The following is a 72,089-nucleotide window of genomic DNA, read 5'->3' as shown; positions in this document are numbered from 1 at the left end:
AAGGTAGTGGAGTTAAAAACTCATTATATCTGGTCCTCTGTGTGGATGATATGTTGTTGGCTAGTTCTGATAAATCAAAAATTGATGATATTAAATCAAAGTTAAGTTTTGAGTCTGATATGAAAGACCTTGGTGCTAATAAAAGAATATTGGGCATGCAGATCTGGAGAAACAAGGATAAAGATATGTTGTTTTTAAATCAATGTGATTATGTGTCTAAAACCTTGAAAAAATTCAACATGTATGATTGTAAGCCTGTGACACTGCCTCTTGCTAGTCATTTTAGACTGTCTTCTAAATTTTGTCCTAAATCTGAAGATGAATATGCCAAAATGTCAAAAATTCCATATGCTAATGTAATTGGTTATGTGATGTATCTGATGATATGCATTAGACCTGATCTTGCATATAGTATTAGCATTTTAAGTAGATTTATGAGTAACCCTGGTGAAGAACATTGACATGCCTTAAAATGGTTATTGAGATATCTTAAGGGATCATTAAATTTAGGCTTAATGTTTAAATCAAATAAAAATGGAATAAGTTTAAAAGGGTATACTAATTCTGATTTTGCTGGCAATAGAGATAATAGAAAATCAACCTCATCTTATTTTTATACATTGTGTGGTACTGCTATCAGTTGGAAATCTCAACTTCGGAAGGTTGTGGCTTTGTCCTCAACTGAGGTATAATATATAGCTGCAACTGATGCTGTTAAAGAAGGAATACGGTTGAATGTTTTATTATCTAAAATGGGTTTCGATAATAACCACATTGTGCTGTTTTCTGATAACCAAAGTGCTATTCACCTAAGCAAAAATCCCATGTTTCATGATAGGTCAAAACATATTGATGTTAAATACCATTTTATAAGAGATATAATCTCAAAAGATGAAATTAAGATTGAAAAAGTTTCTACTCAGTTTAATCCATCTAATATGGGTACAAAAGTAATTCCTTTAAACAAATTCTTAAACTGCTTGAAACTTTTATCTATTGATTCTTTGTGATTCATATACAGGTACTTGGAGCAAATGAAAAAGACATAAAAACATGCTCCTGGCTGCACTAATAACTCAAATTCTGGCAGCAAGGTGGAGATTGTTGTAGTCGAACCTTGTTATCTTCAATTGATGCTTCCAGAATTTGACTTGTAACAAAAAAGTGTTTTTTGTGAAACACGACTTAATAAGTGATGACAATTTATTGGATGGCCAACACGTGGACTATCTTTGGATGTTGGATTGAGCCGGTTCATCTACCATTTGTTAAATTGTGGAGACTTTTGGAACGTCACATTACACCCCTTTATCTTGCTTTCATCTCTAGGTTTTTAGAGAGAAAATATTGGCGATCTGAGAGATTATCATCTTCTTTGAGTGTTTCATGTGTAAAATCTCTGATTTTACATACAATATTGTGAGATCTTCCTTCGATTTGTTGTATTTTGTGTGAATAGTGAAGAAATCTGAGTGATTTCTCTGTTGTATCATTTTGGTGGCGTTCGAAGGTTTTGTGGGCTGAGATCTAAGTGAATCCCTGTAGATCCATTACTATACTTGAGAGATAAGTTTCATTTTAATCTCTCTGAACAATCTGTAAATTTGTTGCCATTTTGGACTGTTTAGTGCAACCGAACATAATCTAAATCTTTGGATGCTTAACGGGGGATGTAGGCGTTAGAAGTGGTCGCCGAACCTCCGGGGCTTAGGCCGAAATAATTCCTTTGCGTTCTTTTAATTTTCTGCAACTTTATTTTTGTTCGATTAAGGTTTTCTTGTTTCTTGAATTTAATATCGTGTGATCCAAAATATTGTGCAATCATACCAATTTGCCTGGCAAACTGCAAAACTAAGCCTTTTTTATTTATAAACATCTGGTTGATTGAAACTATAATTAATTTTTAATCAAGTATAGAGGATTGTGCATCTTTTATCAACTATATATATCAATGCTTTAATGGTATCAAAGAAAGTATCCTAATATCCATCATATCATAAAAAAACGGAAATATCAACTAAGCTTATCAAATTCAGCGTTGTTCTCATGGTGATGATCTTAGGGATCGATGTAGGCTACTCAAACCATGGCGTGCGTAATATCTGAGTCGTCCATGTTAGAGAAACACGAGCAATGGATGGCATGCTTTGGACGTGGTTACAAAGACGATGTCGAGAAAGGAAAGCGTTCCAAGATATTCAAAGACAATGTAGAGACGTAGAGTTCATTGAAGCTTCTAATAAATCCAAGAACAAGCGGGACCAATGCTTTGCTGATCTAACAAATGAAGAGTTTAGGGCAGCACGGAATGGATTAGAGATGCCCTCAAACAAGAAATCATCTGAATTTACACCATTTAAGTATGGAAACGTGACTGCAATGCCTCACACCCGTGAAGGATCAAGGACAATGTGGTAATTGACATAATTCAGCTTTCTTCAACATATAAGAAATTTCCGTTGCATTTTCAAAATGCCCCTCACAACGAATATTGATTTATGTTTTGTATTCAACAGGAAGTTACTGGGCATTTTCAGCAATTGGAACCACAAGGTATTAATCAATAATCAAATGACAACAAAGAAGTTAATCTCATTGTCAGAACAAAAAATAGTAGATTGTGACAAAAACAACTGAAGATCAAGGTTGTGAGGGTGGATACATGGAGGATGCCTTTGAATTTATTGTAAAAAAACAAAGGAATTGTCACTGAATCCACATACCCTTATGAGCCTACAGATGGAACTTGCGACAAAAACAAAGAAAAATCCTATGCAGCCAAGATTTTAGAGTGTGAAAAAATGCCTGCTAACAATGAAAAGGCATTGCTCAAGGCTGTGGCTAATGTTAGGACCTTCCTCTTGCTGCTCACGCTGATTCCCGGGCTCAGTTAACCATTAAAACCGAATTCAATCATCAAAACTGGAAGAACCCATACCGCCGGCGCTACCCTCTCCTATGGTTGCTTTCTTCTCTTGCTTGGTTGATTCAATCCACACACTTAGGATGGATACCACTCAGGTAAGGTTCACAAAGACTCAAGCAATTTGGGTGGAGAAGAAATCACGAAGAAGATGAAGGCAGAAGGCACGGCTTGGACACGGCTTGGACACGGCAGTTTCTATCAACTCACGGGTTCAACTTTGGACGGAGTCAACAAGGATGAAAACACCAATATATATAGTAAGTCAAGTGGCCAACATAAGGTAAGTAAGGATATGGTAAGTAGGCTCGATTAGGGTTAACTTCCAATGAAAAGAATCAACAAGCCACAAAGAATATTAGCCGTCCAATAGGTAAGGCAACGTTTGGTCGGTTCATCCATTATTCGATGTTGAATTATCGTTCAGTCATTTATGTCGACTGTATTTCAAAAGGTTAAAAAGCAGCCCTCTTCCCCTATCTTTGAATCCTTTTGCACTTTTGTAGCCACTTTGGGGACAAAAGTGCAAAAAGGGTCCAAGAATAATTCCAACTTGATGAAACCATACATAACGAGCCCAAATGCAAGTATTGAGCACTATTGTAACCAGTTTTGCATTTTTATAAATGCAAAATATTAATCACAAGTGATCAATAAGTCAAGTAAATTTGGCGAGTATTAGCCTTGTTCGATTTTCATTATTTTTCTTAATATATCACACGTTCTTTAATAAAATAATATTACATGCAAATTCAAAATTTTTCTTTATTTTTTAACCGTACATCCTCCATTAAAATATTATGCCAAAATACACTTAAAACAAAAAATGGAGCTTAAACAGGCTTTTTGTTTTCTATTAATTATCAGGATGACAAAAAGTCGCATATGACTAATAATTCTAGTTTATAATTTGCACATCAAACCTTCCAGATTGATGATGCAAAGGTAGTGGCACTCAGGGACGGGCTTCTCTTTGCTAATAATAATGGTCTCATTCTAGAGAAGGTTGAATGTGATTCTCATCGCTTTGGTGGATGCACAGAGTGGCTCTTGCTTCTTATTTTTTGCCTAGTTGTGAAATTTTGATTCGGACATATTGTATCTCACTTTTTTGTCTCATCTTTAATTAACGGCGACGTCTATTAATAAAAGGCGTTTGACTTCAAAAAAAAAAAAAAAAAGACTTCCGTCGAAACACTATGTTGCTCCTTTTTAATAACACGCGCTATTGAATAAAAGGATGATACGAGAATTGATATGTCATAAATTTACCATACTTGCCCGTGTTTTAAAAATATGTCTAAATTAATCTTGCCCATAAAGGTTATCACTTATGAAGATGCCCTAAAAGATTACACGTGTCACGTGTCTATTTGCTGAGATTCTTGTCATAAGAAATGTATGGTAAGAGAACGTAAGAATGGGTTCAGGATAAAGGAATTTGTGATTTGTGTTCTTTTCAGGTTAGTCTTGTGTTTCATAATGAATGCAAAGATCTCTTCCCCCTCACATGCGTGCACGCTAACGATTACAAGTACGTGATCTTGAAGGTGTATGTGAATTGGCCTGTACAGGCTATTTCTAGACCAGATTAGATGCAAGGCATTCACCCTTGTCTGGACGAGCCACTGAAACCAAATGTTTTTAACTTTACTTTTAATTTTATTTTTTTGGGAAAAAATGGACAAAAAATATAAAGTGCATGTCAATTTGGTTTGGGTTGGGAACTAAATTACTCGATCGAGTATTGTTGGTTTGATGCAACTTTACACTCCTACATCGCCTACCATTAAAGTGCTCGATATGTGTCATATTTAAGGATAATAATTCTTGATAGGTATAACTTAGATTGATGGTGTATTGGATTACTTGGAGGTTTATCCTTCCAGCAATTATTTGAAAACTTTGAGACATTTGATATTATAGACTTTAAGTTTTTGAATACACGTCAGCCGATAATAATTAGCTTAGCCCTTGTTTGACACACGTTATAATGAGAAATTTTGGTAAAATGTATTATGAAATAGTGTTTTTTGGGAGAATGTTTGCTTTATTTTTTTGACATGATGCAAACTTTCTGCCAATTATAACATTCATATTAATAGCATGTTTGAGCCCCATTGTTATGATGAAATACATTTTGAAATAGTATTTTGATTGAAAATATATGGTTAAAAAATTAGAAAAATTTTGAATTTATGTGCAAATTATTTTAATGAAAAATGTGTGGTTGAAAATAAAAGAAAGAAAAACGTATTTTAAAAATAATGGGAATCAAGCACGAGCTAAAACTTGAGGTTTCATCTTAAAAGATCAACTTTATTATAACTCAAACCCTTTATAAGTTGGTATATATTTTCATCTTTATTTGATATGAAATTTTATCTCTTAACATGCCTCAAAAATGGTGGCTCGTTTAAGCAAATGAATCTCGAAATTCGAGTGCTCATTTTAAAATTGCTCGTTTGAATTTAATGAGCTCTGATACCATATTAAAATTTGAGTTCCAATTTAAAAGATCAACCTTATTAGAAAGAATTGCCTAAATCCTGATATGTTGATCTCTATTTCAATATTTAGCATATATGTTATTTGCAATATATTGCATGTACACATGTAAATCTCAATTTTCTTTAAATAACTGACTATTTCGAGTGTCGAATGTTGGAGTCGAACCTTGCTTTCTTCAATTGATGTTTCCAGAATTTGACTTGTGACAAAATCGTGTTTTTTGTGAAACACGACTTAATAAGTGATGACAATTTATTAGATGGCCAACACGTGGACTATCTTTGGACGTTGGATTGAGCTGGTTCATTAACCCTTTGTTAAATTGTGGAGCCTTCTGGAACGTCACATTACACCCCCTTCATCTTGCTTTCGTCTCTAGGGTTTTCAGAGAGAAAATATTGACGGTCTGAGAGATTATCATTTTCTTTGAGTGTTTCATGTGTAAAATCTCTGATTTTACGTACAGTATAGTGAGATCTTCCTTCGATTTGTTGTATTCTGTGTGAATAGTGAAGAAATCTGAGTGATTTCTCTGTTGTATCATTTTGGTGGTGTTCGAAGGTTTTGTGGGTTGAGATCTAAGTGAATTTCTGTAGATCCATCACTATACTTGAGAGATAAGTCTTATTTTCATCTCTCCGAACAATTTGTAAATTTGTTGTCATTTTGGGCTGTTTAGTGCAACCGAGCATAATCTAAATCTTTGGATGCTCAACGGGGGATGTAGGCGTTAGAAGTGGTCGCTGAACCTCTGGGGCTTAGGCCGAAATAATTCATTTGCGTTCTTTTAATTTTTTGCAACTTTATTTTTGTTCGATTAAGGTTTTTTTGTTTCTTGAATTTAATATCGTGTGATCCTGCTTTTACAGTGGTATCAGAGCCATGTTCTAAGGAACAAGATACCTGAATCTTAGAGAGACTGGTGGACCTGCAAGGGTCTTGAATTTTTGGCACAACTGAAAAGGCAGATTGAGAACAACACAAGTTATGTAACTCGCTCGATGAGATCTTTTTCATTTTCTGTATATTAGCTTTCAGAAACTTGAGTTTCCTAAATTTTCCCTTGATTTTTCCGTGCACCGTTAAAACTTCCTTGAGACTAATCTTTGTCCGGTGGCTCCTGCGAGGCTCCTGAAATTTGAGATAAATCAAGTACGGGTGTGCGCTTGGAGAATCTTGCTGGAGAGAACTGTGAAACCCTGTATTCAATCTTTGTGATTGTTGTCTGTTAATTGATCTTGCCTGTTCTCTTCTAATATTGCAAGAATTGTGAAACCTTGTATTACCGTGTGTTCTACTGTGCTTCAAATTTGATACAAATTGGTATTTGTTGACTCCCTGTTTAAACTGCTGCAAGTCCTAACTGATCTTTGTGTGAAAATATGTCTGTACTATGGCTACTACTAAATTTGAAGTTAGTCAGTTTGATGGTGAAATTGATTTTGATATGTGGAGTTAGAAAATGAGAGCAATTTTGACGCAAATGAAATGTGCCAAGACTTTAGATGATTCATGGTCTGAGGGCTTAACTCCTCATAAGAAATCTGAACTTGAGGAAATTGCTTGGAGTACTATATTTCTGTATTTGTCTGATAATGTGATCGAAGAGGTAGGTGTAACTACTACTGCCTCTGATCTTTGGGCCAAACTTAAGGCTAAGTATGAAACCAAAACTACTCCAAACAAATATTTTCTTTTAAAACAATTCTTCTCCTTTAAAATGGATCCTGCAGTTGATTTAGAAGAAAATCTTAGTAGGTTCACAAAACTTATCCAAAACTTGGCCAGTTGTGATGAAAAACTTTCAAAAGATCAATTGGCTGTAGTCCTGTTAAACTCCATTAGTGACAAGGACATTAAAGTTGCCCTTGAATATGGTAGGGATGAACTCACTCTTGATGTTATAACCAATGCTTTGAGAAATAAAGTTTAGAAATCAAGGCTGAGTCAAGTAATAATCACACTGGAACTAGTTTTTTAACTAAAGGAAAATCTTTTGAAAAATCTACACAAAATTTTAAGTTTTCAAAAACAAATAAGAGATGGTTGACAGGAGTAAGACCAAGAATAATGCAAAAGGTAAAAATGTTATTATTGTAGCAAACTTGGTCATTTTGCAAAAGATTGTTTTAAAAAGAAAAATGATTCAAAAGAAAGAGGTCTTGATGGAAGCAATGCATTGACCTATGATAAAACCAAAACAGAAAATGGTTTTGTGTTAGTAAGTGCTGAAAAATGCCTAAGTGATGAATGGATACTTGACTCAGGATGCTCTTTTCATATGTGCCCCAACAAAAATTGTTTTATAAATTTAGAAAGAACTAAAGGGGGGCAGGTTATAATGGCAACCACTTTGCATATAAAGTGCGTGGAATTGGGACTGTCAAATTATTATTAGAAAATGGTAATGTTTTGTTCCTTGAGAATACAAGACATGTCCCAGATTTGAAAAGAAACTTAGTGTCCTTAGGAATGTTAGATGACAAGGAGTTTAACATAATTATGGGTCAAGGACATATAAAAATTCTTAGGGGAAATGACTTGGTCACTTCAGCCCCTAAGAGACATGGCCTTTATTGTCTGAATGCAAAAACTTTGCTTGGATTATCTGATTCTGTTGTATTTGAAAAGTTTACTTTGGCTAAATTGTGGCATGAAAGGCTTGGTCATATTGGTAAAAATGGTTTGAATATTTTGCAATCAAAAGATGTTTTTGGAAAACACAATCTTGGTGATTTTGGCTCCTGTGAACACTGTATTTTGGGAAAGCAAGCTAAACTTCATTTTCAAAGTGGAATTCATAAATCCAAACAGACTTGAGTACTTGCATGCTGATTTGGGGGTCCTGCTTCTGTCTCTACTTTAACTGGTTTTAAATATTTTTTGCTAATATTTGATGATTTCTCATGAAAAATTTGGGTTCATCTACTAAAGTCTAAAGATGAGACATTTTTTGTTTTTAAGGACTGGAAAACTCAAGTTGAAAATCAAGTTGATTTTAAAATAAAATATTTAAGAACTGATAATGGCTTGGAATTTTGCAATTATGAATTTGATAATCTTTGTAAGGAATATGGCATCAAGAGACACAACACTGTTCCACACACACCACAACTAAATGGAATGACTGAAAGAATGAATAGAACTGTGTTGAATAAAGTTAGATGCATGCTATTAAGTTCTGGACTGCCTAAAATGTTTTGGGGTGAAGCAGTTAAAACTGCAACTTATATGATTAATAGGAGTCCTACTAGTGCTCTAAACTTTGCTGTTCCTGAATATGTGTGGTTAAATAGTCCTGTAAATTACTCTTATCTGAAAATATTTGGTTGTGTTGCTTATTCTCATCAAAATGTTGGTAAATTAGAACCAAGATCATTAAAATGTGTTTTCTTGGGTTATGATGAACATGTTAAAGGGTACAGATTATGGGTTAAATTTGAAAAAGGTTATAGAGTAATAATTAGAAATGATGTAGTTTTCAATGAATCCTTGATGCCATGTCTTGAAGGAAAAGAAAATACTTTGACTGAAAAAGATGTTCAAATTGAGGTGGAGCCCTCCTACAGTAACCAGAATATTTCTATAACTATTGCAGAAGAAAATGAAAATGAAGAACATGTTATTTTACCTGAAATTGAAGTTGAAACTGAACATGTTTGAAGAGGCTGATTCTGCAGCTCTCCCATTTGATGAGTATCAACTCACAAGAGATAGGGAGAGGAGGCAAATCAGACCCTCCACTAGATTTGATAGTGACACCTTTGTATCCTTATTTACCTACCAAGACCTTATTGAAAATTAGCCAAACTCTTTTGAAGAAGCCATGAAATGTAAAGAAAGGAAAAATTGGAAGATGGCCATGGAAGATAAAATGTCTTTACTCCTTAAGAATAAGACATGGATATTAGTTGATAAGCCTAAAGGACAAAAATTAATTGATTGCAAGTGGATTTATAAGATAAAATCTGGAGAATGTGATGATAAAAATGTTAGACATAAAGCTAGACTTGTAGCAAAGGGTTTCACACAAAAAGAAGGTGTAGATTGTATTGAAATTTTTTTCCTACTGCCAAGTATGTTACCATCAGATGTCTGTTTGCACTTGTTACACAATTTAAATGGGAACTTGATCAATCATATGTTAAAATTGCTTTCCTAAATGGGGAATTAGATGAAATAATATACATGAGACAACCACTTGGTTTTGAGGAAGGTGATCCTGAAAATATTGTTTGTTTGTGAAAGAAATCATTGTATGGCCTAAAGCAGGCACCTAGACAGTGGTGCAAAAGATTTGACACTTTTGTCTTGAAACTTGGATTTAAAAGAAGCCAATATGATACTTGCTTGTACTACAAAGGTAGTGGAGTTAAAAACTCATTATATCTGGTCCTCTGTGTGGATGATATGTTGTTGGCTAGTTCTGATAAATAAAAAATTGATGATATTAAATCAAAGTTAAGTTTTGAGTTTGATATGAAAGACTTTGGTGCTGCTAAAAGAATATTGGGCATGCAGATCTGGAGAAACAAGGATAAATATATGTTGTTTTTAAATCAATGTGATTATGTGTCTAAAACCTTGAAAAAATTCAACATATATGATTGTAAGCCTGTGACACTGCCTCTTGCTAGTCATTTTAGATTGTCTTCTGAATTTTGTCCTAAATCTGAAGATGAATATGGCAGAATGTCAAAAATTCCATATGCTAATGTAATTGGTTCTGTGATGTATTTGATGATATGCATTAGACCTGATCTTGCATATAGTATTAGCATTTTAAGTAGATTTATGAGTAACCCTGGTGAAGAACATTGGCATGCCTTAAAATGGTTATTGAGATGTCTTAAGGGATCATTACATTTAGGCTTAATGTTTAAATCAAATAAAAATGGAATAAGTTTAAAAGGGTATACTGATTCTGATTTTGCTGGCAATAGAGATAATAGATAATCAACCTCATCTTATTTTTATACACCGTGTGGTACTGCTATCAGTTGGAAATCTCAACTTCAGAAGGTTGTGGTTTTGTCCTCAACTGAGGCAGAATATATAGCTGCAACTGATGCTGTTAAAGAAGGAATATGGTTGAATGGTTTATTGTCTGAAATGGGTTTCGATGATAACCACATTGTGATGTTTTCTGATAACCAAAGTGCTATTCACCTAAGCAAAAATCCCATGTTTCATGATAGGTCAAAACATATTGATGTTAAATATCATTTTATAAGAGATATAATCTCAAAAGATGAAATTCAGATTGAAAAAGATTCTACTCAGTTTAATCCATTTGATATGGGTACAAAAGTAATTCCTTTAAACAAATTCTTAAACTGCTTGAAACTTTTATCTATTGATTCTTTGTGATTCATATACAGGTACTTGGAGCAAATGAAAAAGACATAAAATCATGCTCCTGGCTGCACTAATAACTCAAATTCTGGCAGCAAGGTGGAGATTGTTGTAGTCAAACCTTGTTTTCTTCAATTGACGCTTCCAAAATTTGACTTGTAACAAAAAAGTGTTTTTTTATGGAAGCACGACTTAATAAGTGACGACAATTTATTGGACGGCCAACACATGGACTATCTTTGGACGTTGGATTGAGCCGGTTCATCTACCATTTGTTAAATTGTGGAGCCTTCTGGAACGTCACATTACACCCCTTCATCTTGCTTTCATCTCTAGGGTTTTTAGAGAGAAAATATTGGCGATCTGAGAGATTATCATCTTCTTTGAGTATTTCATGTGTAAAATCTCTGATTTTACGTACAGTATAGTGAGATCTTCCTTCGATTTGTTGTATTCTGTGTGAATAGTGAAGAAATTTGAGTGATTTCTCTGTTGTATTATTTTGGTGGTGTTCGAAGGTTTTGTGGGCTGAGATCTAAGTGAATCTCTGTAGATCCATCACTATACTTAAGAGATAAGTTTCATTTTAATCTCTCTGAACAATTTGTAAATTTGTTGCCATTTTGGACTGTTTAGTGCAATCGAGCATAATCTAAATTTTTGGATGCTCAACGGGGGATGTAGGCGTTAGAAGTGGTCGCCGAACCTCTGGGGCTTAGGCCGAAATAATTCCTTTGCGTTCTTTTAATTTTCTGCAACTTTATTTTTGTTCGATTAAGATTTTCTTGTTTCTTGAATTTAATATCGTGTGATCCAAAATATTGTGCAATCATACCAATTTGCGTGGCAAATTGCAAAACTAAGCCTTTTTTATTTATAACATCTGGTTGATTAAAACTATAATTAATTTTTAATCAAGTATAAAGGATTGTGCATCTTTTATCAACTATATATATCAATGCTTTAATGGTATCAAACAAAGTATCCTAATATCCATCATATCATAAAAAAACGGAAATATCATCTAAGCTTATCAAATTCAGCGTTGTTCTCACGGTGATGATCTTAGGGATCGATGTAGGCTACTCAAACCATGGCGCGCGTAATATCTAAGTCATCCATGTTAGAGAAACATGAGCAATGGATGGCATGCTTTGGACGTGGTTACAAAGACGATGTCGAGAAAGGAAAGCGTTTCAAGATATTCAAAGACAATGTAGAGACGTAGAGTTCATTGAAGCTTCTAATAAAGCCAAGAATCGGCGGGACCAATGCTTTTGCTGATCTAACAAATGAAGAGTTTAGGGCAGCACGGAATGGATTAGAGATGCCCTCAAACAAGAAATCATCTGACATTTAAGTATGGAAACGTGACTGCAATGCCTCACACCCGTGAAGGATCAAGGATAATGTGGTAATTGAAATAATTCAGCTTTCTTCAATATATAAGAAATTGGGGCTTTCATTTAAAAAGCCTAGTCAAACAAAACATTAGTTTAAAAAGTCCACAAACTAAACTTTTTGGGTAAAAGGCCTAAAGATATGGAAAATGAAAAATACAATTTGTAAATGACTAAAATGACCTTACATACAAAAAAGACATTGTTGCCCTAATTCCTATTTCAATTCCCATTTGACCCCAATTAAATTTTATCTTCCTTCAATTTGCTCTTCAAAAACCGGCTGTAGAGGTATGCAATTCCTTTCTTTGTCTTCATCATTTTTCTATACTTAATGAAACCATAAACTCTACATTCCATTTTCCTTGAACACTCATTTGGTTGAAGTGAGTAATAAAATCTTGTAATATTATTGTTGGGCATTTAGAAAAGAAAGGGGTGTTGTAATTTTCAATTTTTGGATTAGTTTCTTTGTCCATTTTTTTGAATAGTTTCTTCATATTATATATATGTTTATGGTTTTTATTTGTGAACAATCATTTTGAATTAATTTTATCATTAGATTAGAGTTTTGATATATGTTACTTCCAAACCCTTTTCTCATTACCCATCATTTGTATCAGTTAGAGTAAAATATAAGTTTGTAAAGGCATGTTTGGTTATTCTTTTTATTGGTCTGCTGTAAAAATACATTTAATTTTCGTCTGTACATAATGATTTACATGTCGTTTTCTGCAATCCGTAATGACTTATATATCGTTATCAGTACTGTACAATGCTTGAAATTTGATGAAATTCTTATGTTGAATTACAGTTTTCGACACCGCAAATATAGTATGGATATCGGTTTGTTTTTTAGTTAAATATGAGCAATCGGTTGAAGGTGTTTAAAAATGAAAATATGTAGGGAATGTCAAAGGAAAAACAACTTCTATTCTTGTTGCGAAAACTATTTCTTATGTTGAATTATATGATAAAGTCAAAGAGGTGTTGAACATCAATTCACAACTATTTCAAAATTTATTTGGGAAAATCGAATGATTAAAAAATTTATTCACGACCTCAAATGGTTATGAGTACATTCATAAGATATCAGTGGACTGCATATTTTTATTCCCAAATAAGATGGAACAAACTAATACCTTGGAATAGAAACCAGTACCTTAGCTTCTGGTGGATCATACTCTTTTACTATTTCATTTATATTTATAATGGATAATTGATTTGGAATTATTTCTTGCAAACTACTTAATCATCGTGTGTGTTATCTTGCTTATTTACTTGCTTTCAATATAAAGATTCAGAAACTTGGATGTTTACTTTGTGATTTCATACTGCAGCCCTCTTGAGGGACGTGCTTACTCAACAGTGCTCTAAGAGGAATTGGACATAGCAAGTCAAATATTGTGTCAGCCTTTCCCATCCCCAACCCAAAGAAAAAAGGAGAACCTCGTTTTTTTTTCATTTTTCTTTAGGTGCTACTGATGGATGACTTTTTACATAGAAATAATTGGTCCACCATCTTAAGCAATCTATTCCTTTAGTTTTATCAAGATGTAGGTCGTAAGCATGTGTATATATGTGTGTACGATAGAAATTATAATGTAATGGATGGCTTATATACTAGGCGAACTTCCTGATTTATCATCATAATTCATAATCTAAGTTCCTAAGTTTGTGACAGTGTTAAGATTATAAATGATCAAAAGTATTCAATGGATCCATAAAGACTATATTAATTGATCGTTCATTTCTATTTTTATAAATTCTTTCCAAAACATTCTTGATTCTTGAAGTTCTCAAGTAATAATCGTCTGAGATTAAGGTTATAATATTGTCCTGACTTGTAAATTTATAGTTTTGTGTTTATTCGAAGTACAAGCTAATTTATTAAATTTTGTAGTCATTGTGCTATTGAAATACTTTTGCACTATTGAAATGCAAACGACGTTCATATAGTTATAGTTGATGTAAATGCACTCAATCTAATGACGATATATATTTTCTTCCTACTGAAACAAAGTGTTTAAGATCGTTGTAGTACAAAAATGCATTGATTTTAATTAGGATATTGAAGTCGTTCTTGAAGCACAAAACAATATAGATGTCATTCCAATACAAAAAAGTAGAGTGAATAACATAACGATATTGAAACCGTTCCTGTAACAAAAAACGACTTCCATATCATTTTAGTATGAAATACACACTGCTTAACTTATTTTGGTAACGACATAAAAGTCGATATGCCTATACATAAACGATATATAAGTCGTTCTAGTACAAAAATGCAAACATTATAAGAATGACATCGAAGTTGTTCCTAAAACTCAAAACGATATAGTGCACTTCCAATAAAAAAAGTGCACTGAACAACGTAATGATATTGAAGACACGACGAGTAGTTATGGACGATTGAATCGTTACTTTCAGCTAGAACGATATAATTATCGTTTTATATGAAAAGAAACGATATCTATGTCGTTATACTTGTAATTTGAATTGAAACGATTTCAAACTCTTCAAATTTGTACTAAAACGATATGAATGTCATTACTTTATTTGTGATTTTGATACATAACGACATCATTATCTTTTCAATACAAGTTTGATGACGTTGATATCGTTTTTGTTTAAATCACAACTAAAACTACACACATGTCGTTTCAGTTAAAATAAAAACGATACTTATATCGTTTATACTAAAAATAATGATTCGACCGTCCACGACCACCAGACGTGCATCTGACATATGTAGGATGATCAAAATAGATAATCAAGTGGGTTCGATCTCCCTCAAAAGAAACTATGAGAATATTTTTGTTCTCATGATTGTATACCACCTTCGAACTATTCCGACAGAAAGTATCTTCGTTTGCTCTTTCTGAGTCATTCGAGTGGTATCAACCCACTTGATGACATATTTCGATCAGTCCTACGTATGTTGAAGGCATGACAGATGGTTGTGAACGGTCGAATCGTTAGTTTTAGTTAGAACGATATAATTATCGTTTTATATGAAAAAAAACGATATCTACGTCGTTATACTTATGATTTGAATTGGAACGATTTCAAACTAATCAAATTTGTACTAAAACAATATGAATGTCGTTACTTTATTTGTGATTTTGATACATAATGATATCATTACCGTTTCAATACAAGTTTGAGGACGTTGATATCGTTTTAGCTTAAATCATAACTTAAACTACATACATATCGTTTCAGTTAAAATAAAACGACAATTATATCGTTTATGTTAAAAATAACGATTTGACCATTTACGACCAAAAGACGTGTATCTAACATATGTAGGATGATTAAAATAGATAATCAAGTGAGTTCGATCTCCCTCAAAAGAAACTATGAGAACATTTTTGTTCTCATGATTCTATATCATATGCGAACTATACCGATAGAAAGTAACTTCGTTTGCTCTTTCTAAGTCATTCGAGTGGTATGAACACACTTGATGACATCTTTCGATCGTCCTACGTATGTTGAAGGCATGACGGATGGTCGTGGACGGTTGAATCGTTATTTTTAGCTAGAACGATATAATTATCGTTTTATATGAAAATAAACGATATCTACGTCGTTATACTTGTGATTTGAATTGGAACGATTTCAAACTCGTCAAATTTGTTCTAAAACGATATGAATGTCATTACTTTATTTGTGATTTTGATCCATAATGATATCATTATCATTTCAATACAAGTTTAACGACGTTGATATCGTTTTAGCTTAAATCATAACTAAAACTACATACATATCGTTTCAGTTAAAATAAAACGACAAATATATCATTTATGTTAAAAATAACAATTCGACTGTCCACGACCACCAGACTTGCATCTGACATATGTAGGATGATCAAATTAGATAATCAAGTGGGTTCGATCTCCCTAAAAAAACTATGAGACCATTTTTGTTCTCATGATTCTATATCATATTCGAACTATTCCGAAAGAAAGTATCTTCGTTTGCTCTTTCTAAGTCATTCGAGTGGTATGAACACACTTGATAACATCTTTCGATCGTCCTACATATTTTGAAGGTATGACGAATGGTTGTGGACGGTCGAATCGTCATTTTTAATTAGAACGATATAATTATCGTTTTATATGAAAAGAAACGATATCTACATCGTTATACTTGTGATTTGAATTGGAACGATTTCAAACTCGTCAAATTTGTACTAAAACGATATGAATGTCGTTACTTTATTTGTGATTTTGATACATAAAGATATCATTATCGTTTCAATACAAGTTGGACGACGTTGATATCGTTTTAGCTTAAATCATAACTAAAACTATATACATATCGTTTCAGTTAAAATAAAATGACAATTATATCGTTTATGTTAAAAATAACAATTCGACTATCCACGACCACCAGACGTGCATCTGACATATGTAGGATGATCAAAATAGATAATCAAGTGAGTTCAATCTCCCTAAAAGAAAAACTATGAGACCATTTTTGTTCTCATGATTCTATACCACATTCGAACTATTCCAACAGAAAGTATCTTCGTTTGCTCTTTCTAAGTCATTTGAGTGGTATCAACCCACTTGATGACATCTTTCGATCATCCTACGTATGTTGAAGGTATGACAGATGGTTGTGGACGGTCAAATCGTTATTTTTAGCTAGAACAATATAATTATCGTTTTATATGAAAAGAAACGATATCTACGTCGTTATACTTGTGATTTGAATTGGAACGATTTCAAATTCGTCAAATTTGTATTAAAACAATATGAATGTCGTTACTTTGTTTGTGATTTTGATACATAATGATATCATTATCGTTTCAATACAAGTTTGATGATGATATCGTTTTAGCTTAAATCATAACTAAAATTACATACATATCGTTTCAGTTAAAATAAAACGACAATTATATCGTTTATGTTAAAAATAACGATTCGACCGTCCACGACCACCAGATGTGCATCTAGTATATGTAGGATGATCAAAATAGATACTCAAGTGGGCTCGATCTCCCTCAAAAGAAACTATGAAAATATTTTTGTTCTCATGATTGTATATTACCTTCGAACTATTCAAACAAAAAATATTTTCGTTCGCTCTTTTTACGTCATTCAAGCGATATCAATCCACTTAATGACATTTTTCGATCATTCTGCGTATGCTGAAGGCATGACGGATGGTTGTGGACGGTCGAATCGTTATTTTTAGCTAGAACGATATAATTGTCGTTTTATATGAAAATAAATGATATCTATGCCGTTATCATTGTGATTTGAATTAGAATGATTTCAAACTCATTAAATTTGTACTAAAACGATTTGGATGTCGTTGTCTTATTTGGGGGTTTGATACATTACGATACTATTATTGTTTCGGTACAATTTTGATAACATTGATATCGCTTTAGTTTAAATATTAACTAAAATGATAAATAAAAACGATAATTATAAAAACGACGATTCGATCATCCACGGTCAATTATATGTAAATTTCAATTACATTTAATATAGTAGTTATAACGTTCTAGTGTAATCACTCCTGAAACGATATGTATGACATTATAGTTACGATTGAATAGAAACAATATCATTGTCGTCGAAAATTGTATTGAAAAGAAATAAACGTTGTTTACTTATTCTATAGCGTGCGCTTAAACCTGTTAAACAGTAAAGCAATGTGTGTTCGATATCGGAACGACATATACATCCTTTTTTGTATTTCAGGAACGAGTTCAATGTCGTTATACAAATCAGTTAAGCAGAGTGTATTTGATGCTGAAACGATATCGAAGACGTTTTATGTTTCAGGAATGATTTCAATGTCGTTATACAAATCAGTGAAACTGTGTCAGCAACTCATTTCCATTCCACATTTTTTAAGTTGATAAGTTATATTTTACGATTTTTTTAAAGTACAATATTTTGGTGTTGGCTTATTCGAATCGACTTTTTCTCGAGTTGAATAGTTCTTATTAATTACAAGCTTTAAAATGAGTACAATATCGATATACTGTATCGCTATTTATCAAAATCTAAGTATTAGACTCTAAATAAGATATAAATTTAAAAAAAATATTTTTTTGTCCTTTTTTTTCCAAAATATAACGGTAAAATTTAATTTAAAAAATTTTGTGTGTTATAATAGGCATCTAATGAATAAATGACTCAGTAATTATTTTCGACTAGTTGCTAAGTTGTGGATAATGTTAAAACTTTGGGTGCACTAGAGATCAATTACGAAAAAGAGATGGCTTTAAACTTAAAAAGAAGAGTTCGAATTCTAAGGAGAAGATGATTTTGAAGAGAGTGATTTTTTGAATTTAAAGGAAAAGAATGCTGTGTGTTAGAATATGAATGCATAGTTATTAGAGTCAACCCGATGATCGACTCAAAAAAACCACCGGGTCAATGGTTCAATCTGTGGGTTATTGTTAAATTTTATTTTTGAAGTGAAAATAAAATAATTTTTTGAAATGTAATATATATATTTTGCTCATAAAAAACAAAGGACCATCACTTGTCATAATGGTGGTGGAGTTAAAATATTTTCTTGCAATCCAAGTTCGAGTCACGGTTCCAACAAATTTAAAAAAAAACTCCAATTTTTTCTTCATTTTTGTTTTACAAGTTAAGGGTAAATAAGTCTTTTGACACTTTTAAATAATTAAAACTCCTTTTATTTTTATAAGTTTGGTCAAAGGCCAATTGAACAAAATGTACATTAGAAGTGGCCATCCCAACTCATTTCCCCTAAGAAATTCCAGTTGCATTTTCAAAACGCCCCTCATGACGAATATTGATTTATCTTTTGTATTCAACAGGAAGTTACTGGGTATTTTCAGCAATTGGAACCACAAGGTATTAATCAATAATCAAATAACAACAAAGAAGTTAATCTCATTGTCAGAACAATAAATAGTAGATTGTGACAAAAACAACTGAAGATCAAGGTTGTGAGGGTGGATACATGGAGGATGCCTTTGAATTTATTGTAAAAAAACAAAGGAATTGTCACTGAATCCACATACCCTTATGAGCCTACAGATGGAATTTGCGACAAAAACAAAGAAAAATCCCATGCAGCCAAGATTTTAGAGTATGAAAAAATGCCCGCTAACAAGGAAAAGGCATTGCTCAAGGCTGTGGCGAATTAACCAGCGCCGGTTTCCATCGATGCCTGTGGAATGGACTTTCAGTTTTAGTCTAGTACCGTTTTAACCGGCAAGTCTGGGATCGACCTCGACCATGGTGTGACGATCGTACGAGACGACTAGTGATGGTACAAAATAATGGTTGGTTAAGAATTCTTGGGAAACAAGATGCGACAGGAGGGGTATATAATAATGCAAAGAGATATTGGTTCTAAACAAGGGCTTTTGTGGTATTGTAATGGATTCTTCATATCCAACCGTTTAGAATTGTGTACTGTATGTAATTTTCTTTAAATGAACCTGTAAAATATGTTGTAATTTAAAGTAAATCTGTATTTTTCTATGTACAAAACTACATTAATGGAACTGCTAATGTCTTGTTTATACTAATTCATGATACGTTTTTCTCATGATGATTTATAAAGTTCCTCGTATAAATGGGATTGAAAATTTACAAATAAGTCCAGTTATTGTAAGAATATGGATAAAAGATCAAAAATGTTGTCACATTACCCTAAAGTACCACCAGTAGACTTAGGAGAATAACTCGAGTTTTTGTATTACTAGAAATCGAAATGATGAGGAAACATAAGATATCTTTCCAAATATCTGAGCATTATTAAGACAAAGAAGGCCTACAGCACTAGACATTATAAAATTCGAGGGCACCTGTGAAGGTTGTTGTAGGGTCATAGAAGGACATCCACTGTGACTACTATGTCGTCGCAACACTATCAATCTTAAGGATGAGGAAACATAAAACCAAGGCTTTTAGTTCCATAATTATTGGACAAGGGTTCGAGACTATCGAAATATGAAAAGAAGCTGGAGTAAAAGAGAATTTTAGCATATGTTTGTAGTATTAGTTGATACCCGTTAAGATTAGGTTTAGTCGATTAGTCAACGTTATCAACAAATACAAAAATTAAAATGTGCAAAAAAATAAAAAAATTGAAAGAACAGAGATTTTTCGCTCTAAGGCAAGAGGTTCAGAACAAATTTCTCATCCCCTTTTGTGCTTCCACCATCAAAAGAAATCATTGCATTAACCATAATCAAAATATCGTCAAAAATTAAGTTCAGCCTCAACGACCCAGAAATCACCCAAGATTTACAGAAAATCTTCTCGAACACAAAATCAAAGTTCACTCAAGACTTGTAATACATGATTTCATATTGAAGATGAAGTATCTTCAATATTTACACTCGAGAAGGAATCAGAGAGTCACTCAAGATTCATAGAGAAAAGGAGATGAACAGCCAAAAACGAATGAACCAAGAACAATGAATAATGAATAAAATCTAATACTAGATGCCAATAACCAAGTAAAATAGAAGTCACCACAAGGTTACCAATTCAACGGCTGAGGAGGCAACACTTGGCATCATCCAGTTTACTTAGTCCACTAATAAAAGCACATTTTAAAACGCAAGTTTGGTTAAAACATTAAGGCATAAGTTGTAAACACGTTTTGTCTCCACAATTAAATCAAATCTTCAACAGTCAATGATCCACATCCAGTCAGAAAAAAAGGGCCTCCACATCATTATGCCATATCCTTTCAATACCAATTAATCAATCCAGAATAAATTGAATCATTTATACGTTACCCTTGCATTGAATTTTTTATTAGACGTTTCTTTCAGCCATAACATATGTTAGGATTAACTTCATAGTTTTGAATTCCTTTCCAAGTTGAGAAAGTCGTGTAACATTAGTCGATGTGCTATTGACGTGTCTAATGTAGCTGGTTTCAGAGGGGAGATTTTATTATCATGTTTTGAGTCTAGGATTGAACTATCTATGGAGTATTGTGGCTGCATGGTAAGTCTATTTTGCCATGTAGGTTTAATTGAAGAGGCTTATAGGTTTATCGAAAGCTTGCCAGTTATATCAAGTCCAGCAATTTGGCAAACTTTGCTTGTGAGTTGCAACAAGAACAAAATTTTAGACCAAGTTGAAATCTTTGCACAAAAAACTTCTTGAATTAGAACCCCTCAATGGCGAGCATGAGCATCGACATCAGATTGGGTGAAAATGAGCCCTGTTAGAAAGTAGATGTAAAGATAAAAGCTTATAGACTGTAACAAGACGAAACTACATTGAAATAGAGTTTTTCTGCACGAGTTCGTAATAGGAGCCAAGCAAGAACTTTCACATTGTTGAAGAACTCAACTCAATACCTCTTGACCGGAAGTTAAAGATACTTTTTCGACACAGTACTCCTATTCAACTGGATTTTCAAATTTATCCACTTCTACTCGGCCACTTTACTCTCCTACTTTTTGACATCAAATGCTCGATAATGTTATGCCTGAAATGACAGCAAAAGTTGCTTTATTACTGGAAACATTAACTGTTACACATAATTCACTTATTTTTCCACCACCTGCACATGCAATACAAAAACTTGACCAAATACTTCAGTCCTCTTGTACGCATGGAGGCCCTTAAAACGATATGGGGAATAAAAATACAGTAAATACTTCTTAATTTTAACCAAACTTAGACTTGAATTTCAATCAAATTTTAAGTAAAATAATTTTGAACAAGTAAAAAATGGTTTATTAAGATACTAGGCAACTTACTTAACATTGTGACGTTGCTTTGCTTCTTCAACGACGTGCTTCAGGCCTGCTCCTTGGCCACCGAGTTTTTCATTCTTCTGGAATTTTTCATTTTCTTTTATTCCTGTTAGCCTGTTTGCAAACCTGCAAGTTAAACATAGAAGCATATTAACAATATGTCAAGAAATTAAGAGTACTAAGTAGAAGTACAGTAAATTGAGCAAGAATTGAATTTCTTACTGAGCTCCTTCTTGAACAACACAGCTGGGGTCTTCCTTGGCCTCACTACCAATCTGTTGCCAACCATCATCTATGATCAAGAAACGTGGTGGTGTTCCTCCCTCAGATAAGCTGCCATCAAAATTTAGCAAATTAAATCCCTATTTACCATGACTTTCTTTTTTTCTTTATTTATAGGACAAGACGACAAGGAGATAACAGGATCAACAGTTTTTACCTCTTAAGGCCTTCGTCAACACCCTCGGCGGTCACATCAGTGTAGAAAGCATCCCATGTGCACCAGCCAAACCAGTCAAGAATAGAGGGCAACTATAATCAAGCAAAAATAAAAATAAAAAAATGCAGTACACAGAAGTTAGAATGCTCCATCTTGATCACAATCAAATCAAACAATTTTAAATGATTTAATTTAAGAAGAGAATTTCACCTTTTTCTTCTCTCGGTGATGAAAAGTTTGCAAGTGTTTTTCAACAGCTCTGTTTCACACAAAAAGGAAGGATATATATCAATGAACAAAGCAATGCATGACAACATCAATATACAAGTATTTCAACGAATTTGATAGTTGAACAATTGAGCTATTAAGTTTATGACAGATATCATGTTCTTTCCAATACTTCTAAGGAAGAAGACCTTCAATCCTTACACAATTTTCTTTTTCCTACCATATGGGGGAATGTATGAGACTTACTTCACAGCCTGGTTGATGACTTCAAAAGGATTTGTCCCAGCATGCATATAAACAAGATTAAGTCCTTGGTTGGTTACAACAGCACTATCTCCTGCAATAAAATCACACCACAAAGAAAACAAGCTTGTGTCGGTTTTTTCAAGTCATTCCTTTATAATTTTCTTCCCCAAAATTCAATAAACTCCATTAATTCATGCATTGATGACAGGTGAGTAATGGATTTCTTTGTTACAGTGAAATTCACGTATAACAACTCCACTTCACCATACAGGACTCTTGATCTCCTTTTTTATGCCGAAAGGATGGACTGGCTTAACGGTGGATATTGCCTAATGTAAGGCGAAGTAACGAATCATGTGGCCATTGGGGCTACACCACGTCAATGCATGTAGCATACACCATATACTTTCTGATGCCATGAGCTACTCACCACTCTCAAGGCAGATCTCCAGCTCATTCTTCTCATTGCCTTGAAGAACAGCACGAAATTGGCCTTCAAGGAGTGGCAGAAAGACAGTATAAATGGTTGGGGCATCTTCACGTTCGCCTTCAGTGGAGTCTTTGCTCTCCACAAGCATGAATTGGGTCTCCAAAGGAATGTCCTTCCCACATGTTCCCATTCTCTGAGTCATCCACCACAGCTTGAAACGAAATAAACTCAAGAAGCGAACACCCCTGTTACAGAATTAAATTAGAATATCTGCATTATCATTTATTGTTAATATTCTTGATTTTTTTCAGCAAAGTAAATGACAGCTTATGTTGCTCTACGAAATGTTAATATGCATCAGTTTGGCTAGAGAATCAGTAATGTCCAAACTCCCATTTGTTCTAAAAATCTGAATGCCCACACAACAAGAGCATATAAGTCCTAAAACATTGGACACAAATTTGGAACTAATGTTTACTAGTACAACGAACTGCACTAATGATGTAATAGATTTGATTTTTTTTTTTTTTTTTTTAAAGTACTTATGAGTGATAATAATGCAAGATTTATTTACAGCACGGGGTTGTTGCAGAGAGGGAAGGGCAATTGAGGTCAAGAAATACACAATACAACATTAACAGATCAAATAGAGTAAAAAGCTCTAATTAGAGTTTAACAAAGAAGATGGATAATAATCCCCCACCCAGGAAACCATTAATTGCTCTATTTGCCACCCACCACTTATGAAAATTGGGTTCAGAAGGAAAATTCTATACCATGACTTTTCTCCCCCACAGAAGATGATTCTAGTTTAAACTAGAAGGGAGTAGGTTCAAACAAATGGTCATGTCCAAATAATAATACCCTACATCTCATGGATATACTACATCCTTTAACATTTTCCCCTGCTAAGATCTTGTTCCTAATAAGGATCACACCCTTCTGTACTCATATTCATTGTGTAGGAGTTGAATTATTTGTTGATCACATAAAAATAGCCTTTTCTATAAAAGGCACCACTTAACACAGAAAATATATTAGAAGCAGTTCTAAAGAAAGATGCACGATCAACTAGTACTACAGAATAATGTTACCAATTACTTTTACTGAATCCTATAACTGGTGTTTTGTTAAATAGGGGATTTCACTTCAAATAAACATGCAACAAATTATTTCAGATAACTATCTCAGAGAAGATCAATAAAATGGCTCAGTGCTTACTCTAAGACACCAACGGGGAAAACATGCAGGCTTTTGCTATTTGAAGCTGTAGCACCAATGAATGCACCGGTAACAAGCCCACCGCCTGATCCTGGGGTCAGCACAATGTTGTCAGGCACTCCTGTGAGTATGGTCTTCCCTTGAACCACAAGATTCCCATCATTGACAGAGATTTTAGGTGTAACCGTCATATTTGCACGCTCAGCTACCGCCTGGCAAGTAACTAAAACCCCAAACAAAACAATAACCAAAACTTAGAAACCAAACAGCAACCGTACTGAGATCTAAATAAGAACCAAGATCAGATCATAATTAACACATAAAATTAATTTCAATAACAAAGATCTAAATAAAAAAACCAATTGCTTCTAATCACAGAAAATAAAATCCATCCCATCATAGATACATAGACAAAATTATAGACAGGTGGGCATGTGAAATCATAATGGCATGAGATTCCATAAATATGGTATACAAGAATTAACACAGAGAATACGTAAGTCACCAGCTGACTAATCCTCAGCATACATTTTGCGCTGATTTGATTCTCCAAATAGAATCATCTGACATATGGATCTAATATGCATAGTTTTGAGAAACTTAAGTTCAAGAATCGCCCAGAAATTCAAGCAAATTATCATTAACAGTGTGCATGGAAAAGTTCTTAAGATGTCTATATTGTATATACCTTACCCAAATTTCCTGTTCCAAGAAAACGGCTCTAAAATCAAAATCATGAAAGTTGGTCCCTTAATCCCTTTACGGAACCTCTCCGGAGTGTAATTTAGGTTCTTGATGATGACAGTATTTGGAACCAGATAATTACTTAAATCTTAATCCATTTCCAAATTTTAAGTTTAAACAAAATTCATATTACACACGCCATATTAGTAAGTATATTGATATTATAAACATCATCACTGGACCACCACACCAATATAAGATCTGCTTTAGATCTAACTTTTGAACTTTTGCAGAAACTTTAAGAAACATCTCTCTCTTTATTTCCTTTTCTTTTGCAAGTTTTTCTTTTCAAGAAAATAGAGATTTTGAGCTAAAGCGACAAAAGGGAGACAAATTTTCCAAGTCTCCAGCAGATGTTGATGACGAAAAGGTTCAGAAATGACCAGATTCATGAAAGCGACCATACACAGTTACTAAAATCAGAAACAAAATTATTCTAAATATTTTTAATTTCTAAATATTATAAATTACTGCTATTGACAAATTAAATTAAAATATTTTAGTTCAAGATAATCAATACGACGTCGCTAACTCATAGGTCCAGGAAAGCAAGTTGCCATCGGTGTCCAAGGGCGAAAATTTGAAGAAAACTCAAGGGCATAATAGTCAATGAACAGAAGACTTCAAAACGAAGAAGATCCACCGTCAGAAACTCTAGGGAAGTACAGAGAGAATGGCAGTTAATTAAATTTAAAGAAATTCGAAGGTATAATCGTCAGAAAAATCATTCCAATTGCTAAATTACCGAAATCAACACTATTCATGAACATATCTAAGCTAAATGCCATCTTAAAGGCTTAAAAAAAAAAAAAATTTAAAACTAACCAAAAATATTGTTTAAGAAAATGCTTAATTTCTTTCTAATCACCTCCTGAGGATTTCAAATTCTTCAAAAAATGAGAGTAGGATCTCAAGATCGCTTCGCAGGCGAAATAGAAGCTCGGCGTACGTTCAAATTCTTCCAAGAAAATAAAGCAGATATTGATTTTCGGTTCTTAAAAAAAAAAAAAAAAAAACTAAAGCTTGACGACCATTAGTATTCATATAATTCTAGCAAAAATCACAGGAAAAATAGTGTTCAGATTGTATCACGGAAACCTGCAAATATACTTCAAAATCAATAATTTCCCAAAATTGAAAATTCCCTTACTTTGAGTCACTTCGATTCTTCATACACAGCTCCAACAGTAAATTCAAGTGTTCAACAAAATTCTGCAGAAAAATATTAATAAAAAAACTCACCTTTTTTTACTCTAACCGCTTCAAAAAAGCGGGCTTAAATAAAATGTTCAACAATGATCACAGAACAAATTCAAGACGAGTTTGAAGAGGAAACAACCTAGGGGTTTATATACTCAATTTGAGCTTAAACATCGAACAATTTTCCTTCACAAACATATTCAAAAATGCCACGTGTATGTAAGTATTCGATGTTTAATCTGTCTGGAAATGGATATTTTGTGTGAGAGCTCATTTATTTAATAATTCTTTTTGGTGCTGCAAAATTTAGTTGCAGACTTTGAGGGCATTCTTGGGAACTTAATTAGTCAGAGTCAAATAAACGACACTTTCGGTTTTAAGGTAACCCAAGGTCGGCTCGAAAAGTCGAACCATCTGTCCATATCTATTGAAATTTGAACACCGGTCTGACATAAGTCTTTCAGTTGCGGATGATTTGAAAATGGCGTGACTCGAGTCATTAGCCGTCTTATTTGACGAAAATATTATTATATCCGAGAAAAATTTCAGTGGGTGCGACGACTGTCAAATGGGGAGCCACAATTTTATCGAATAGCTCATGCTCATCTAATAATGTGAGACTATTTCCAGACTTGATTTTTTTTATATCTCTTTCCACCTCAAGTTCCGAGGTGGTCTTATTTTATTGGGCGAAGATGGGTCATCCAATTAGATGGTGACTTTCCATTCGATAAACACACCACGTGGTACGATACGACCGTCTTATCCAAATTTTTCTCTATCAAACCATGTACCAAAATAGCTAGTTACTACCATCAACAAAAATTTGTAGCAAAGGCATATCATCAAGATACATAAATATGTCGGCTTGAACTGTATCTTTCGAGGAATATTTGTATATTGTATTTTAATGAGATGTTGATGAATTTTTATTTGAAAAATAAAAATATAATCAAAATTCAATATTATTAGCTTGAACCATGTCGTCAAAATATTATTGGCTTGAACCATGTGATTGCTTATTTCACGATGTCAATTGATTAACTAACATATAAAATGGACAAAGAGGGTTGGCTAAATTGATTCCAAAATTGATTGGATTTGTGGATAGGATTAAAATCCACACTATTTAATGAGGTGTCATTCATCATTTTTTGTACTTTAATTTCTAAATGGAATTATTCTTTGCTAAAAAAAGGCTTTACATGACCAAGGCATCTTGTCTTTCCAAAAATAGATGTTAGATTAAAAAGTTTCTTATAACTAAATTTGTATTATCATTAATTTTAATTATTACGTAAATGTCTTCTATTCTCTCGTAAAAAAAATAAATATTATGTGGTCGACTTCGAATTATTATTAGCCACCATTTTGCATGGAAAAAAGAGAACACACAATTGGTAGGTTTGGGAATGATTAACTAACAAGAACTCTTAACTAAATGGAAAAAATGATAAAACTCTAAAGACGGGTGATTTGTGAAATGTCTATTCTCACCTAACTTCGATTGAGCATTTCATTGATTAAAATGAACAAACTCTAGTCATATAGTTAATAAAAAAGATTGTAGAGAACAATAAATAAATTTACAATCATGCAATAAGTACGAATTTTTTTAATAGCAAAATTTGACAGATAACAATTGACATGACACCATTGGAAGATGAAAAAACTGATCAATCAAGTCGGGCCACGCCAGCTTCAGTATCAGTTCTGTTAAAATTTTCCTATACTTGGAACTTTATTAATAAATTTATTGCATGTTTAGTACGTATAAGTGTATAAAATCGTAAAGTACACACAAAAAAGTTAAATTTTAATTGTTATAGTATCCGACCTTAGCTAACATTTCCAACAAATACAACACTATAATTATTTAACAAATTAGTATATTTCTCTTCATTGTACTATATATTGTTACAGTACCTAGTATTGACCGTGATCATTTTTTTTTTAGGCTGTTTAATTTTCTTAAAAATTACTTTTAAAAAAGGTAATTAACACAAAACGTCCATACTTTTCATAATTTTTGTGGAAAACGTCCTTATCTTTCATTTTTTTTGGCACATTTCATTCCTGTCTTTACCTTTTCTTGTAAAAAACATCATTTTTTCATCATTTATCTCAATAAAAAGTTATAAAATGACTAATATACCATTCTATTTAAATAAAAAAATAAAGAATAAACGCAATCGTAGTTCCAAATAAAAAAAATTTCCACCTCCACCTCCTCTTTTGAACTTTTTTAAAAATTGGAACTATGATTGCAATTAGTTCTTTATTTTTTTATTTAAATAGAGGGTATATTAGTCATTTTATAACTTTTTATTGAGAAAAATGATGAAAATGACGTTTTTCACAATAAAAGGTAAAGACAGGAATGAAATGCCCCAAAAAACGAAAGGTATGTACGTTTTCCATAAAAATCATGAAAGGTAGAGACGTTTTGTTCTAATTATCCTTTTGAAAAACCTTACTACTAACTTTTCAAAAGTAAAAGTTTATAATGCCTGATAAAATAAGTTACTTAAAAATAAATTTAATTTACTTTTAAGTACAATTAAGTATGCTCGCGTTACCATACCTAGCCCATAAAATTTCCGTATGTTTTTCACTTATTTTTGGATTAAAAAATTCATTTGGGGTGGAACTGTATTATAGGTAGGTGAAATGAACTCTTTCTCTCTCTGCTTTATATTTTAAAGAGAGAGTTTAATCTCATTCGCCTTGTCTTTACTCGAAGAAATCAGGACCTGGTGGGGTCCATCCACGTCAGATTCAACTATGATCCTTGGCATATTCTGTATTCGTGTGAAATTGGTCGCCGAATTCTAACATATTGTCACTTTCTATTATTCAAAACAGCCACATACAGATTCCCTTGCGACTAGTCTTGGAACAACCAAATCGTTAAATCTCAAACATCCAATCGAACTCACTTTACTTTTGAAACAAATCAAACCGCTTTAGAAATAATTTGATTTAGGTTTCAATTTTTGTGAATTATTTCGAACTGTCAAATCGTTTACAAAAAATAAAGAGAAAATTACCTTTAACCCCTGCATTTTAATTTTCAATTTCAAAAATCAAATGCAAATTATCTTCTCAAAATCAACTTATGATATTTTTTTTTACTACCATCCACCAGCACTTTCAACACACTGACCCAGCCCACTTACCCTTGCGTAAATATCTTCCTTTATTTGGGATCTCTCTCTCTCTCTCTCTCTCTCTCTCCAGTTGCAAGTAGACTGACCACAGCTTTTGCTAAGAGAAAAAATGATTCATTGAGGAACCATTAAACACGCATCCCAAAGTTTCCCAACCACCGCTCACGGCTTCATGGGCGATGAACTCGCTCCTTCGATTGACTTCCCACCATACCTCCTAAAAAATGGTCCTAAGTGAAAACCCTAGATTTGTCGTCTCTACTCGTGGGCCCCATGGGTGTGGTGGCATCCCATCGCCAACTCGCATCCTCAAGGCGATCACTTCAATGTAACAACATTATCAAACAGGCTACTCAAGTTTCCTGGGAATCATACCATAAAATCCATTGGGTTGTTGTTTGGTGATTGTCGATTGAGGTGTAGGTGTAGGTGGTGGTGCATTGGAGGTAGAGGTAAAGGTGGTGGTTGGTTGGTTATGGATCTGAGGTGACGACGATGGCGACAATGGACTTAGGTCTATAAAAATATGTTAGTTGTGACTAATTTTGCATCTATAACCCACATTTTGTACTTTGTGATTGTGACATTAGTGATTTTGTAATTAGTACGTAATTGTAATTATAAATAGTATGTTATTGTGATCTAAACATATTCAAATTTCAAATAATAAATAGGTCACAAAAATTTTATCATTGACCACCGGACATTTGAAAGAATTCCACAAGTTTTTTAAATTTGAAAGTGTTATCTTGAAATTATTATAATTGTGTATATTGTCTTTCAAAAATAAATCTAAAATTAAATTAATTCAAATTTTATCAAACATAATTAAAACTAAACACGTCACAACTAAAAAGACACATCCATATTAGACACAATCTAATTAAACACTCAATTATGTTATTATCAATCACAATCAATTAATTAAATCATACTGAATATTCATTAGCAATCATAATCAACAATGCAAAAACCTCAATTTATTATTATTTTTGACTTAATTGCTAGATGTACAGTTAATTATCGTGGTTTCACTTTTTTTTAATATTTAGCAGAAATATGGTTTTACAACAATTATAATAGCCTTTTTATTTTTTATGTATATGATTTGCTTATTTGAAAATCTTCACTGGATAAACTTCTTGTATAGTTGATAGTTTATTGAATCTCTTTTATTATCATAATGAGCAATCTATTTACTTTTTCTGTTATTAGGGATTATGTCAATTTTTTTCTGCTGCAGTTGTGCCTGTGCAAGTTTGGAGGTCAAGTTTAATGCGATTTTAAACTAATATTTATATTTTAATTTATTTGATAAATTTTAATTTTGTGTTTGCTAAATCGTGGTTTTAAATCAAACCAAATTTAGTTTGGTTTGGAAATATTGAACCGTATTCGCCCCTACTTGGTACGAAGTAATTTATGCAACGCAAATATTACATTTTTAATAATCGTGGTTTTATTAATTGATTCATTCATCCCATAAAAATAGATTTGCTTTTTTTTTTAAAATTTTTCTGGACGTATTAAATTACTCTATTAGTCTCATAGAGATGTTTTTTATTTGTCCTGAATTATAAGCTACTTTATAGTTAGTTTTTTAGTTTTTTAATATGCTTTTATTCATTGTGACTTGTTATCAACAAATATGAACTACTTTTATTAGTTATCAACAAAAAATTATTCTTCAAATTATATTAGTCACATTTTCTTAATTTATGTGAAAATGGAAGCAATTATATCTTCTTGGGACGGGTGAGTATATTATTTTACTAATGTGGGGACTTATTCATTATTCTTAGAAGAAATGAAGGATTTATTGTGCAATTAATGTTTATAATCACAAATATACTTTTAATTTTCATTTTTGTGTGACATGTCATTTGTACCCTTGATATACAATCACATGCAACAACAATAAATAGTTTTTTTTTTTCATTTAATTTTGAATTTGTATTTTTTAATCAACATAGACATGGTGGAGTCCTAGTTTTACAATATTAACAAATAATTCACAAATTGAGATCGAGTTAGTTTGATACAGTAGAATACACATACTGATTTAGAATATAAAATATATACATATTCGTTGAACACTCATTCAAAAGTTTATTTTTTAACTCTTCATTGAATTTGAATTTATCACGGATTGAACATGTGTCTTCGACTACATCAATCAAACAAAGTTTCTCTACTGCCTATGGTTTTTATTTATTTATTCACTATTTTCACTTTATCTTTGAATCAATTATTAATTTATTTGTCGCTGTAATTAAAAATTAAAACATAATTCGTGTATATCCTTAAAACAAAGAATTACTCTGTCCAAGAATCTGATCCTTTATTGTACAGGGAAAAAATAATGAATTAATTATTGTTAATAAGGGAAATTGATTCCTCTTAAAAGCGTGAAAAGTAGCACGACTTACGAAGGAATTACTTTAAGTCGTGAGTGGGCTCAATGAATATGTATTTATTAGTAATTTAATCACAACTAAAACATCATTAGTTTAGTAAACACGATACTGTTCTTTCAGATGTCAATAATTAAAGTTTTAATTTAGTATTAGTGTGTTGTCGTCGATGATTATTCCAAAGACATAGACGGCTCTGGGGACGATTTTGTACCACACATGCGATGCCGTCTCTATTTTTAATGATGACTTGGTGTAGGAAAATTTTGAACCAGAACTCAAACCGTACACGTGTCTAAGCAAGTAGATTCTCAATTTTAATAAAAAGAGGGTAGAAATCAACTTCCATCGAAACTCTATCTTTCCACAACGTCAAGAGTCACTGTCTTATTAAGACACAATTGTCTTGAGCACCAATCATCAATTTCGCTCGTCTACCACTGCAAATTATCTTGTGCACCAATAACTTAATTCTTTATAAATTCAAAATTATTTTCATATTTAATCAATATGCGACTTTTACTTCTTGACATGACATTCGATTATCATTACATCATAAAAAAAATAAAACTAGTACATTAAAATATTTACAATCAAAACTTATCTGTATTTAGTAGTGTTCTAAAAGGCGCAAGGCGTCGTCTAGACACAATGCGTAGCGAAAATACTAAGCCAAGTGACTTGGTGTCTTATCTAGCGGTCAACGGCAATCGTTGATTTTTTTTAATTTTTTTACAATTTTTTAAAATTAAAACTTAAAGGCTGATTTCTTCACTTCATTTGCCTTAGATTCAAAACCACCGCTTGAAGCGTTGAACAATTTTCCAAAAATTCATATCTATTTACTATTTAGTATTTACATTTAAAACTTATCATTTTGTTGAAAATTTTGAAAAGAAATGTATAAAGTTCCTGTAACTCTATTTTAGATGCTTGATAGGTATTTTTTTAATTATTAAATAATTTTTTGATTGATTAAAAATTAGAATAATATTAAAATAGGAAAAAACCTTTTTACGTTTATGTCTCGCTTGAGCTCGTCTAATCCATTGTTTGGTCTCCTCGCATCTCTACGTATTACCTTTTTAAAACACTTGTATTTAAGTGATACTGAAAATTAAAGAAGATAATTACGAGAGGTTAACCTAAAGAGGTCCAGGAAAAGTCAGTCAAAGGTGACAAAAGGTAATGTAAAATGAAGGATGGTTGTTTGTACACGTCACATAATCCTAGTCAGAGGTGACAAAAGGTAATGTAAAATGAAGGATGGTTGTTTGTACACGTCACATAATCCTAGTCAGCATTGACAAAAGGCCAAACCTCAACACGTCACACGTGTCCCCTTGTCTTCTTTCTTCAAATGGGCTGCACATGGTACAACCGTCCAATTGTTTAATGGGAATTATAAAAAAATGTTTTTTTTTTTTATTATGAACAAAAAAATTTGCATGTGCACCTAATTTTATAAAAAATATCACTTTTTTTGTAAGAAATGTCCAACTTATCATTCATCCCTTTTTAGGATCATTTAATGCTAGCAATTGAAGATATTTGATTTTAAATTTTAAAAATTTGATTTTGAAAAGAATATAAATTTTGGATCGAAATAACCCAAAAATAAAATAAAATAGTAAAGGCGGTCAGTTGCCGCCACCGGCCAGAGCAGCGGCGAGCGTCGCTGCTGAACTGCAGCAGCACCCTCCGCCACAATGGCCGGCGCTGTAAAAGAAAAAAAAATTTGTCGGTCTGATTTGGGTGATTGGGCTACTGCTGAATTGCAGCAGCAGTCGACCCGAACAGTGGCGACCTGTGGCACAGGCGCCGACCATTGCCGTTGTAAAAGGAAAAAAAAATGTTCACCAGTCAATTTGGGTGATTGGAGATGGGGCTTGTTGTGCAAATTTATAATTTACAAGCCCCTGCTTGAAAATTAACATATTAGGTATTCAAATAATTTAAAGGGTAAAAAATGTCCTAAATTGACATTTTTGAAAGAAAATTTAAAAGGTGACATTTTTGATAATGTACAACCAAATTTTGACACCCAACGAAATTTCCTCTTGTTTTGTTTTAATTGTTGGGGGTAAGGAGGGTCTCTGGAGGTACATCCTATCAATGCATGCAATTAATTGGTCATTGACTTTAAATGGGGATGGCAAATGAATCGAACCATTTGAGGGTTCAGTTGGATTCGATGCAGTTCATGGATGACTCATACTTATTTTGAGAAGAGTCATGGACCAATTGAGCTCACTTTTTTTCACGAATTTGTTCGATATATTATCACTTCTAACTAAACTTAATTATCATCACAAAACAACTTTTATCATCTACAATAACAGAATAAAATTATCCGATCATAAGTGACTATGAACTGCACAAGCTAAAAAAATATTTGGTAAGGTAACCTGACTATGTTTTAATTGATAAATTCATGTTTTATAAATAGAAGGATCAATTGATATTTGCTAACGAGAAATTAAGGTGTCAATTTAGTAATTGCCATGCATAGCCATGAATTTGTCTCGGTGTGCAAACTTTCATGAGATCTTTACGGGTGCCATCTCTTATTGTCCAACACATTCCTAATAAGTTAATGGTTATTTAGTAGGTCCCTTTTCTTTATGTATTGAACACACTTCTATGAGGTAAAACACCGATCTCATCTAATCCTTAAATTATATCAAAATTAAAACTTTGATAGTCATGGAAGCCTTTACTTCTTGATTTGAAAAATAATAAAAATCCACATTTTGAAGACAAGTAAGAAAATTTAAAAATTGTGGGGCATGTGGTTTGTCATGGGCTGGAGCAATACACCATACTAGCCAAAAGTCATTAATCTAAGTTAACTATGATTTTTGTGATTTGATTTAGTACTTAAAAGCTACAACATTATGATAATAACTATACAGTGTTGATCTCTTTATGGTATTAGAGTCCATTAAACTCCAACGAGCAATTCGGTCCAATTAAGACTCTAAAAATGAGTACGTGAATTTCAAAATTGGTCTGCTTAAACGAGTCACTATCTTGAGGGGATATGTTAAGGGATAAAAATCCTACATCGGTTAAATACCCAAATATTGACCAACTTAAAAAGAACTTAGGCTACTTCTCTTAATAAGGTTGACATTTTAAGATGTAACCCAAATCTTAACAGTCACAAAGTAATGATTTAAGCTCCTCGTATAGATGAAATTAACAGGAAATGTTACGGATGATGAGGTGGTAACAGTGGACCGACTAGTTTTATTATTTTTTTTATTTTTTTATCCAACATCTAATGAAATTGTGTCAACTAGCAATCTGTGACCTGCATATGTAGCATGATTCTAAGAAGATTAAGAATAAAAACAATTAATGCATCATGAGATGTATAAATTTGACGCCGACCAAAATGTGCATAATTTAACGCATAAAGTATAGACAACGTCTGTGTGACAGAATGGGATTTTCTTGACTTGTAATTTCAGCTTGAGATGTGGTTAGCACACCTGTTTCGTTGACATCATCCAGGTAATGCTCTGCATGTTTTGGACTATCTTTTGCTGTGCTGTGATTGTCATTCTGCTTATTTCTGTCATTCTCTCTCACTTCCATTTTCCTATTGGAATTATTATCAACTGTATTCTTGGAGATTTATGGTTTGTTCATATAAAAAGGAATTCTATCTGCCTGACGGTACATAACTTGAAACTGGCATTGGATGGTAAACGGTGGCATCATGTTCAATTCCCACGCAAGTAGGCTCATATGCAGGAGCACCAACATTCTGCAACTTCAGCTGCTTCCTCAAAGATAACTCCTCCATCCACTGCTCATCTTGTTCATTTTCCCTAGAAAGTCGTGTGTAAATCATATGTCATCCAACATTTCAATTCGTCGTTAACCACCTTAGCCATTATGTCAGACAGCAAAGGAGTGTACACTTCGGTTTTTGATCTTCTATTTTCAGACAATGCAATAAGCTGATTGCCGTGCAAAAACTTCAGTGATATTTTCTTGGCCATAAGGGTGCCAAAAATTACTTGCAAGAATAGAGTAAATTCATGTGTCATTTTTTGATGAAATATCTTCAAATCCTCCAACCTGATGCAAGATCGTGTAGCGTCCATGAATCACGAAGCAAGTATTGGTTCCGGGGTTTATGTGAGTTGTATGATGGTTATATCAAAACAATTTAATGTTTAACCCGCAGGAGCGTGATCAAACTATCGATATGTGAACTTGAAAGTGTAGTACAAAACCACAAAATCAAGATATCAAAATGAAACAAGAAAAGGAGAAGAAAAAGAAATGAAATCTGAGGCAAGTGATGACACTTTCTCCTTAAGATAATATTGCCCCACTATGGTGCTTACGGTTGACGGCACTCGTCTCCCAAAATACAATGGATGTTTAGTCTTGTAGTAGCAGCACTTCACATCACAAGAACCGGCTAGCAGACGGAATTTCCCCCTCTACAAAGGGATTTTATGCAAGAAAAAGGGAGAGAGATTTTGTAAGAGAAGAAGAGTGTTCAATGCAAAAAATGAGTTGGTGTTCTCTTAGGGACGTCCAAGGTGTCCTATTTATAGATGAGGAAGGGGTGTGGATGAAGTGGTGTGGGCTAAATCGTGTAATCTTTCGAATAGTTGCAACATTTCATCTTTGCTAGCTTTTTGCTCGAGCAGCGTTTCAAAAATCCGAGCAGAACATATTTCCCTCGCTTTTCACTAGAATTTCGCTCGAGCTTTTTTCCATCGTATTTTCCTCCAATCTTTGGACCGCAATTTCTCATTCACCCGAAATTGGTTTCTAATGTCCAAATATACTACGATTATCTATTCGATGAGTAGAACAAGTTGAACTTTTTACTTTTGTAATTTGACCATCGGATCAAGTCCGAATATTCGGCCGAAGTTGACACGTTAGTCACACTTTTCGATTTCAATTTTTACTTAACCAATTTCCAATCTTTCATGTTAATTTGGAAACCAATTTCCAACAATCCCCCACATGAATGGAAATTCGAGTATGCAAATGATATGCGTCACGATACATGCAATTGTAGAGAGAGAGCGGAGAAATATTGCATCGGACAAGGTAGCTTCCGACTTTGAACCTTCCCTAGTGAAATATTATCGAGCTTACTTGGCTAGTTGGTGAACGTGATGTTTTGAACCGACCAGCCATTAGTGTGAGCCAAGACAACAATACTCACACAATGTCTTCCCTAATTCCGTTCTTGGTTCTCATGACTTGGTTCATTTTAGCCCTGAACCCCTCTTGGTTTTGCAAGTATTTTAGAGAATTTAAGCCTTGAATAATTCTCATTGAAGCGGCCTCACTTCACACTCACATAGGTGACCTCCTATTAAAAGTATCTGCCATACTCCACTTGACTTAATCAAGATATATGAATCATTAAAAGATTATCTTAACCTTTTCCAATTCTGCAGAAAGCACTTTGGTATCATAGGAATGAGTTAGAAAATTATTTCCTAAGTGCTTCATGGAATCCTCATAACTTAGTTGTCCCTTTGAATCAAGATCTTGGGGATCTCCAATCAACAAGGTAGGGTTACCATTACAAGGACTCTAACGTAGTAGGCTTTAATCTCATCCCTCTCGATAGGCAACGTGTTTGATCTCTTGGCAAACCTTTTGTAAGTGGATCCGCAACATTCTCCTTTGATTTCACATAATCTATGGAGATGATGCCAATTGAGATCAGTTGCTTAATGGTATTATGTCTCCGACATATATGTCTAGACTTACCATTGTACATGCTGCTTTTAGCCCTTTCAATAGCCAATTGATTACCGCAGTGTATGCTTATGGCTGGTATCGGCTTAGGCCAACATGAAACATCTTCTAAAAAATTTTGAAGCCATTCTGCTTCTTTACCAGCTTTATCCAAAGCAATAAACTCTGATTCCATAGCTGATTGAGCTATATACATTTTATTTGAAGATTTCCATGAGATAGCAGCTCCACCAAGTGTAAACACATAGCCACTTGTGGATTTGAAATCCTTCATATCAGATATCCAATTCGTGTAACAATATCCTTCTAATACCATAGGATATTTTGTGAAATGTAATCCATATGTCGTATACTTCAAGACTTAAGGACCCTTATTAATGCCCCCAATGATCATGATTTGGATTACTCGTGAATCTACTAAGTTTATTCACCGCAAACGCAATGTCCGGTCGAGTGCAGTTCGTAACATACATTAGACTGTCAATTATTTGTGAATATCTTAGTTGTGACACGCTTTCTCCCTTATTTTTGACCAAGTGTAGACTTGTGTCAATAGGAGTTTTGTAGGACTTTCCTCAAATACTTCAAACTTCTTAAGTATTTTCTCAACATAATGAGATTGGGAAAATACGATTCCTTTCCGATGTTCTAGAGATCTTTATCCTTAGTATTACATCTGCCACATCCATGTCTTTCATGTTAAAATGCCTTGTTAGCATTTTCTTGATGTTTGTTAACATTTCGTGATTATTGCCCATTATCAACATATCGTCTACATTTAGACATACTATCACATAGGCATTCGGTGTATTCTTTACATATACACACTTGTCACATTCATTTATTTTAAATCCATTTGACAACATTATTTTGTCAAACTTCTGATGCAATTGCTTAGGAGCTTATTTTAAGCTGTATATCGACTTAACAAGTTTACATATTTTATGGCTTTCATTTGGAGACACGAACCCTTCAGGTTTTTTCATATATATCTCATCTTTTAACTTGCCGTTTAGAAATGCCATTTTTACATCCATTTGATGAATCTCAAGGTTATGTATTGCCGCAATTGCAATTAACAACCTTATCGAGGTGATTTTCATTACAAGTGAGTAGGTATTAAAGAAGTCAAGTTCTTCTTTTTGCCTATATCATTTGATAACCAATCTAGCCTTATATTTGTGAATGGATCCATTCGGTTTCAATTTCTTTTTGAATATCCATTTACACTCTAAAGGCTTATTTCCGGGAGGTAACTCTACCAATTTCCTAGTATGATTTTGCATTATGGAATCTATCTCGCTATTGATAGCTTCTTCCAATGCGGTGCTTCCAGTGTAGACATCGCTTCTTCATAAGTCCTTGGATCATTTTCTACCATATAAGTCAGAAAATCCTGACCAAATGCTATGAATGTTCTAGCCCTCTTACTGCGCCTTGATTCTTCCTCATTTGAAAATCCATTTGCAGATTCACAAGTTCTCTTATTTGAACTTGACATTTCCCTATCGTTGTTAGGAAATATGTTTTCAAAGAATACTGCATTCCTTGATTCAATTATGGTACCCTCGTGTACATCTTGAATATCAAATTTGTGTACTAGGAAACGATATGCACTACTATTATTGGCGTATCCAATAAATATGCAATCGATTGTTTTGGGACCAATTTTAATTTGTTTAGGCCTGGATACTTCAACCTTTGCCAAACCCCCCCCCAACACACTTTTAAGTGTTGGTAGGAAGGAGAATGACATTTCCATAACATATATGGTGTTTCTTCCATTTTCTTAAGCGGTATCCGATTGAGAAGACTATTTGCCATTAAGATAGCCTCCCCCACAAGTTTTGAGGTAAATTCGAACTTATTAACATTGCATTCATTATCTCTTTAAGAGTTCGATTTTTGCGTTCAGCAATTCCATTAGATTGAGGAGAGTATGGAGCCATTGTTTGATGAATGATTCCATGTTCAGAACAAAATTCTTCAAATGATGCCCCATATTCACCTTCTCGATCACTACGAATATTTTTAATTCGTTTGTCAAGTTGTATTTCAACTTCAGCCTTATATTGTTTAAATGCATTTACGGCTTTGTCTTTGCTTCTTAAAAGAAAGATATAACAATACTTTGTACAATCATCGATAAAAAATACAAAATATTTCTTACTGCCTCTAGTTTAAACGAATTTCAAATTACATATATCACTATGGATTAATTCTAGAGGTATCGTGTTCCTTTGAATTGAATGGAACAGTGTTTTAGCCAATTTTGCTTAACACATATTTCGCATTTGTGATTAGGATCAATTTCAAGTGCTGGAATTAAACTTTGATTCATAAGTTTGCGCAACAAATTATAATTCACATGTCCTATTCGATTATGCCATAAACAAGACTCAAGCAAGTAAACAGAATTTGTTACTTTATTTATAATGCCTTGTTTCGGTACAACAGTTAGAATGTTCATTTTGAACATTCCGTCACACATGTATCCTTTTCCTACATATATCTCATTCTTAGACAATATAAATTTATCGGATACAAATACAAGTTTAAAACCATTTTTACTATGAAGAGATCTGGGCACAAGATTCTTTCGAATATCCGGCACATGTAGAACGTTGTTGAGGACTAGCTCTTTTCTAGATGTCATCTTTAAAGTGACTTTGCCTTGTCCTTCAATCTTGGAACTTGCAACATTCCCCACGAATAGTTGTTTTCCTTTCAGTTCTTGATAGTTGAAAAACATTGCCCTATCAGCACACACATGACGGGTTGCACTGATATCTACCCACCATTCCCTTATGATTCCAACCATGTATTCGGACACAACTGCAGATAGACTCATCTCCTGCATTCCTTCGGAAAGGTTGTCCTTCTCAATCATGTTAACTTGAGTAGGTTTCCTAGGCTTTCGACATTCATTTGAACAATGTCTGGCCTTTCCACAATTATAGTATTTCCCTTTGAACTTTTTCGCCTTTTTGGAGTTATCTCTACGCGGTGCATCATTTGAGATCTTTCGTTTCTTGTTCAAAGGCCTTTGTTCTGTTTCAACAAAGTTTGCTCCAAGTTCGTCAATAGGTTTCCTTTCATTTTTCCTATTGTCTTATTCAATTCTCAAGCGAATGATCAATTCTTCCAAATTCATCTCCTTACGTTTGTGCTTGAGATAGTTCTTGAAATCTCTCCACATAGGAGGGAGTTTCTCGATGATGGCAGCCACTTGAAAGGACTCACTTAGTTCCATCTTTTCGGCATGTATGTCGTGCAAGAGGACTTGAATTTTTTGCACTTGGCTTATCACAGTTTTGGTATCTACCATTTTGTAGTCCAAAAACTTGCCCACAATGAACTTCTTGGTTCCAGCATTCTTGGTCTTGTATTTATTTTCCAAAGAATCCCACAATTCCTTGGCCGAGTTTTTAGAACTATACACCTCATATAGTGTATTCTCCAACCCATTCAAAATGTAGTTTTTGCATAGAAAGTCCGAGTGCTTTCATGTTTCCAACGCAATAATCGACTCACCATTATTTTCTCCCTCTTGTACGGATGGTGCAGTCTCTTTTAAGAACTTTACCAAATTGAAGGTAGTGAGATAGAATAACATCTTTTGTTGCCATCTCTTAAAATCCACACCACTAAATTTTTTCGATTTTTCACCATGCAGGATTGAAGTGTTTATAGCCATAGGCGTAACCATGTTTGTACCATTTTGACTTGAAGCCTCTACAGTACTCATTTCTGTTACAAAAATAGAAGATTATCACAACGCAAAGTAAGGGAATGGAACAGTGCACAAAGACTATTCCAAAATGAAGAACAAAGTGTGGGTTAAACCAAAATAAAACCAAAACAACCACCGACAAATACTGTTTTAAGATTGTTGGTTCCGGGGTTTATGTGAGCGGTATGATGGATGTTGATGTTTGTATCAAAACAAATTAATGTTTAACCCGCAGGAGCATGATCAAACTATCGATATGTGAACTTGAAAGTGTAGTACAAAACCACAAAATCAAGGTATCAAAATGAAACAAGAAAAGGAGAAGAAAAAGAAATGAAATCCGAGACAAGTGATGACACTTTCTCCTTAAGACAATATTGCCCTGCTATGGTGCTTACGGTTGATGACACTTGTCTCTCAAGATACAACGAATGTTTAATCTTGTGGTAGTAGCACTTCACACCACAAGAACCGACGAAATTTTCCCCTTTACAAAGGGATTTTATGCAAGAAAAAGGAAGAGAGATTTTGTAAGAAAAGAAGAATGCTCAATGCAAAAAATGAGTTGGTGTTCTCTTAGGGACGTCCAAGGGATTCTATTTATAGAGGATGAAGGGGTGTGGATGAAGTGGTATGGGCTAAATCGTGCAATCTTTCGAATCGTTGCAACATTCCATCTTCACTAGCTTTTCGCTCGAGCAGCGCTTTAAAAATTCGAGCAGAACATACTTTGCTCAAATTTCGCTCGAGCAAGCGAACATCGAGCGATGGTGTATTTTTGCCCTTTTCCACCATATTTTCCTCCAATTTTTGGATTGCAATTTCTCATTCACCCGGAATTGGTTTTTAATGTCCAAATATACTACGATCATCTATTCGATGAGTAAAACAAGTTGACCTTTTTACTTTTGTAATTTGATCGTTGGATCAAGTCCGAATATTCAGCCGAAGTTAACACGTTAGTCACACTCTCCGATTTCAATTTTTACTTAACCAATTTCTGATCTTTCATGTTAATTTGGAAACCAATTTCCAACGAAGTTGATATGTTCTCTCACTGTCATTGTAAGAAAGGGAACATAATTTATACACTTAATAGCTGTTCATTTACAAAAGTCAGAAAAACACAAAACAGCACACACATCAAGAAAGTGAGCAGCTAATAGAACTACCGAGGACAAGAATGAAGACAAACAAGAGTGCAAGGGAAAGGTAGGGTGAAGTACACATTTAAATTTGGCAAGTACAAAGTTCAAACTTGAGAAACTCATGAAAGCTGAAGACATGCCGATAATCCTAAGAGATAGAGAAGACATACTGCAATAAAAATGGAATGGGTTTGGAAATGCTTCCCTTCACTGAACATATTTTCAGAAAACTCGATTCCCTATATTCAAGATAAATCAAGTGCATAGAACGATGATATATTTACAAAGAAATGTTTAACTCATTTTCCCTTATTTCAAGCATTCAAAAGAGTTGACGAGTCAATTGCAAGAGCCACCATTTCTTAACCAGTGTACTGTATTGGATCTACTTGGTATGTGGTTGATGTCTCTTGTGAATCACTATTGTTCTGAATTCAGCAAACATTATATATCAATTTTGATTGAGGTAAATTACAACGAATACAATCTCACTAGATATGTTACTCATTTATTAGACTACCATATTATTTCTAGTTTTTTCTTCCGGTAATATTTATTAATGGATAATTTACAAACAAAAAGATCTCTAAAGATCCTTTGATTCCAATTTTATATCAATTCTAATATAAAAAGTATATGAAGACACTTTTTCCTTGAGTAATTAACTCAATTTTCTTGATTTGAATATATAAGTATTAAAGAGGGATTTCAAAAAACAGAAGAATTATCAGGTAAAGGAGTGAATGAAAATCGAAAAGAACAGAAACTAAATGTGTGGCGCTTTCATGTTATTTAGACATGTATTATTAGGTAGGATCGGATGATAATAAGAAATAAGACTGTAACTTTTCTTCTTTAATATTGTCATAACCAACTTACCAAACATGCTATCATATTTTAGTCGTTGTTACCTTCCCCTTCCACCTTCTTTCCAACTAAACTGATCAAATGGGATGTCAATCCACGAGGTAACTAGAACTCATCATATTTAAGTTTAGTCCAATTCAAACTGCTCATGCTTGCTTTATTTTGGTCCATTTTTTCAAATTTAAAAAAGATCGTACTACATGAACCTAGAACCAATTACGAAACCAAGTTTTGACTCAATCCATTTGATTCTTGCTAAAGCTGGATTGAACCAATTCACTACTAATATCCTATAAACTTGAAATGTAAAATGTCAACTCGAAAATTTCTAACAGCTAACCTCTAGACTTACTTAAAACCCCCCAAAAGTGATATATTCTTAAGTTGATGACACGGAAAAGTTAGAGAAGAAAGAACATCTTATAAAATTGCAAGCTACTGTTTGTTCTTTATTTTACGTGATTGGAGCTTCATTTGAGTTGAGTCTTGAGTATAGATTTTTATGCGTTTGTAATGCTATTTACCAATAGGGCAACTCATTATTACAATTGATAACTATGAATTAAATGATAAGCCGAAGAGAGAAATGAGTAAATGGAAAGTACTACTACTACAAGAAAGCTAGTGGTGCAAGTAGCCAGGCCTTAGGCTTATTTAATTAAATATTCCAGTTGGGCTAATCACACAACTTCACATTTTTGTTATCATCGAAGTTCATGGTCTATTTCTATGTTCTAAACGTTTACCTAAACAAAACTAAGTACAGTCTATGTTAATGTTAAAAAATATTTAATGATTGCACAACTCTCCCTTATTGACAACCAAGTACAAATGAAGAAAGGACAATAGAAAGTAAGTATTCAGGCATTCAACAGTGAAGATATTACCAAATTATGGAGGTTCTGATTATTACACGGCGAAGTCTTGCAAAAGTATCCTGAAAGTTTGAGAAGTTCAAACCCTGAATCAGGTTCACATCCTGAGCAGATTTTAGCTTGAAGGCGTAATTTTGGAACTTTATAGTTAAATCCATATAGTCTCAATCATATAATCTATTAAGAATTTTGCTCACCTTTCTCTCCCCTCTTTTTAGTGACTATGTGTTAATTTATAACTACATGCGTTATAAATTAGCATAAAGAATTAAATCAGAAGAGTTCTTTTTCCGATGTATTAGCATGTAATTATAAATTAAGATTGTTGAAGATATGAAAAGATTGTAAGGAGTAATCCCTATGATAATTTCCTAGTTGTGTGAGATTATTTTCGTTAATAGTTGATTATGTGATTATCATACAATCTTTTCTTTTAGATTTATTTACAGCCCTATAAATATGATCTTCTATGTTGTAATAGAAACACAAGTTTATAATATACAATTTATAATAATCTAACATAGTATCAGAGAGGGTTTAACTTCATTTTGGATTAAATTTGTAAGCTTTTGTTCTTCGGCGAGCAGCCTTGTGTTGCTCATCCAGTCAAGTTTTCTTATTTTGATTAAATATCCATGTCTACTCAAATTTTGTCCATATTTCTTGTTCTTGATCTAATCTAAATTTGGAGTTCAGATTAATTCACCTCCCAATTAGATGTTGGCTATTCTTATTCTTTTTATCTTGGAAAGTTGGGTTTCAAGAAAACTGAGAATTATCATGTTATGTTTTCATTGAATTTATTCCCATCACATCAATTGTTTTAGCATCCTTGTGTGCCAGAGTTCCTGTTTAATCTGTATTTCCTCCATCTATAAGTGTAGTGCTGTACTACCCATGGATTTTTGGAGTGCTACTATTAAACATGGCCTATCTTTGCTTATCTGGTTATTAAAATCATTTGAGGTTCTTGTTTTGACATTGTTCGTTATACTTATGAGTTTCTCCTTCAAGTCTTGGTGATGGTTTGGTTATCTTGGTGGATGATGACTTTTCATCCTTATCAACTTTGAGTTCTTTGTTTGGATTGGTTGGCATACAATCAATTTTAAAGTATCATTTGATCCTTGGAAGAGAAATATTTGATTTAGATCAATTTAATTTTCAAACTCAATTTGATTGTCACTACACTATATTGAGTTTGAGGGAGGGTGTTGAAAATATGAAAAGAATGTAAAGAATAATCTCTATGATTTTTTCTCAATTGTGTGAGATTATTTTCCTTAATAGTTTGATTGTCTTATTATCACACAATCTTTTCTTTTATAGTTATTTATAGCCCTATAAACATGGTCTTCTATGTGGTAATAGAAACACAAGTCTTTAATTTTCTAACAAAGATTTAAGAGAAAACTGAAACATGGGCTGAGGTGTAATAGCTCCATCAAATAAGCAAAGAGACAAACCTTCCACGGCTCATGGACATCTCCAACACCAGTGGCGGAACAGCTTCCACTTCCTTAGGTGTAGCATCAGCATATTCTTCTTCAGGCTCGTCTAGCATCTCTTCATCATCTAAGATATCCTTAGGCCTCAGCTCCTCCTCATAATCTCTCTCCATGTCCGCAAGAAAGCGCTATATTAGGAGTAAATACATAAATGTAGCTTGTGCACAGACAAAATTTAGCCATGGAATCAAAAAACGTAAAGAAAGAATGAAGCTATTCAACATCTTATACTCATGTTTTCCTCTCCTTTAATCTGATTCTGCATTGCATACTCAGCATCTTCTTCATCATCTGACTCCCAGACAACTTCATGGATTACAGTGGCTATACATAAATTTTGATGTTAATGTTTTATTTCATTTGGTGTTCTACTACAAGGAGAAAAAGTTATCGAAATTCTAAGGATCAGGGGATCTCCTTCAAATATACAGAACCACATTTAGAGCCTGTTTGTACCCATTTAATTTCAAAAAGTGTATTACAGAATGTTGATTGATGTTGAAACATATGGTTAAAAAAGAAGAATTTTTTTTTTTAATTTATGTGGAATATTATTTTAATGAAGAATGTATAGTTGAAAATGAGAATTGAAAAATAATGTGGTAGAATGGTTGACAAACAAAGACTTAGAAAAAAAGAATTAAGATAAGCAGGAGCTAAAACAATTTTTTTAGGTAAAATTTCATTAGTTCAAGGTCTTTCTCCCTCATTCAATACCTACGATCACCATTTTCCTATTTTTATCCTTTCCAGCTACAAAAATGATAAACTATACATAGAAAAAGTTGCTTAGCAAGTAGCAACAATAAAACCTGTTCTTATGCGAAACAGTAGGAAAAGAAACTCCTCTCAAAATATTTGCAGAATTGAAATATAGCCGTTCATGAGCTCTTTCGTGTTCTATGCACTCGCGCTAAACTACATTAATAACAAAAACTCAATCGTGTTTTCAAAATATCATGTCACACAAAATATTGAAAAAGCGGGCTGTTCCCTATAATAATTTTTTTTTTTAATTTGTTTCTAAATCTGTTCACAAGCATATTCAAAGTCCTTCAGAGTGGTTGACATGGGCGGATTTGGCAGTGGGTTGCACTAGGCTATTACAACCCTCCAAGTCCAGATCCTACAAAAAATAAAACAAATTTATAGGAAATGGTTTTAATTTTAGCGTATAGCCCACCAACAATTAATATCACTTGGCAAGCCCAGCCAAATTCTTAAAACTAATTATTTGTTTTAATTTTTTGCCCAATTCTTAAAACTAACTTTGTTAAATTTTAGTCCAAATCCATCACAGACTCATTTGATTCCTCTCTTTTCTTCTTTCTTCAAAATTCAACCTCATGCATCATTTGAAATTTTTGAAAGCCAAATTGAAATTTCCGATTTTTTTTAACCCTAAATCTTTTCCTATCCACAGTTCACCTCCCATCGGAGTAGTAAACTGCCAACTGCCTACCTTCAACTAAAAATAGCAACTACTGACGAAATATACACGTGAAGAAATTTTGGGAAGGAGCTATAGGTATGAATGTTTGGATATGAATGATTTGAATTTATGATTTGGGATATGAATTTTTAATTTCTTACAATGGAGGGGCAAGAATTTATGATTTACAAAGGAAGATTTTAAGTTTTTAGTTCTTATGATTTGAATGAATTTATGATTATGATTTTATCAATTTATGTTTATGGGATATTGTCATGTTGAGTTTTGGTTTTTATGCTTTTAGTTTTGGATTTTAACATGGAAGAAGATCAACCTTCTACCAAGAAAGAACTTTGTTATCTTTCTTTTAAAGAGTAACAAATCTAAGGATAACAACTGTACTAATTAATGTTTTATATATATATATATATTGACTGGTGCATGCTGTCATTTGTTTACTTAAGGAAAATCTTCCATTAGAAAGTCAAATATATCAGTGGTAAGTTTTGTAACCCTATATTATATATATATATATATATATATATTGACTGGTGCATGCTGTCATTTGTTTACTTAAGGAAAAATCTGCCATTAGAAAGTCAAATATATTAGTGGTAAGTTTTGTAACCCTATATAATTTTTAGATGGACACTTTTACAAGATGCACGTTTCGTTTTAATGTTTATGTCCCAAATTGTTTAAAGTATTAACGGCTGCAAGAAAGAAGATGGAGTGTACAAAAAAGGTAGATTAAGCCAATCATAAAACCGAATTTTGACAGATTTGATTTGATTCTTGCTAACACTAAACCAAAAATGGTCATTTGCAACACATAAAAGACAACATTTAGTAGTTAAGTGTTGCTAAAGGGGTCTATTGCAATATTTTAATAAGTGAATGTTGCCATTGATTAAAATAATTGAGTTTTGGCAACATTTTTTAAATAGATGTTGCCAATGTTGCATTTCGCAACGTTCAATAAACGTTGCAAAAATGTTCTTTTGCAACGTTCACCGGATGTTGCAAAAAGTGGACTTTTTGCAACGTTTATTGAACGTTGCGAAAAGTTCCATTTTTTGTAACATTTGATAAACGTGGCAAAAAGTGAACCTTTTGCAACATTTGGTAAACGTTGCTAAAAGAATATTTTCACAACATTTATTGAGTGTTGCATAAGGTTCTATGTTTCGTAACAGTTAATAAACGTCGTGAAAAACATTCAAAAAAATTTCCAAATAAAATAAATGATAGAAACCCAAAATAACTCAAACCCTATTCTCTTTCACGCCTCTCCTCTCTCCATTCGTCCCTCCCCAAGATGATGATCTGTAGCCTGCATTTTGATAATTTGAGCTTAGATTCATTTGGGCATAGTTCTGATTGTATGCCGAACCATCTTTGCCGCTATTAGGACCCCAGTTTTTAGGGTACTGATTGCCCTGCGTTGGTTGTGGTACTGAAGACTGAAGAAGACTTTGATTCGACGGCGCTGGGGGTGGAGGAGCGAATGTTGACTGTTGCGGTGGATGGAATGGCCTGTACGAAGCCATTGCAGTTATCCGTCTACAACTCTGCTAGAAACAAGGTACAACTTTTACTCTATCGAGAGAGAAATTAAAACCCCAAAACAGAAACTTAATTTACAATTGGAAACTTTTAACAAATTTGGATAATTGAGATGTAGAATTCGGGTTGGAAAATTCTAATTTGAAACCCTGGAGAAGAGAATTGCTTAACTATAAAACCCAGTATCAAAATTAAGACCTAAACTTAATTGGAGCTTGCCTATTCTGAATTGAATGAGCTCATCTATTTAAATTTGGCATTCTACTCTGCTTAGTTAAATAAAATACTGAGATATCAGTATAAACACAAGGGTATGAGTTTAATCTCTAACAATGTTTAAGCATGTTGATTAGAGAAGCACAAGAGAATTTGCATTTACGTGCTTTCTTTTTATGAGTATGTTTCCTCTGAAGTCATCTTCTTGTTTGTTAGCACTAATTGCCATAAATTTGCTCAAAATTGGCCGTTGAGATGGGGAATTGAACCAAGAATTCTCATTTTTCATCATCAATCGAAAGAATAGGCAATTAAAAAATAATAATAGTAATAATAACAAAAAAAAAATTTGTGGTTGATACGGTTCTCGAGAACTTCTTTAGAAGTGAGGACTCTGAAATGGAGTCTTCGAAAGTAAGCACGTCTGAAATCGAAGCGCAAAAAGATTGAAAACCTGCTTCTTTATGGGCTGCATTTATTCAATTATTAAGAAATGAGTCGAAAAGACAATTCGCCAACTTGCATCCTCTTAATGGCTTCTCTTGGGTTTTTGATACCCAATAATTCCGGGCGATGATGTTAAACAGTGTCGGATAGTCAGATTAGATTTCATAGGCCTTGGTCGATGATTGAAATATTTATTAACACACTCGATTAATTGGCTCAACCTGAAAAACAACTTGAGGGTCTTTTGAAGCAACATAATATAGTTAATGTTGCTCACGATCCATTTACTTCTTGGATAGCTCAATTTGTGTTCCGCCCCCTTTAACCATTAGTTGGTCCATGAGCCCATTATATTATTACACCCTAAAACTATATATTGCCCTCATTTGTGAATGAGCCACGTGTGTGTGCAATTGAAAAGAGGTAGCCTACATTTTTCTCTAGTTTTCTCTCTTGAGCCTTAAACTGAATCTGTCTTCCTCTATTTTTTGTGATTCATTGCAACCACCATATTGTGTTCTTTGTGAACACATTGAGTTGAGCAACCGAAGTAAAAACCATTGTTTTGGTTGGAGCCTTTGTTGGGTGTGTTTAATAAGATAAAGATTGGTTAAACTGAGCTCGAAAAATCCACCATCGGAGGTCGATTGTTCAACATCTGGTATCAGAGCGAGAGTAACTTTCCTTGGCCTGAAAATCAGCAAAAACCGGCGGTGGAGTCGCGAGTTTAGTGTAAAATCGTGACTGCAATCCTCTTTTCCGGCCAATCCAGTCACTTCCCGATGAAACCGATCCCATATTCGGAACCAGCAGGCTGAGGCGCCCCTTCGTGTGTGGCGCGTGGGACTTTGGCGGTGGCGCGTGGCGGCGATTCCGGGCGAACTTCCTTCGGGTAATTTGCTCATTTTAATCCACTGAACGCACTGACACTGTTTATTTTCTATTTCAGGTTACACAGAAAAAGTTGAACAATTTTGCCCCCGGTGGATCGACGTTTGAAACTGCATATATCTACTGAATTACTTTAGGCCAAGATTGTGGTCCTAAAGCAGTAGATTCGCATCTCTCTCGATTATACGAATTCAGACACGTCCGCTCTGGTAAATTGGCTTAACCCGTTAATTTTTCAGCATTAGCGCGTCACCGTGTGGGGTGACAATAGGTTGGGGGTTGTCATTACTTGGCAACCATTACTTGTGCTAGAATTAGGGTTACGTACTCTTGATTGATATTTTTTGATTGAGTATTTATTTTTTGGTGAAAATCAGTTTTGTAATTCTTAGTGATCTAATTATTATGGGACTAGTTATCTACTAGACGTATCTTTTGCTGCATTGTTATTTCCGCTGCTTACTTATTCTGTTAGAAATACCGTGACCTTACCCGTTTGAACATTCCCTTGATCTAAGACCGCGAGTCTTACGAAACCCTGGGAATCTAGAACGGTGTATATTGTCTGTGACCCTAGGACTACTTTGTGTGGTTTGATTGTGGTTTGTGCATTTTTGACTATTGTGTAAAGATGACAACTCACAGTTTCGATTTGGGAATTTTTAATGGAAAGGGTGACTTTACTATTTGACAACAAAAAATGAAGGGTATTTTAGTCCAACAAAATGTTTCAAAAGCCGTTGAAGGTAATTTTTCAACTGATTTTTCACAAGAACAAAGAGAAGAAGCCGATGAGCTTGCTTATACCTCAATTATTTTACACTTGTCTGACGTCGTTTTAAGAAAGGTGGGTAAATTAAAAATCACTAAAGAACTTTGGAAGAAATTAGAAGACTTGTATTTGCTTAAGTCTACACCGAATAAACTTTACCTGCTTGAATGTTTTTTCAATTTCAAAATGGATTCCTCAAAGGATCTTTATATCAATCTAGACGTGTTTACCAAATTGGTGCAAGACATAGTTAATTGTGATGAGACTGTGTCCAAAACTTATAAGGCTATAATTTTGCTCAATGCAATCCCTAATTCCTATAAGGAAGTTAAGAACTCCATTAAGTATGGTAGAGACACGTTAATACCTGAAATTGTCATAGATTTCCTTAAAAGTAAAGAAATGGAAATTAGGGCTGAAAAACATGATAAGAGGAATGGTGAGGTACATATGATGCGGGGTAGAACTCAATTTAGGCAAAATAGTCATGAAGGATATGAAACTAGTGGCGAGTCAAGTGGTAATGGATGGAAAAAGAAGAGCAAAGGTAGGTCTAGATCAAAATCTAGGACTAAGGCGAGAAAATGCTATGGTTGTGGAAATACAGGGCATTTTATAAAAGATTGTCATAAGGAGAATGGTAAGCTAAAGGCTAAGGAAAGAGATGAGGTAAATGTGTTAGCATCTACTTCCGATATAAATGGTGGTGAGGTCTATATGATTATAAGTCCAGTTGCATACACTGCTGAATTAAACCTAACTGCTAATCCCGCATCCATGAGTGGATACTTGATTCTGGTGCATCTTTTCATGTGACGTCTGAAAAGAACTGGTTTTATAAGTTGCATGAATCTAATGTTGGGCATGTTGTACTGTGTGATAACTTTGCCTATACTATTGCTGAAATTGGTGACATAAACGTAAAATTTGACACAGGTTTTGTGTATACGTTAAAGGATGTTAGATATATTCTTGAATTGTCTAGGAATTTGATTTCAGTAGGGAGACTTGAGAAGAATGACTTTACTGGTAAAATTGAAAATGGTATGCTAAAAATGATCAAGGGTGCTTTAGTTTCCATTAAGGAAAGTAAGAAAAACGATATATACATTACTATTGGGGAAGTGATTAGAGATGTGAATTCCTCTATCTCCTCTGCCAAGATTGATCACACACACACATGGCATAATAGACTTGCTCACGTAGGGGCAAGGGACTTAAGCTACTTAATGAAAAGGGTGCTTTTGGTAATGACTATGTGTCAGATTTGCCATTTTGTGATCATTGTGTGCTTGGTAAGTATCACAAAACTTCTTTCTCCACGAGTGTTAATAGAGCTAAAGGTATGCTCGAATATGTGCACTCTGATCTTTGGGGTCTTGCTAGTAACCCCACATCGGGTGGTAATAGGTATTTCCTGTCTATTATTAATGATTACACTAGGAAAGTGTGGGTCTATCTTTTGAAGGATAAATCTGAGACCTCCAATAGTTTTAATAATTGGAAGAGACAAGTGGAAAACCAAACTGGCAAGAAAATCAGATTTTTAAGGACAGATAACGGCATAGAATTCTGCAATAAAGAATTTGATAGTATGTGTAAAGAAAGCGGCATAACTAGACATAAGATCGTTCCCTACACCCCTCAGCAAAATGAGGTAGCAAAAAGGATGAATAGAACCATACTTGATAAAGTACGTTGCATGATGATTAGTTCGGGTGTTCCCAAGTCATTTTGGGGTGAAGCTGTTATGATCGCTTGCTATTTGATTAATCTGACTCCTTCTGCTGCATTGAATGGTGACACTCTGCATGAGAGATGGTCGGGTAAACTGAGTGATTACTTGATACTTAGAACTTTTGGCTGTACAACTTTTTCTCATCAAAGTGAGGGTAAGCTGGAACCTAGAGCTAGGAAGTGTGTTTTCCTAGGATACCCCGAGGGTGTTAAGGGTTATAGGTTATGGGATAGAAGCCAAAAAGGGGTTAAAATCATCAGAAGTAGGGATGTCACGTTTAACGAAAATGAGATGTCATGTATTAAAAGGAAAACTGAACCTGAGAGTGAAGTAGAATCAGGTGAAGAGAGAGACCAGTTTAAGGTGGAGTTAGGAAAACTCAGTCCACCTGCCCCTACTGTTTCAAATGAGATGGAGACTCAAACTCAGGAACCTGAAGTGGAGAATAGTAACGAAATAGTAACAGAAGAACACTATGAGGAAGAAAATCTTTTAGCTAACTATAACTTAGTTAGGGATAGAGAGAGGAGACAGACAAGAGAACCAAGAAGGTTTGGTTTTGAATCTGAATTAGCTTTTGCCCAGGCTAGTTATGAAGAACTAGCTGATAAAGAGCCAAAGATCTTTGAAGAAGCAATAGGCAATGATCAATCTAATGAATGGTTTAAGGCAATGAAAGAAGAGATGAGCTATTTAGAAAAGAATCATACGTGGGAGCTAGTACCTAGGCCTAAGAATAAATTAATTGTTGATTGCAAACGAGTTTTTAAGGTTAAGGAAGGAACTAGCAGCTTGGAACTCCTAAGGTTTAAAGCTAGGTTAGTGGCTAAAGGCTACACACAGAAGGAGGGCATTGATTATAATGAAATTTTCTCACCAGTTGTTAAGTTCACCACTATTAGGGTCATGCTCGCATTAGTTGCACATTTTGACTGGGAACTTGAACAACTTGACGTAAAAACTGCTTTCTTACATGGTGAACTGGATGAACAAATTTTCATGAATCAACCTAAAGGTTTTAAGGATAAGTCAAAACCTGATTATGTGTATTTTCTGAGAAGATCCTTGTATGGGTTAAAACAATCTCCTAGACAGTGGTATAAGAGGTTTGATTCCTTTGTACTCACTATAGGGTTCCAAAGAAGTAAATTTGACCACTGCCTATATTTTTAACACAATGAGACCGATGATAATTATCTATTTTTGTTGCTCTATGTGGACGACATGCTTTTGATTGGATCATCCTCTAAGTGGATAAATAACATAAAAGCAAAACTAAGTGGTGAATTTGACATGAAAGACCTAGGTAAGGTTAAGAGAATCTTGGGTATTGAAATCGAAAGAGATAGGTCAAATTCTGTTTTGTTTTTGCATCAGTCTCCATACATATCCAAAGTATTGAAGAAATTCAATATGAGTGACTGCAATCCTATCACGTTGCCTCTTGCTAATCATTTTGTTTTATCGAAGGAACAACTCCTTGCAATGAGCTTGAAGTTGAATACATGAGTAGAGTACCTTACTCTAATGTGATTGGTTCCATAATGTACTTGATGGTTTGTACTAGACCTGATTTAGGTTTTGCTGTTAGTACTCTCAGTAGATATATGGCTAATCCGGGCCCTGAACATTGGGAAGCGCTAAAGTGGCTGTTAAAGTACTTGAAGGGTACTAGTAACGTATGCTTAAAGTTTAGTGCTAATAAAGAAGGCATAAAATTAAAGGGTTTTGTAGATGCTGACTATGCGGGAGATAGGGATGGTAGGAAATCTACTTCATCTTACGTGTTTACCTTATCTAATTCATGTGTAAGTTGGAAATCACAATTACAACATATTGTTTTACTATCCACTTCATTAGAGATATAGTATCTCAAAAGGTGGTAAGACTTGAGAAAGTCCATACCCACTACAACCCATCTCATATGGGGACGAAGGTACTACTACTGGCAAAGTTTAGAAGTTGTAAGAAACTTCTAAACATTGGTACAGATAAATGATTTCCAATTTTATTGTTTTTCCTATTAGAGGTGTCACTAATGGAAGACAATTTTCTTTTGCAGGTCTTTTGACACCAAGGTGGAGGTTATATGACTCAGGTCGGGAAAAGTTACTCTCGCTCTGATACCAGATGTAGGGTTGATTTCCACCATCGCCAAGTACAAAATCGGGCTCAGTTTACAATTTATCGACACCACAAAGGTTGAGACAACTCCAAGAACCACCACTGTCGTCGCCCCCACTCTGGTTGCTATAAGTTGGAAGTGAAGTCCAATGATGTGCCCACAAAAGGGATTAACCACAAAGGTCACAATGAAGTATATCAAGAAGCCGAGATGTGAAGTCTCACAAAGAGAAGGGAAAATAGGGACACCATAGGAGGCCGAGAGGAAGGAGGGATTATATGCCAAGTAAATGTCCAAAATAGGTAAGTTAGGTTAGGTTTAAATTGTGAACCAAAAACAAGGCTCGACTTAATTAAAGTGGGTTTCAGAATAATAATATAGTCTTCCAAGGAAATGGGGCGAACCGTGAGCAACACTTTTTAAAATAGGTTGCTTCGAACGGTCCATAAAAATGTGGATTGTATTGTCTCGATAATTGTGTCGATGTACTAGTCAATCATATGGCCAAGGCCGATTGATAATCTAAAACCGAGGTTACATAATCGCTCGGGGAGGTCATTTGACAACAAATTGCCTAACACCTTCAAACTATCCAAGAAATTTAGCAGCAGCATGGGAGAGTACGCATGTGGCTTGTCTAATCCCCTTATCAACGCCAATCTAAACTATTTCAAGCCTCACTGGAAGAAACTTAGTTTCTTCGAACTTCAAACTGCTACCAACTTCTTTTGCCAAGGTTAGTAATATATTTTGAATTTCGAATTTGTGTCAATATCTCCATCATTGATTATTAAGTGTGAATTACTGCTGTATCTAGGTTATTTGATTGGGAAAGAGGGTTATGCCGAAGTATATAGGGGCTGTTTAGAAGGAGGCCAACTAGTTGCAATTAAACAATTGACGAGAGGACCCATGGAAGAGAGAATTGGGGATTTTTTTTATCTAAACTCGGGATAATGGCTCATGTTAACCATCCCAATACTGCTAAATTGATTGGCTATGGGGTTGAAGATGGAATGTACCTTGTCCTCGAGCTGTCTCTAGTTGGTGATGTATTTCATCGTAATCTTGAGTCATTTCTTGTTGAATAGATTGGCGGGTTGGTTATGTGAATCCTTTTTTGCATACCTTATCTCTGAATAAATTTTTTGCCAGTGGATTAATATTTTAGATTCCTCTCCTATTTTGAGTTACACATGTTACTGGTTTCTAGTTGATATAAATAATCTCCTCACAGGTCAACAATTTGCCTGTTAACATATTGCCAGTCAAGTGGATATTTGCGTGCTCCCACTTTATTTTAAGGGAAATTTATGACATATATGTTGGTGCATTGACCAATTTAAAAACACACGCATGTGCAACCCAAGTTGATATGCTACATACATCTAAAATTTGGAATTTCCTTGTAATATAGTGTCGGATTGCTACGTGCGTGCGTGTGTGACTTAGGAATTTTATAATAATAAATTGTCTTGAGAACACTGTTGATGTTTTGCATATATAGTGTGCAATGTTATATAACAAAATCTCTCTATTGGTTTTCTTTACATTTCAGTGGGAACAAATATTGGTGACATTACTATATGGGACGTGAGTAGAAGGGAAAGGCTAGCATTTAAAAATTTTAAGGTTTGGGACCTTGGAGCTTCCTCATTAACTCTGCAGGTATGAGAAGTCTAAGGGTGGGACTGCAAATAGGGGCTGTCTTAAACAACCTCCAGAAAATTGGACTGGTGGAGTTGATCTTGGGCAATTGCTCAATTTCATTGAGCTCGATCTGATCACTACAAACGAAGCTCTGAAAGGTATGTAGATGTGTAAATCCTTAGATATCTTTTGCCCGAATTTTTAAATTTTATTTTGTATCTTAGTGTTTGGCTTGTGCTCTCATGACATGTTTGGTAAAGTGAATTAGATTATTATGGACAATATTAAAAAAGTAGTGGCAAAGTTTACCCTCTCCATGGCATAAATAGCCCAGATAAATGCTTGTGTATAAACACGAGAAAATGCACACAATACATATTTATACATATATTTTTATGAGACAAACTGGGACTGTTCTTAATATTATTTATCTCCATTTTTATAGGTCAGGACCGATATTTAAGGCACAACTCATGTCGAAGATCGCTGAAAAGAAAATTAAGGAGGTCGATAGGGTGGTTTTACTCACTAGTTAATTGGTGGGTATTTTTTTTTTTTTTGGGAAAATGTATTGGATTTTTACGTATTTTAAAATTTTAGATCTGGATTTTGCACGAATATTGTTACATTTTATTGTTCAATTAATAATGATTATTGAAATTATTTGATATAGTTATTTTCTATTTTTTTTTTTAGTTGATATATGTAAATCACTTTACCAAAAAAATAAAAATTAATTAAAGTGACCTATGGCAACGTTTGTTCAACGTTGCAAAAACCTTTTTTTTTTTTGCAACGTTTAAGCAACGTTTAAACGTTAAACGTTGCGAAAGATAGTCTTTTGCAACGTTTAACAAACGCTGTAAAAACCTCTCTTTTGCAACATTAAATAAACATTGCAAAAACTCTTTTCTCAATGACAACATTGACCTTTGCAACACATGCCAAAACACCACAAAAAGTCTTTTACAACGTTTTTTGGCCGTTGCAAAAACCTTTTTTTTGGTATAGTGTAAAATTGGATTGAACCAATCCATTACTAAAACGGTAATACCCTCTAATTTATAGTCCCTCCGAAACATGTAAACTCCACAATTTGCTACAGCCAACATCTCGACCAACTTAAGAATCCCAAAAACTGATATATCTTCTTAATTTATGACATGCGAAATATTAGAGAAGAAATAACATTTTCGAAAATTGCTAGCTATTGTTTATTCTTTAATTTACACAATTGGAGTTGCATGCAAGTTGATCCGTAAGTCAGATTTTTATGCAATTTCAACTCAAGAATTTTCCAAAAGAGCTTCTCATTATTACAATCAATATGGTAAATTAATTTACAAGCCACGGAGAGAAACGATAAAATAAAAAATACAATTATCTTTAAGTTTAAAATCTTCAAAATATTCTGAAATTAATTACTAAAAAATATGGTGAACTTCAATTGAACCTAACTTTGTACATATTTGCAATCATTTAAATTAGTGTTCTATTCCATGTTTCCAAAATTTTACTTCAAAAATAACTCGAGTATGTTGTATATATTATCTTAAAAAAAGTAATGATTCAAGCATTCAGCAATGAATATATGATTTATATGTACCAGCTATGTTCTGAATTTTATGTGGCGAATTTGTGTAGAATCTTCTTGCCGCTCAATATCAATACTGAGGAGATTTTGAGATCATCACCAAATAATATTGTATATAAACACAAAGAATTCACCAAAACTAATCATGCCAAAATAAAGAAAATGGAACAGTTTGTTCAAATTGATATAGAAGACGTGTACCTTCGAAAGAGAAAATTTTCCTATTCCTCTCATACCAACAGCAGAGATTCTTCCAGCTATATCATTTTTGGCACCTCCACTTTTAATTACACTTCCTAACAAATGCATCACCTGATCAATTGTATCGAAACAGAACTTCCCTTCAGCAATTAGTAAATTGCCAAGCCTATAAAATTCTTGTGTCATTTGGACAAACTTAACTTTAGATCTGATTTCTAATTGGTTTTGAAGTCGAAACCATTACCCTAATTGTACATCTTCCTTTCCCAACAGCCCCTCTTATAACACTATGGGACTCTTATGTTTGACTACAAAATAATGTTATGTAATCCAGCTGGTACCAACCTGTATTGCACTACATGACATTAAATGACAAGTTCAATAAAATGTGCTACAACTAGACAATACAAGGAGAATTGTCAAATTGCATTTACAGGGGACACGTGGCGCTCATTCATTAGACCTTGAACAAAAAACAGTTTTATCCCATCCAATGCATAGACACCAATTGTCACCCTAGAAATCTTCCATATACAAGAGGCTTAACTCTTAATTATACATACCATACAGTGCCACATTACTAGTCCAGTTGGACTCCAATAGCATTACTATTTTGTAGTAACTCTTTTCATTTCTAAACTCTTAACAATTGTTGGTTTTTCTCTTTTAGTATTTATTTATTTATTTTGATTTAATAATGAAATCGTTCTTTGAACAATCTTTTATGGTTTTACTTGTTAATTAAAGATAAAAACGTCTACTAAGGTGCTTCTAGGGCAATTTAAATGCTAATTCTATTTCTACTTGATATTAATTAATTACAATAATCAAAGCAAGTTCGGTAAAACATAATTTCAGATTTGCTTATTTTGGCCAAGATCAAATATGAATAAATTTAGGATCATGCCAAGATGAATTAAAGATTAACAACTGTGTTTAAAGGCGTAGTTTTGGACTATGGTTTACTTTAATAGTTAACTCGATTTACCCTCTTGTAATCTATTTACGAAATTCTGCTTCTCACCTCTATTTTTGCACAACAAAAATCTATTCTGCTTCTCCCCTCTATTTTTTCACAACAAAAATCTACTTTCTGTTAAAGTAAATTATTGTAAGCTATGGATACAATCAGTTACAAACCCTAGGATTGAAGTAGCGAGAGAGACGAGTTGGTTAGCCTCATTATTCCCCCATGCGAGGATAAAATGACAAGTACCACAACCCTTACTTTTGATAAATATTAATCCCTATTTGGTTTAGCTAAAAAAGTTGATAAAAATCTAAGTTAAAATTTTAAACACACATTTAATGTGGCGCACAACTTTTACAACTTTTTAATCACAATTTTCATCATCTTTTAACAAAATCTGTTAACAGGCTATTTATTTATTTATTTTTTACCAAAAACCATACAAGGGCTTAATATATTTCAATATTGAAGCAAGTGTTTATTTTTATGGTTAATTATAGTCTGAAAGTGATATTTATTAAGTACAATTTGTTAGAAATTTTTTATCATTTTGCATGTATTTATTTTTTGTTTTGCGAATGATTTGCCGCCCGGATTAGTATTTGCCGGTCAGGTCGCGGGGGTCGAGGGAGCAATGACCCCCGTGGGGGCTTGGGGACAACGCCCCCGAAAGAGAATTTTATTTTCAAAAGTTTTTGAATATGTGCATCTGTTCGTTTTTAACAATCACTTCCAACAGATGTATGCAAGAATTTCAAGGGACACACCTATTCAAACGGTTGCCTCAATTTCTATAAATTTTGGGCGAATTCTCGTTTGCAAAACACAAAAGAAAAAAATTATTCTTCTCTCTTTCTCTTGGCATCAATCAGTTCTTTTCGAGTATCTTCTTGATTTGATCAAATAGTCACAATTTGAATCAAACGCCTCCATTGTATCCTGAGAGAGATTTTCTATCATACCCCAGTTGTGACTTTGTTGGATAGGGGAGAAACATCTCTTAAAAGATAACGTTTTTCGCCCCTTGGAGTTCATTAAGTTTTCAGATTTCCCTACATTTTTCTCAACAGTTTTAAGAGATGTCTTCGTTTCAAGATTTGACAGTAAATGAATTTGTGGCACCCTCAATTCAAGTCATGAATCAAGATTTGATTCGTCTTGATCGGTTTGATGGACATAACTTCACGCGTTGGCAGGAGAAGGTTTTATTCTTCTTGATAGCAATCAAACTGTCCCACATTCTGAGTGATGATCTCGCGCTTATTCTAGAAGAAAAAGTAGATGATTCAGATGAACGCAAGAAGGAATTATAGGAACAGCGGAAGAAACGGAAGGATGATGATTTTCTGTGCAGAGGCCATATTCTGAATGCACTATCAGATTCTGTTTACAGAGCACACAAGACTTTCGGAACAGCAAAGGAATTGTGGTTGGCATTGGACAACAAGTATCATATTGAAGAGGCAAGCAACCAGAAATTCTTGATCGGTAATTACTTTGATTTCAAGATGACGGACAGTAAGTCTGTTCTTGCCCAAGTACATGAATTTTAACTTATTGTTAGTAATCTTAAGAATGTTGAAATTGTCTTGCCTGATGCATTTCAAGTTGGAGCCATTATTGCAAAATTACCAAGTTCATGGAATGGCTATAAAAAGAAACTCAAACGTGATGGAACCAAGCATACCCTGGAATCCCTCATGCGTCATTTGCGTATTGAGGAAGACTCTCGTAAACGAGAGAATAATGATCAAGCGACAGAAAAGGCAAACATGGTTCAAGGAAATCATAAGGGTAACAGAAGTGTAAAAACTCCACTTCTAAAGAAGATTATGCAGAAACCTCTAAGAAAAAATTCAAGAGGGATTGTTTCTACTGTAAGAAATCTGGTCATATAGCTGGTGAATGCTGACATCGAATAAAAGACGAGAAGGCAAAGAACGAAAAGACAAAGAAGGATCAAGTAAATGTGACTGATGGAAATCATGATCCAAACTTTGTTGCTGTGGTGGAAGAAGCCAACTCATTCAGATTTGAAGTAGGATGGAGGCTAGATACCGGAGCTACAATTCATGTAAGTAATGACAAATCTCAATTCAAGACTTACAAAGAATGCACCGATGGAAGAGAAGTAAAAATAGGTAACAATGTTCGTACCAAAGTTGTTGGAATTGGATCAGTTGAACTGAAATTCACTTCAGGAAAGAATCTGACTTTGGCAGAAGTTCTCCTTGTGCCTGAAATGACCAAGAACTTGATTTCTAGGGATCGCCTTAACAAGGTAGGTTTTTAGCTTGTAATTGGGTCTGATAGTCTTATAGTATCTAAGAATAATGTATTTGTCGGAAAAGGTTACTCATGTAATGGTATGTTCAAAATAAATCTAATAAATGATAACTTTGCTTATATTGTTGATTCTTTACCTTTATAGCATGCTAGATTAGGCCACATAAATTATAAATCCATTAAGAACATGCATAATTTAGGAATTATTCCTAAATGTAAGTTTGATGATGTTAACAAATGTTATATATTTGTTTAAGGTAAAATAACGTGTAAACCACATAAATCTGTTATGCGAACATCTGAATTACTTGGTCTTATACATTCTGATGTGGCTGATCTGCATAGTAAAGTTTCACGTGGAGGGAATAAGTACTTTGTGACCTTTATAGATGATTTTTCGAAATATGCTTATGTATTCTTACTAAAAAGTAAAGATGAAGTTTTAAGCAAATTTCTTATTTAAAAAGCAGTAGTGGAAAATCAATTAAACCGAAAAATTAAAGTCCTACGTTCTGATAGAGGAGGTGAATACCAAGTAGCAGAATTAGCAAAATTCTGTGAAACTAATGGTATAGTTCACGAGTTTACTCCACCATATTCGCCAGAATCAAACGGAGTAGCAGCAAGGAAAAACAGGACTTTAGTTGAAATGGTGAATTGCATGCTTATTAGTTCTAGTTTACCTGATCAATGGTGGGGTGAAGCAATCTTAAGTGCATGTTATACTCTAAATAAGATTCCTATGAAGAAGATTAACAAAACTCCATATGAGTTGTGGTTCAACCGGAAACCTAATATTAGTCGTCTCAAGGTGTGGGGATGTCTCGCATATGTGAGAAAACCAAATCCAGATATCACTAAATTAAGAAGTAAAACTTATAAATGTGTATTCATAGGTTATACAAAAAAAAAAAAAGAAAGTACTGCTTATAGGTTTCTGAAGTTAGAATCCTATGATGTTATCGAATCAATCGATGCTGAATTTTTTGAAAATATATACAAGTCTTCAACTATACAAACTGAAGATAATACTACTTCTAGTTCTTCTAAGAGAGTTCATGAAGAATCGCTTGATGATACTTCTGTTGAACCACAATCGGAAATAGAACCTAGAAGGAGTAAGAGACAAAGGAAAGAAAAATCTTTTGGATCTGAATTTGTGACTTATTTGCTAGAAGGTGATGTAAATAATATTACACATCAGACTAAGCTAATGCTCAATGATGATATCCTCTCGAGATGCTGTACTTTGGAAAGAAGCAATCAATGATGAAATGAGATCCATTATGTCAAATCAAACATGGAAACTGGTAGATTTACCTCGTGGTTCTAAACCAATAGGTTGTAAATGGATTTTCAAGAGGAAATTAAATGCAGATGACTCTATAAATGAGTATAAAGCTCGATTAGTAGCTAAAGGTTTTAAACAACGTCATGGCATAGATTATTTTGATACTTATGCTCCCGTAGCAAGGATATCTTCCATCCGCGTGTTGCTATCTCTTGCTTCAACTCACAATTTATTTGTCCATCAAATGGATGTAAAAATGGCTTTTCTAAATGGTGATTTGGAGGAAGAAGTATATATGGAGCAACCCGAGAGTTTTGTTTTACCTGGACAAGAAAAGAAGGTTTGTAAACTAGTCAAGTCTCTTTATGGTTTAAAACGAGCCCCTATGCAGTGACATGAAAAGTTTAATAAAGTAATGTTGTCTAACGGTTTCAAGGTTAATGAAGCAGATAAATGTATCTATTCTACATGTAGAAATGGTACATGTACTCTTATTTGCTTGTATGTAGATGACATGCTTATTTTCGGTCCTAACTTAGAAAGTGTTAAGGAGACCAAACAATTGCTAGAGTCTGACTTCGACATGAAGGATTTAGGCGAAGCAAATGTGATCTTAGGGATTAAAATAATAAGAAAAGATGGATGCATATTGCTGAATCAATCTCATTATATTGAAAATATCTTTAAAATATATGGTCATATGGGTCATAAACCCGCATCAACTCCGATAGATCCTAGTATTAAGTTAATGAAAAATACTGTTAGATCTTATGACCAACTACAATATGCAAGTGTGATTGGAAGTCTTATGTATGCCATGCACTGCACAAGACCAGATATTGCATATGCAGTTGGCATATTGTGTCGATTCACTAGTAATCCATGAAAAGAACATTGGAATGCGGTTTCAAGAATCCTAAGATACTTGAAAGGAACTATTGATTATGGATTACATTATCGTGGATTTCTCACTATACTTGAAGGATACAACGATGCAAGTTGGAACAACATAGAATCGAATTCTAAATCCACAACAGGTTGGATTTTTTACTTTAGGAGGTGCAACTGTTTCTTGGTGTTCTAAGAAACAAACATACGTCTCAGATTCGACTATGTTGACAGAATTTATTGCTTTAGCTAATGCAAGTAAAGAAGCTGAATGACTAAGAAATTTGCTAATAGATATCCCATTGTGGGAGAAACCATCTCCAGCTGTGATGATCTATTGTGATAGTAAATCTACTTTGTATTCTGTAGCAAACAAGACTTACAATGGTAAGCAACGACATCTCAATATTAGACATCAGTCTCTTCGAGGATTACTTAAGCAAGGAGTAATCACCGTTGAATATGTAGAGTTGAAGAATAACCTAGCAAATCCTTTGACAAAAGGATTGGCTAGAGAGATGATTGCGAAAACATCGAAAGGAATGGGATTGAGGTCTACGTAACTTTAGCTAGCTTTAATGGGAACCCTACTTATGTTTTGAAATATAAACAAAGTTCAAAGGGTACAAACAAGTTAAAGTCTAACTTAGACGAGACACTAGAGTATTAGTTCAAACCCATTCATAAAATCTCTAGTGTATGTATTCTGCATGGTTGAGGATGGATTTAATTCCTTAATAAGTTCTATTGAGAGAAAAAGTAACTCTCAGAATTACTTCATAAAGAACTTACCTATGTGAGTGAGAAAGTCAGGCCATTTTCTATGAGATTTAGACCGTCTCTAAAGCACTCATGAAATTCGGAATATACGCAAGGCTATTAATGCGTTGGTATAAAAGAGACACTCCTTTTTATCGGAATAGTATGTGTAATGACTCCGGCTAGTCATGATAGGGTCCTTGGTTCAAGATTCGTTCACCATAGCACCTTGACAAAACTTTGAGTTGTTTACACTAAGTGAAAGTTCAAAGTCAAAAGCTACTTTCATTTATGTACGATTTCCTACGATGATGCCTTTTGTGCGTGTTTGCATGAACTACGGTGGCTTGATCCCGTTAAGGGTACGTAGGCAATCAATTTTTGTGATGCAGCCGCTTCATCTTTTCTAAATCAAAATTTTGAAAAATAGGGGAGATATGTTAGATATTTTTCATCATTTTGCATGTATTTATTTTTTGTTTTGCGAATGATTTGCCGCTAGGACTAATGTTTGCTGGTCAGGTCGCAGGGGTCGAGGGGGCAGCAACCCCCGTGGGGGCTCGAGGGCAACGCCCCCTAAAGAGAATTTTATTTTCAAAAGTCTTTGAATATGTGCATCTGTTCGTTTTTAACAGTTACTTCCAACAGATGTATGCAAAAATTTCAAGGGACACACCTATTCAAACGGTTGCCTCGATTTCTATAAATTCTGGGCGAATTCTCGTTTGCAAAACACATTAAAAAAAAAATTATTCTTCTCTCTTTCTCTTGGCATCAATCAGTTCTTTTCGAGTGTCTTCTTAGTTTGATCAAATAGTCACAATTTGAATTAAACGCCTCCATTGTATCCCGAGAGAGATTTTCTATCATACCCCAATTGTGACTTTGTTGGATAGAAGAGAAACATCTCTTAAAAGATAACTTTTTCGTGCTTTGGAGTTCATTAAGTTTTCAGATTTCCTTACATTTTTCTCAACACCATTATGGGATGAAATAAGTGAGCTAAACTAGAGGGGAAAGTATGTGTTAAGCAATCGGTGGTGATGAGTTGACTATGTTTTAGTGGATAGAGTTCTTCTTTTGTAATTGAACAATCACTTACAATTGAAAAAGAGAAATGGCCCACTTTTCAAGAGATATCACGACGTGCAAATTTTCATGAAAATTTAATGGGTTTCATACTCTTACCAGCTAACACGTTTCTAGTAAGTAAATGTTTACTTAAAGCTATCTCCTTTTCTTTACTATTGAACACACTTTCATTATGTCAAACTCAGATATCAGTCAACCATATTAAGCCGAGCAAAGTCAAAACTTCGAAGCTCATGGAGACCTTTACTCCTTGATTAGAGCTTCGACCTTCTTAATATCGGCTTGGCATTGTTTTGGGTTATCAACTTAAATGAGCATTGAGATTTAGCTGTAGCATTACTCATTAATAACCAAAAGTCAACCTAAACTTAAACTGTGATTTTTATTAATTCAGTAGTACTTAAAAACATATACGTTGTGAATGATCTACGAATCTATGCAATGTTATTGTCAAGAGTACAATATTTGGTGGTCACAAAGTAAACATCTCATGATGCTGCTGCGTGATTTAAAATTTAATTCTTGATTCGATACGAAAATTTAATGCCTATCAAAATGTGTACAGTTAAACGTGGAAGCATCTCATCATGTGTTTAACTGAAAGTTAATGAACTTCTCTGAGTTGGTGATTATAGTGTGAGATGTGGTTTTATCCAAGGCGACAGCTGCTCCAAAACCATGACTGGGATATATAATCTGCCAATAAAAATCCACAAACTAGTTGTGACAGAGTCTCTTATAGTTCTTGACTGAATCTATATACAATTACTTGACAATCTGCTTTGAGGTTTCCTAAAATGGAATTTGAGTCAATATGCTGACACCTTTTCTGGCTGCAACACTTTTGCTTCCTTCTGCCGTAAAAATTTAATCCGAAGATAAGTTTTCATACGTTTCTCCACCTTAGTTTAAGAAAGGGATGTCGTATATATCAGTTGCAGCAGAAGTGTTTTCAGGGAGGATTTCAGCATTGGGGAATGCTTAATTTGGGCCGTGACTTCCTGCATCAGTACCAGGTGGCAGGTGCCATGGAAGGATTTGAGACTGCAACAACCTCTTGGGACGATGAAGTTTCACTGGTGCGGGATTCTTCATTTCTGCCGAAGCAGCTTCAATCTGGATTTAAGGTACTTATTTCTTGTTTCAAAATAACATCTGTTTGCATGACTTCGTTTATGTAAATATGTAATGCTCCGCATGTATTATGCTTTCTTAAACTGTGCTGTGATTGTCATTCTGCTTAGTTCTGTCATTCTATTGTGGCTTCCATTTTCCTATTGGAATTATAATCAACTGTATTCTTGTAGATTATTGGCTTGTTCATTTAAATAAAAATTCTGTCTAGCTGATGGCATATAACTTGAAATTGTCATTGGATGGTAAATGGTGGCATCATGTTCAACTCTAATGTAAGTCAGTGATAAGTATAATTTATGTACTTATTTAGGCCACATTTATTAAACTTTTACGTCGTCAAATTATTAATTTTTATCTAACTTAGGTTAATTTTCATTTTGTTTTTAGTGACGAACCCTTTTGAAGCAATTAGAAAGGATGAAGAACAAATTGACTATTTGACGAAAAGTTTGGAGGTCAAATTTCATACTTTGATAGTTGACGACTTGGAGAAAAATAATTTATTGATTGGGCCTCAATTGGACCTTGAATTGAAAGAAAATTGTATAACTTTGTTGGACTTTTAATTGGACTCCAACTAAAAGGCACTTGAGGGGATTGATTTTAGGGGAAAAAATCATATTTAAGTTGTATTCTTTACACCATTTCAAAATTCAAGTAAAATGTTTGAAAATTCAAAATTCAGGTTTAGATTTAGTTAATTAAAAATACTTATTAAATAAATATAATAAAGTCACGGTTAAAAAATTAATGGTCACAGATTCTTTTAATGGTCACATATCATCAAATTAATTGGTCACATATTATTTCGAGATCACAAATCAAACATCTTGTAGGTCATAGATTATTTCGAGGTCACAAATTAAAATTTTTATGGGTCATAGATTATTTTTTAGTCACAGATCATCAAATTTTAAGGTCACAGACCAAATCGTTGAGATCACATATTATTTTTTAGTCACATACTATCAAATTTTAAGGTCACAGACCACTGACAATCAACCCAAACCATCAACTTGTATCACCACAACTGTCGCTACCGCACACCACACCAACACCCTAGCAAACACCACCACCAACATCCCACCAATAGAATTGGCTTCCACCCACATTGCACCAACAAAACCGAACACATACCTCAGATCGGCCACCTCCACCACCTGCATCAACAACCATCACCACCACCCACAACGGACCAATACATCGAAAACCACCACCAAATGCCAACCACAACCAGACCACCACCACCACCACCGTCCTACCTAGATCCATTGCACCCGACATCGCACGAAGTTACCAAAGCTACCCACATCCACGCTGGACAGAGAAACCGTTTGCAGACCACCCCCAACCGTTGAAATCACAGATCAAAAAATGGTAGTAGTTGCGCTAGATCCACCACGACACCACCGCAAACATCACACCACACCACACAAAATACCATCCAAACCTCGCGGCAGTGGTTCTTGTGTTGCGTCGAAGCTGCGAAGTGCCTCAAAACGGCGAGTGAGAAAGACAAAACGACGACGTGAAAGGTGAAGCACCGCTGCGGGACGACGTGAAAGGCTCTCTTCGGCTGTGGACGGCGGTACCATAGGTTAACGGGAGAAAGTGAGGAGAGAAGATGCTGATTGCTGTGTGAAATGAATTTTAGGGTTGAATTGGGGATGAAATATTTTGTATTAATATTAATAATTAAATTCATACCTGAAATTTGCATAAAAAATCATCTCACCTCATATTTGCACTGAGATCTTTAAAAATCGGGATTTTTGTAATTTCCACTTGATTTTATACACAACATATAGTGGGCAGCCTGGGAAAATTGGAAGGGGATTTGGAGTCAAAGGTGGTGGCCACTTTGGAAATCTAACAATACAAATAAAAATGGGGGCTGCTTGGGTTTAAATGGTAGGCGTGTGTATAAATATACACACACGTTGAAGACGGCACGGGGGTAGAGAGAAAAAGGAGGAATTATATGCCAACAGGGAATTCTTTTTGGGAGAAAAACATTGGACTGCCAGAGGAGAAAACATAAGGCTGACCTGTTGCTGGGAATTCACATATAAAAGGCACGTAGGCCGATAGAAACGGGGGGAAAAAGAGAGAAAAGAAACCATAGAAAGAGACGGTTGGAAGACGAGAAAAAGCAGGCCGCTGGGAGTTTAATTACATGCCAACTGGGGAAAAATATATCTACCTAGACGAGGCATACACGCACGCAAATGTGGAGAAAATTCGTGGAATTAATCATGTTTCGTCAAATTTCGGTGATGTCGTTCCTATTTTTGTGTGTTTAGTTCCAATCTTATGTTACGCTAATTCCTTTCATGTGTTGGATAAAGATGAAATCCATTAATATTTATTTTTAATTCAAGACACGCGGTTTACTTAAATCCTTGCAATTGTTGATTAATCTTGAATGCTTAATTTTATTATTTAATTGCTTGATCATCAATTAAATATATAGTTGCTTGTTGTAGTTTGGGAGGTTCACAATATGTTTAGAACACTGCATGATTAATATATGTGCAATAAATCTTAGGAATAAGATTTATCACGTATACAATCTTTGAGATAATTATGAAATTGAATGCGTTCTATTCATATGAATTTGGACTAAGAATATGATCGAGTCGTGAATAGGATATATTTAATTTGTTTTGGAAAAAAAATTAGTTACAATAGAATTATCGATTGCCAAAAATGCAAGAGCGAAATTAGCTACGTAGTCGAGAATAGGAATAGATAATAATCGGTGGATTCGTAATCCAATACACTCTTCCCATATACATTTTATACGTTTTCGTAGATTAAATTAGAATAATTAAAAATCACAAAAATCACTTTTAATTTGTTCGCTCTGAATCTAATTAAGGACTAGTACACTCAATTAAATTTTATTTCTCGTGGGACAATACTTTAACTCAGTAAATCTATTACTTGTCAATGATCTCGTACGCTTGCGGGTTTCACATGAACAATCAACTTATATGCAAAAGCACCAATGCTTTGTACTTCGCATTTCAACTTCAACTGCTTCCTCAAAGATAACTTCTCCATCTGCCGTCGCTACAAGAAAAATGATATTTTACAACTAATATTTCAACGACCAAATCAATCTGATCGTTAAAACTATTTTCAACGACTAAATTATAAATTCGGTCTTAGAAAATTGATGTTGAACAATCAAATCTTAAATTAGTTGGAAATATCTTATAGACCAAAAAATAATTGTTAATTCTATATTTTCTATGACTAAAGAAAATTGGTCGTTGTGAGTGAACGCCAAATCAAAAAATTTCATCAAAATATCTATTCATATTCAACGACAATATAATAGGTTGTTCGAAACACAAATAACATAGTAAATATTCAACGACTATAATGCTTGGTCGTTAATATAGTAAAACAACAATTAATTTTATCTCGTTGAAACTAAATGAAAAGTCCACATTCAACGACTAGCTTTATCAATCGTTAAATGTGACATTCAACGATCGATTATTTATAGTCGTCAAAAGTGACATTCAACGATCGATTATTTTTAGTCATTGAACAGCCTGGTTCACAATTCTAATTTGGTGTTAAAATAGTTTTAGGTATTTGACAACTATACTATTGGCTAGTTGAGAACGATTATGCAGCAAAAAACTATTTTAGCCTTCGTTTGATCCCCATTCTTTGAAAAAAATGAATTCTTCTATAGTGTTTTAATATCATTTCAACCACATATTTTTCAATAAAATAATATTATATGCAAATCCGAAACTTTACCTTATTTTTTAACCACATATTTCTCATCAATACACTATTCAAAAATTCATTTCCCCCTCAAAATGGGGCTCAAACAAAGGCTTAATTGTTTTAATTCTAAAACAAAGTTAATTAATTATAAGCATAATATTCATTGTCAAAAGTATTTAAAAAATTCAAATCGATTATGTCCTTCTATGACTATGTATTTGGGTGCTCCATCCCATTTCAATAAAAAATAAATAAAAGACGTGGGTACTCATAAAAACCCTGCTCCGAAATTAATTGTAACATCGGAAAAACATGGAAAAAAAAATTGTGAGAGAACAATAAACAAAAATACAAAATAGACTTATGAATCATGATAATGTAATCAATATTAAACTATAAAAAACATTTATACATTAATTTCAAACTATCCCGCCCTTTTAAAATTTCACAATAAAAAAATTCACTTTCCCTCCTTTCTCAAACATATCTATACAAATTGTTCATTTTTTCATCCTCTAGAAATGATAACGTTTTGGTCTCTTTTTAATCCTCCAGAAATGACAGACGAAAGAAAACTTAGCCCTTTTACCAACTTTCTCCTCTTCTTGTTCCTTCCTCGAGACAAAGATCAATCTATCAGCTGCCATTTCCCTAAAATCAAAAGCTGCTGCAAGTTATGCATCTAATGTGACTATGCTGCTTCGGGTTCCAGAATAGAGCAGTAGCTTTTTGAGATCAAATAGTGCATAGATCTCATTCAAGGGATAGATCTGAGCACAAATGAAGGTCACGATCTTGTTCGTTGTCCAACAGGTCATGATCCCATTCACGATCTAAACACATCTTTTTGTATAATACGCTCCAAAAGGTTAAAATCTCGTTCACACTTTCGCAGATACACATTGAAGCATTGTAAGTGCTTATAAGCCTGCTCTTTCAAGTATTTCTCCAAAATAAAAAATAAAAAACACACATAAATTTTTGAGAAGCTATCCCAATTTTAGTTTGCTACTGAATATTTTTTCACTCCCAAAATGCAATCTTGAATCTATTTAAGGTGTTGTTTTCAATCGGTTGCTTATTCATATTTCTGGCCTTCGTGTTGAGTTGATTGAGAAGTGAGATGTTTTACATGAATCATGAGTCCACATATTGCTGAGAATATGGTAATGATTTTCCTTGAATTGAAAACCCCATTATGACACTGTTGTGTATTTAGGCATTTATAGTTTTGGCAATTTGTTTATTATGTGATGCAATCTGGTTATGCAGGTGACAAAGAACATAATGATGACTGCCAAAAAATTCTTAGATTTGTGGAAATACCTATGATTGAGGTGATTAAGCACATTTCTCATTCTTATAATTTGCCTTTAGTCACACAC

General features: G+C 33.9%; 1 protein-coding gene, 1 long non-coding RNA gene and 1 pseudogene across 4 annotated transcripts; 1 reads left to right on the top strand and 2 right to left on the bottom strand.

Moving 5' to 3' along the window:
* The first annotated feature begins 2,086 nt into the window (after positions 1-2,086).
* LOC111365869 lies at positions 2,087-6,348 on the top strand (annotated as a pseudogene).
* Positions 6,349-21,896: 15,548 nt separating this feature from the next.
* LOC111365945 (probable galactinol--sucrose galactosyltransferase 2) lies at positions 21,897-26,627 on the bottom strand. 2 transcript variants are annotated; one of them, XM_022986519.1, is made up of 8 exons: positions 26,476-26,627; positions 24,490-24,712; positions 23,269-23,513; positions 22,839-22,929; positions 22,575-22,623; positions 22,365-22,456; positions 22,148-22,258; positions 21,897-22,051 (listed from the first exon to the last, which is right to left on the bottom strand). In XM_022986519.1, exons 2-8 carry the CDS (start codon positions 24,678-24,680, stop codon positions 21,925-21,927), a joined length of 906 nt encoding a protein of 301 aa, XP_022842287.1. In that variant the 5' UTR covers positions 24,681-24,712; positions 26,476-26,627; the 3' UTR covers positions 21,897-21,924. The 2 variants fall into 2 exon arrangements, with proteins under 2 accessions (XP_022842287.1, XP_022842288.1); XM_022986520.1 differs by having other exon boundaries at positions 26,384-26,556.
* A 15,880-nt stretch (positions 26,628-42,507) lies between these two features.
* Positions 42,508-47,061, bottom strand: LOC111365944. Of its 2 annotated transcripts, XR_002697526.1 has the most exons (3): positions 45,858-47,061; positions 44,404-44,453; positions 42,508-43,077 (listed from the first exon to the last, which is right to left on the bottom strand). It is a non-coding gene; the product is annotated as an uncharacterized LOC111365944 (long non-coding RNA). The 2 variants fall into 2 exon arrangements; XR_002697525.1 differs by having other exon boundaries at positions 42,508-44,453.
* Between the last annotated feature and the right edge of the window lie 25,028 nt (positions 47,062-72,089).

Source organism: Olea europaea, chromosome 17 (genome assembly GCF_002742605.1).
Source record: "Olea europaea var. sylvestris chromosome 17, O_europaea_v1, whole genome shotgun sequence".
NCBI lineage: Eukaryota > Viridiplantae > Streptophyta > Magnoliopsida > Lamiales > Oleaceae > Olea > Olea europaea.
The sequence above is the reverse complement of the archived record's forward strand: the minus strand, read 5'-3'. Positions and strand labels throughout refer to the sequence as shown.

Bases quoted from the DNA above. Each gene is read 5' to 3' on its own strand.
- LOC111365945 (XM_022986519.1), bottom strand. From the start codon at position 24,680: ATGACGGTTACACCTAAAATCTCTGTCAATGATGGGAATCTTGTGGTT. The intron at 22,624-22,838 runs GTAAGTCTCATA...TGTGTGAAACAG, and splicing joins GTCATCAACCAGGCTGTGAA to AGCTGTTGAAAAACACTTGC. The intron at 22,259-22,364 runs GTAAAAACTGTT...TTTTGATGGCAG, and splicing joins GTTGACGAAGGCCTTAAGAG to CTTATCTGAGGGAGGAACAC.